Source organism: Ambystoma mexicanum, chromosome 2p (genome assembly GCF_040938575.1).
Source record: "Ambystoma mexicanum isolate Mex_15411 chromosome 2p, UKY_AmexF1_1, whole genome shotgun sequence".
NCBI lineage: Eukaryota > Metazoa > Chordata > Amphibia > Caudata > Ambystomatidae > Ambystoma > Ambystoma mexicanum.
In genome coordinates, this window is record NC_090923.1 from 1,265,508,506 (window position 1) to 1,265,580,594 (window position 72,089).

A 72,089-nucleotide genomic window follows, 5' to 3' on the forward strand; every position below is an offset into this window, starting at 1 on the left:
CATGTGAAGGATTTACTTTATCCTTAAATCCGGCCTTAAAAAACCAGTGTGGATGTCCATTTTCAGGGCTACTAACACTGGTAAAGGAGATGCTTTTGTTAAAACATGATCAGAAGACTCTAATTAGCTGTTGTTGGTTTTGCGAGCACAAATTGGAATCCTTGAAACACTTGGTTGGCGAATGCTTGGCAATTAAATCAGAAAGAACTGAAGCACTGGGAAAATTTGCTCCATTAAATGGAAATATGGACGACTAGTAGTCGGTTGTATTGTCTGGCAACAATCAAATGTTGACGTGTTCAGTTATCAGCTATCTCGACAGCCTATTGCATCAAGAACTTTCGTCCAAAGAATGAACATAGACTGAGGAAAGTTGTGCGTGCTGATTAGTTTTCCCATTCTTCTTTTTGATTTCGTTTTTTTCTTTCTGTTTTTATGTAACTGTGATTTTTCACTTATGAATGAAAGGATATTTTGATTGATAATGATTAATGAAATAGGAATCATGTTGTTTTAGTAAAAAGTTTATAATAAACTAATACAATAAACAAAATATATATATACATGGAGAAAGCAGTAAGAATTGTTTAACACGTTGACTGGTTTGCGGTTCTTACATCATGGATGCCCCAGTGGCTGATAAACTTTTGCCGGCTTTTCTTTCCTATCCTGTATCTGTCATGGGTATAAGGCAGGTAGTTGGGGCAAGCTGGGTGGAGGTTTGGCAGGCCTGGCATAGGCACACAAAGAACCCATAACAAATCCCTCCTTTCATTCCTTCCTAGTGTTTGTAGTAACTTCCTGGTTACCACTTCCTGTTGCCAAACAGGAAGTGCATGATAACTCATGAGCTCTCTAGTGTTTGGGTGTGGCTGGCTATATAACCACACCCAGGATTCTTCCAATGCTTTGTGTTGCTTACTGTGAGCTGTATCAGCAACACACTTGCCGTGCTCTGGATCAGCCAGCATCTGCTTACCTGCTCCGGACCATCCTGCTTCTCCTTACCTGCTCTGGATCATCCTGTTTCTGCTTACCTGCTCCGGATCATCCTGCTTCTGCTTACCTGCTCCGGATCATCCTACTTCTGCTTACCTGCTCCGGATCATTCAGCTTATCTGGTTCTTACTCCATGCCGCAGCTATCTCCAGTCAAGAGGGGACTTCTACACTGGCACCTGTAAGAACAAAGAAGAACAGCGTTAACACGCGCACATCAGTAACGCTGTGCACACTCACCGAATCTTCCCGCGATGCTGGAATCCAGGTTAGTTGCACGCGCGCACAAACCCCTGTAAGAAAGAAGAGACATTATTCATTGCACTCGCTCCAATAATGCGGACACTTATTTCACTGCGCTCTCACTCTCTATGCGGTGCATACTTACCAAAAGCCTCCGTGCAAACTTACCTAACCACCAAGTCTCCAGTAGTGCTGAACCCGGACTCGAGGTGCTAATACCACATAATTTCTCCTGCAAGGGAAAGGAAGAGACATTACCAGGCGCACTCGAATTGAAGGCGCTGCACAAACCTGTTAGTGCTTAGGGACGAACATTTACTGAGAAATTACCGGGGATTTCAGCGTGAACTGGAAAAACTATTTGCCCATCAGACTCAAGGTCAGGCCCTGGATGATGAGCTACTCTCTCTGTGACAGGGTGGTCAGGATCCTATCTCATATGTCGCCACATTCAATCGCTTAATAGCCGAATCAGGTTGGCCATAGGAGAAACGAATATCGTTATTTTATCGAGGACTGAGAGGACTGAGAGGAGAATTAAAAGATGTATTGGCGCAAGTAGTTAAGCCTCCCGTAGATTGCTGTGAATACATCGACCTAACTATGCAACTAGACCACCAGTTACAGGATCGCAAGGCTGACCGTACCAGATCAGAGCATAGACCAGTGTATGTCCGACTAAAAGAAGCGTCCCATCGACAGGCCTCAGAAACGCACTCAGAGCCCATGCAATTGGGTGTTAGCAGGGAACCACTCACCAAGGCAGAGAGAGAACGGAGGCGTCAGGAAAAACTTTGCTTATATTGGGCCAATCTGGTCACTTCCTCTGGAACTGCACGATTAAACCCCCACGGAAGAAAATGGGGGTACTAGATAACACAGGGGAAGACACATGAGCGGTAGCAGAAAACTCCAACGCCTGGCAGATGTAGAGGTAGGTCTGTCGAGCCAGGAACAGAGCACTCAGATCTCACATTTCAGTATTCCTGTGGTTTTGGTAGACCCTTCACAGCCCACCCGAATGCATGCCCTCAAGGCTTTCATAGACAGTGGGGCTATTGGGAAGTACCTGGACATAAACACTGCAAAGACCTTGGGATTAGCATTCCACCACAAGGACACTGCAGAAAGCGTGACTGCTGTGGATGGCACACAACTCCTTTCGAGACCATTAACACAGTGTACTTCCACCATCACCTTAATCTGCCAAGATGGCCACAGAGAAAGTATTAGATTCAACCTTATCGCTGCACCCCAATTCCAGCTGATTCTTGGGATACCGTGGCTAGAGACGCACAACGCAAAGATAGATTGGCGAGCTCGAACCTTACTCTTTTCCACGGAATGCACCTCTTTTTACGACATCAAAGGGATCAAAGGAAGCCCATTGTTTGCTTCACAGGAAAAGATAGCAGGTTTAGGCTTGGTGAGCACTTTACCAGAGGAATACCAGGAGTTCCAGGATGTGTTCGTGAAAGAGCAAGCTAATACACTACCACCACATCGAGTTTATGACTGCCAGATTGACCTGCAACCAGGGGCACAAGTACCGTGCAGCCGTATTTATGCATTAACCGAGGAAGAAAACACTCATCTACGGACCTACTTGGATCAATACCTGGCCAATGGCTTCATTAGACCATCTAAGTCACCAGCTGCCTCCCCACTCTTCTTCGTACCGAAGAAAGAGGGGGACTTAAGAATGTGTATTGATCACCAGGCCCTAAATCAAGTCACCATAAAAAATAAGTACCCATTACCTCTGATACCAGTACTCATAGACCAGGTGAGACAAGCAAAGATTTTCACCAAGCTAGTCTTACGTGGCGCATATCACCCATTATGCATGAAGAAAGGGGACGAGTGGAAGACTGCGTTCCGTATCTGCTATGGCTTGTACGAATACCAGGTCATGCCCTTTGGGCTTTGCAATGCCCCGGCTGCGTTCCAGCATTTCATGAATGATGTGTTACAGGAACACCTCGATGTCTGCGCAGTCGTCTACATCGATGACATTCTGATCTACTCCACCACTCCCCAAGAGCACGTAACCCACATGCTAGCTGTACTCCACAAACGGCGTGAAAACCAACTGTATGCAAAGCTAGAAAAATGCTCCTTCCACGACACCGAGGTGAAGTTTCTGGGATATTTACTGACACCGCAGGGGATCAAGATGGACAATAGAAAAGTGGAGGAAATCATCACTTGGTCCTCACCCATGTCTGTAAAGGGAGTACAGCGTTTCCTAGGGTTTGCAAACTTTTATTGATGCTTCATACCAGGATTCTCACATATTGTACATCCAATAACGTCCTTGCTGCGCAAACACCGAAAGTTCGAATGGACACCAGTGGCGGAAGAAGCTTTCCGAGCTCTCAAGGAAAAATTTACCTAAGCCCCAATTCTGCAACACCCACAGCCCGATTTACCTTACATCGTGGAAACGGACGCTTCAAGCATTGCCTTGGGGGCCGTATTGTCTCAACAAAATCCTGAAACCGGATGCCTTCGCCCCATTGCCTTTTGGTCAAGGAAATTTTCCCCAGCAGAATTCAACTATGCAATTTCTGAGAGAGAACTCCTAGCAATCAAAGTGCACTGTGTGAATGGCAACATTACTTACTAGGAGCAAAACACACCCTATTAAAGATCAAGGTAAGCCCATAGGGGGACATCACAGCACACAGTAAAGAGAAGGGAAGGGCCCAGGGGAATCGGGTGAATTCAGGTATGAGTGTACACCTTGTATTTGACAGGTATTCCTCTGGGTGAAACAGGGGAAGTGAAGACTCAGGGTCAAGGGAGGCTCGTCCATCACTCCTGTAGAGACACAGGTGAGTGTGACAGTGGGCCTCATTATGACCTCGGCGGTAGCCATGCCGCTATTGGCAGAAATCGTGTCCAGGCCCAGGTCCTCAGAATGAGGAATTACCGGGTCATTCTGAGTTCGGAAGGCCCGGTAATTCCTCCCTCCAAGGACCCGGACCCGGTCCTTCCCCATTCCAGTTTCAGCCCCCATAGAGCTGAATGGGAATGGGAGAGGGAGCAAATAACGGGCCATTACGAGTTGACCCGTTGTTTGCTCCCTCTTCCCCTCGCGGGACCCAGTAAGCACGCCTGATTTGACCAGGCTTTGCTTCCTGGGTCCCACGAGGGGACCTCGTAATGAGGCGGTACGGGGTAAACGGAGCCGGCACCTTTTTTTGCGCCATTTACCCCGTACCGCCAGGGTCGTAATGAGGCCCAGTATCTTTTAACAAGTCTATGGTGTACTTATCAAATAGTTGCCACTTGCTGTGTGTCCCATGGTAATACACATAATCTCCTTGCAGTTATGGCAGTTAGTGCCATTCCTCGTTGCAAAGATGAAAGCTGTCAAACAGATGAGCAACCACAGGTAGGAGAAACAAGAGGGTACCCAATAATTAGGCACTGTTGCCCAGAAGATGCCCTTGGTCACTTCCCCCAGACCCAGAACATTACTTACAGTTCTACATACACACTAAATCAGATTGGCCAACCAGTTAGTTAAGGTACACCACCTGTGATTATGCCATATGTGGAGGAGATTTAAGAGATATGTGTAAAATATGGATACCCAAAAGTGTTTATGACTGGCAACATAAGGAGGATGAACACGAGAGAGAATTTGCTAGGGGGTTCTTCTCTCATGGGATGAAAGGGGGAATGTTGGGGAGCACGCGAATGTTGGAGAATACAGCAACATTAGAGAATACATCCAGCGCCCTAAACGTGCATGAAAGTACAAGCTGCGAAAGTCCCTGTAAAATAGTTGCACAGCATGGGAGCCAGAAGCTACACACACAAAGAGATAAACTATAAACTAAATTTGTGTCGGGCAATGAAGGAGAAAAGGGATTTTACAGAGTTCACAATGAACTTGGTTAGAGCACATGCAGTGATCAGCAGGGTGAATGAGATCCAGCCTTAGCTCCTCTGAAGTTCTAAAAGTGGAGCCAGATGGCTGATCACGTGTGCCAGATTTGACTGCCTACAACTGAGAGGAACAACAGCAAAACGTTTGGGTTACCAACTCACCAGGATGCCCGGCGTGCAGGGCAGATATAGACAACCTGAATCACCTCCTATTATTTTACCCTGCATACATTGTTAGATGGTCTACTCTATTGCCGGTCCTTAGGTCATCTAATATTCGTTCCCACAGGCCGGCAGTGTTTTTTCTCTTGGCTGCTGACTCTGTACTGACAGCTTGGGCACTATTATCCTTCCTGAAAAGAGCCATGTACCAAAGAAAGGGGATTTTGGCGCAATTGAATTAACCCCAATGTCGCAATCCATGGAATATGCACTGTGCGCTTTAAATTGGTCGCTTTGCATCTGTGTGGGAGTGAGGCCTTGTTTGTGCCCCCCCTCGCACACTCAGCACGTTATGGAAACATTTACTTGTGTAAAAGTGGGGGACGCCTCCTTTGCCCTTATATGAACATTAACATAGGTGGGGCTATTGTGGGAGACACTTCTCTTCCATTTTGTGTCCCCTCAACTCCATCTTTGGACTAGGCCTCACTTTGATAGTACAAAAAAGCTTCTCTCCCCTCTGCAGCACTGCGCGCAGCATGCTCATGGCCCCCACCTTTTCTCCCCTGTCTGAAAGCTTCACAACTCCCTTTCTCATGGACGCACCAGGGATAATTGAAACAGTGAACTCAATGTATCATCTCACTCTTCCTCTGAGATCACTGTCCTGCGTGTGAACCGACTCGAACCATGCCTTGTAGCTCATCCATTCTTCAAAGAGGTAGTCTAAGGGGGCTCAGAGGTGGGGAGTGAATGAGAAGAAACAAAGGAGAGGGAAAAAACTAGAACAAGTTAAAGGGGTTATCTAAAACCAAAAATGTTACATGTTCAATGTTGTTAAAGTACATTGGGCCTCATTACGAGTTTGGTGGCAGCCATGGAGCTATTAGCTCCATGGCTGCTGCCAAACCAGGCTCCTTTACCGGGTTCCCAGAATGGGGAATTACCAGGCCATTCTGAGTACAGAGGGCCCGGTAATTCCTCCCTCTGGGAACCCGGGCCCAGACCTTTCCCATTCCCATCCGAGCCCCCATAGGGCTCAATGGGAATGGGAGAGGGAGCAAACAACAGGCCGATTACGAGCGGCCCGTTGTTTGCTCCCTCTTCCCCTCGCCGGACCCAGTAACGACGCCTGGTTTTACCAGGTGTCCTTACCGGGTCCCGCGAGGGGATATTGTAATTTTGCGTAATGAGATTAACGGGTCAGCCTCCTTTGGCGGAGCCTGTTAACCCATTATGCAAAACCCGTAATGAGGCCCATTGTGTTGGTTTGTCGATAAGTACATGTGTCTATGTGTTCTCTTTAATAACGTTGATGAAAATTGCTAGTAACAATTTGTGATTCATGCAAAAAGGTGTAAGTAAAAATTGTAATTGGTATTTATGATTATCACATTGAAATAAGGCTGAGAAAAGGTGTCAGAGAAGGTGTGTATTTGATAAATTGCATTGGGCCTCATTACACGGATGGCGGTAACCATGACGCTAGTCGGAGTCCGGCATGGTGAATGGCGGAATTACCGCTCCATTCCAAGGTTGGCGGGGCGGCGGGGGCGGTAATTCCCCATTCACCATGGCCCTTCCCCATTCCCATTTGAGCCCCCATAAGGCTCAATGGGAATGGGGAAGGAGCAAATAACGGTACCGCAATTAGTGGTACTGTTATTTGCTCTGAAGTCCCTCAGCGGGTCCTGTCCTTAACGTGTGGTCTGACCACTCATTAAGGACGAGACCCACTGAGGGACCTCGTAGTAGGGCGGTAAGGGATTACCGGCACCGGTGCCCTTACCGCCATCCGTGTAATGAGGCCCATTGTGTAAGCACACTCATAAAAAGAGCGAATACGTATAAGAATACAAAATAAGGTGTCATGGGGGAATACACCATTAGTGCATATTTGCCAACACCTCCCTTTGTATAGTGAAAAAATACAGAAATATCACGAACAGTGGTTAACTGAAATAAAAGGAGAAGGGTCATCCACAATATGGCCAGAAGGAATGTCCTTCGAGAAAAGAGTGTTAGATCTTGTAGCAACCCATTTGCTGTCCAAATACCCAGGGAAGCAATTACACAATAGGAGGGAAGTATTAGATTTATGGAGAATGTTCGAGGAGACAGCCCCTAGTGGTGAGGTAAGTAAAGAAACATCAGTAGAAAAACAGACCACCCCAGAGGGGGGAGAGGGAGCCACAGGGGATGAAAGTACAGTAAAAACATGAGAACATGACCTCACTGAAATGTATCAGTTAATAACAAGGTCTGCTATGGAATACAGTGAGCCCAGATATGTGCCAGCACGTAGCACCCCGGCAGCAGCAGTTGCCACAGCCCCACCGCTGTATGAAAGAGGAGGTCTATACGGACCAACTAGTGCCCCTCCAGTGAATTTAGCACAGTTAACTGGAGATTTAGATAGGCACTTGCACACGCCCAGATGGAAATAACATGATTAAGAGCACTATGTGATAAGAGCCAAATGTTGCCAGGGGGAGGGGAAATACCACCATGGAGAGCAATCGATTTGAAACTCCGCCAAGTGTAGTAGGAGAATCTACACCGTCCCCGCCACCACCGGCACTGATACCGAAAGGGCAAGAACAAGAATGGCATTCAGGAGAGTACCTCTTCCATTTAAATGGTGAACCTGTAAGAATAATACGACCAGAGACACCAGACAACCAAGTACGAGAGGGACAAGGTGGCAGGGAGTCAGAAGAAGAAATAGATGAGGTATGGAGCGATTTAGAGGAATACGAAGATGGGGCAGCCACCGAAGGGTCTCAGCTGCCATTTCGATTTGACCAAGAGGAGGGACGCCTCCCAAGGTGGCAAGGGAGATTGAGGCACAGAGTACGAAACATGTTGGTAAGTAAAACTAAGAAGGGAACTGTAAGGAAAAAAGGAGGTAAGGCCAAACTACAGATGCCTCTGATACATAACGGAGCACTGAGACCACACTACATACCATGGGCACAGATGGACAAAAATAACCTGTTGAAACTCCTCCCCCCACCTTCGGGTGGGGTGGGACGGGGAAGTGGATACATGCATTCAATAAAAACACAGTTGGGGTACCATTGGCATAGGGTATGTAAAAAGTTTACTACTGTCAGCCGTTGGTGATCAAGCCGACGGAGTGTGGGTGAAGGCCGGCTTCCCAGGGGTAACAATGAACTGTGACCACCATGATGGGTCGTCATTTAACAACGTAAGGGCACAAGTGTGGGATGCATTATGGAGGACTTTCCAGATACTCCCGATTTACATTTAGTGAGAGAAGGAAGAGCCTACGCAATTAATTCTTCGGGTGCAAGACCTGTGGAGATCTGAAACGGGCACGGCCTGGGACCAATCCACCACCTTGTTCTACTTGATAATTAAAAAAGGGCTCCTGAAGGCTCAGAAGGCCTTGGATAAAATAGCTGGGATAGAAGCCAAAGGTTGGCCGGAGATTCAGAGCATAATTGTTCACCATTGTAGGAGGATCAACAAAAGAGAAAAAGAGATAGTACAGAGAAGGTTGGCAGACGAAGCAAATTGGTTCAAAATAAATTAGTGAAGGTCGCAGCAATGAATTCAGCGATGCCCACTTACAAGCAGGGAGAAGGAAAGGAGGGATCAGGAAATACACAAGTGAGGATGGCAGCAACTTGGTCCGCAAATGGACAGAAGCAATGGGAAGGAGCGGAGCAGTATGAAGGGCCCCAATGGCAGGGCAGACCCGCAAGAGGACGAGGTGGGTACCGAGGGCAGAAAGGAGGGTTTTTATGGAATGGGAAATAGAGGATTTGGAGGGCAAGGAATGAGAGGAGGACCCCAAGGGTCATGTTGGAATTGAGAGGTGTGGGGACATTTTTCAAGAAAATGCAGGATGCGACCAATGGTATATTACCAAGGGCAGTCTCCCATGGGAAATGAACAGCAGTATGGCCACCCACATCCAGGCAGTACTTATGGGTTACCAATGAGTGGGAGTGAACAGAACGAACAATGTTATAATGAGCCACAGCCAAGGGTACAGCAAATGCAGACAAAACCCCCAACAGCAACGGATGCAACAGCAGGTAGCACATCAGAATACAATTGGAAATGCAAACGCTAACATTTTTGCAACAATCACAAACGGTGCGCCAGCACCTTTTGGCAGCATAGCTGTAGTGGGGGACAATGGGCCTCATTACGACCTCGGCGGTAGCCATGCCATTATTGGTGGCATGGCTGCCGCCGAAATCGTGTCCGTGTCCGGGTTCCCAAAATGGGGGATTACCGAACCATTCCAAGCTTGGAGGGCTCGGCAATTCCTCCCTCCAGGAACCCGGGCCCAGACCTTCCCCCTTCCCATTACAGCCCCCATAGGGCTAAATGGGAATGGGAGAGGGCGCAAACAACGGGCCGATTACAAGTGGCCCGTTGTTTGCTCCCTCTTCCCCTCGCGGGACCCGGTAATGATGCCTGGTTTTACCAGGCGTCCTTACCGGGTCCCGCGAGAGGACCTCGTACTGTGGCGGAAAGGGTTTAATGGGTCCGCCTCCTTTTACGGAGCCCGTTAATCCGTTCCACCAGGGTCGTAATAAGGCCCAATGTCTTTTCTGTCCCTCAAACAGAAACATACGCAGATTAGGACAGCCCACAGAAAGCACTTGCGTGTCCAGTCTTATCAACTACCCTACATGCAGAAGAGGAACCACTAGTGTGCCAGAGATAGGCAACAAACAGGTCATCTTTATAGTGGATTCGGGAGCTGAAAGATCATGCCTCATGGAAGGCCGGTTCCCTCTTTTGGGAACACATTTGGAAATGCAAGGGTTCTCTGGGGCTATTTTAAAAGTTCCTTATACAAAAGATTTAGATATAACAGTGGGAGAGAAGACAGTGCGAGCACCCCTACTGTACCACGAAGACTCGCCAATACATTTATTTGGGAGGGACCTCATGAGCAAACTGAATATGACCATATCCTTTACAGAACGGGGGATAGTGTGCTCTACCCCAGGGATATGTCCAGTAAAAGCCATGCTAATGATAAGCACCATGACAAATGTGAGTGTAGTACGAGGGGTACCAATTGACATTGATATGTTCATTTACGGTATACGGGTACTTGCTAGAGTTGTGCCCGAAATAACACAGAAGGAATGGAGAGTGCCATCTGATTTTGTGTTCCGCCCCATTGTACATTCTGATATTGTGCCAGAGACAATTATGTCGATTGATCTTGTGTATAGACCAAACATAGCGTTGCGTGATTTGACTGATGAGGAATTGTTCACTGACAGTAATACTGATGGGGAAATTATAATGGAAATAAGTGTACCCTGTGACATAATGATCCAACACCGAGAAATACACAACCCTCTCATGGCTAGTGTTAGTGTACACCCACTATATTTGAGGAAGATATGGAAACGGTGCTGCCAGAATTATGGAGAACCGGCCCCCATGAAGTAGGGCTACTACAAGAGGTCACGCCCATAAAAATAAAATTGAAACCAGGTGCAATACCACCTAGAGTAAAACAGTACCCATTATCACGAGAAGCAGAGGAGGGATAAAAGAAACAATAAACACATTATTAGAACAAGGTATATTAGGGCCATCAGTTTCCCCTTGTAATACAGTGATTTATCCAATCAAAAAAGCAAGGGGCGGGGCTTGGAGGTGATCCAGGACCTACGCCCACTTAATGACATCATAAAGAGTTTCCCTTAGTGCCTAATCCTACATCAATTTTGTGTAGCGTACCTAAAGAAGCCACTTGCTTCACAGTAGTGGATTTGAAGAACGTCTTCTTCTCAGTGCCACTTGACCCAAGCTGTCGATATCTCACAGCGTTTACATTAGGGGGAAACAGGTATGAACATTGTAGATTGCCACACAGATATTGTAGAGTCCCAGCATTTTCAACAGACTATTACACAAAAACCTTGCTAATGTGGATGTAGCACGCACAATCATTCAATGGCCCTCATTACGACCCTGGCGCTAAGTGAAAAACGATGGCGGTAAATGATTACCGCCATCGTTTTCCGCTAGGTCCGATTATGACCCGTGACCGTTAACTACAATGCCATTAGCGGCATCGTAGTTAACTCTGCCGCTAACTGCTCCAAGGACGCGCGCACGCGACCTCCCACACCGTAATTACCGGCATAGCGGAAAGGTACGCGAATGCCGACCCAAGCGCACATGCACCTAACGCCATCACCCAGCCCGTTAAGTACCTTACCGCCATGGTGCTAATTACGCCATCGCGAACCAACCGTAAATGGCCATGTAAAGTGAATCCAGCTGCCACAGGTGCACAGAAACAGCACAGGTGGAGGCAATACAGACTCAGGAAGTACAAAAAGAGCACACCCCACCCCTTCCCACACCCAGTCACACTCCACAATGATACCAATAGGACTAGCAATGTTGGGGCTGGAGGACCTGATAGCAATGCAAGTGCTACAACAACAACAACAACAACAACAACAACAACAACAACAACAACAACAACAGGCAGCACAGAGGAGACGCAGGAGGAGAAGGAGGGCAAGGCAGGGCCAGCAAGCCCCACAAGCACAGCCAGTGCCACCACACAGGCAGCCCCCAATCCCATGCATCAGAACCAGTCCATTCATCCTCACTGCTGAGCAGATCCACACCCTGTACCGTTTGGACCGGGACACCATCACCGCCATCGTAGACATGACACAACAACATCATCAGCATGATAGAATCACCAACCGCCATCCCACCCCTACTGAAGGTAGTGTCTGTACTCCACTTCCTGGCCACAGGCACCTACCAGCACACAGTGGGGCACTTGCATGGCATTTCACAACCATTATTCTCACGTACACTTATCCAAGTGCTCGATGCCCTCCTCAAGCACACAGACGACCTCATCTCATTACCACGGACTGCCCAGGAGATTGCAAACACCAAAGTGGGTTTCCATGCACTAGCCGGCATACCTGGTTGCATTGGTGCCATCGACTGCACCCATGTGGAATTGATGGTTCCACATGCCATGGAGGTACCGTACCGCAACCGGAAACAATTCCACTCAAACAACGTGCAAATGGTCTGTGACTCCAACAGGATCATCACACATTGTTGTGCCCGATTCCCCGGAGCAACCCATGATTCAATGGTCCTGGGGAACTCCACAATACCACGCTACATGGAGCGACATGCAGGCCCAAGATCCTGGCTACTCGGTGAGTCTAATGTCATGACCATGGAAATGTGAAGTGGGTAGGTGAACGACGTACCAATGCATACTCCACCTGGCTGAAAGGGGGGGGGAATGATGCATACTCCACCTGTCTGAAAGGGTGGGGGGGGAATGATGCATACTCCACCTGGCTGAAAGGGGGGGGAATGATGCATACTCCACCTGGCTGTGAGTAGCAGAGACAACGGAGCCAGATCATACCCTAAAGCAACCCAAACTTCACCCAACACCAGTAAACCCAATACATGATTTATGCAGCCCTACCATGTGAATGAGGTTGTGTCCCAACCATGACACAACCATCTGCAAGTGCATTGTACCAATTCAGACCACATTGACTACAACGAAATGCACCTACGTGCACGTCACCAAACACCATCAACCGAAAGGCCTGTCCCCCATAACTGCGCACGAAGGAGGCACATGACGGACAGAAACATCAACACACCATTACACAGACAGCAGGGCCCCCAACATGTCCCTATCAACATCAGTATTTCTCACTGGGGTCATGATGAGGCCGACAGCAATGTTGCAATGATATGAGCATTGACATCACAGGACACGTGCCAGGCCACCAAAACAAACGGCATGAACGAACACAGTGGATGGGCACTCACAAGGCACTCGACCCCTCTGCATACATTGGTTGATGGCATGCAAAACAGGCCATGAGAGCCATGAGCATATACCGGTCGCATAGTGTGAATCAATTGGTGCATTTAGAAGTGGTCCAAAGTAACAGTTGGATGCAAGCCATGGTGGCACATCATGTTCTGAATTAGACGTCATGACTGACACATACATTCTCGCCCACATACAGGTGATGCAGGCTATCCCTTGAAGAGGTGGCTCCTTACACCAGTCCGGAACCCACAGAACCAGCACGAGGAGGACTTCAACCGTGCACATACACGTACCCGTGTGGTCATTGAGCAGGCATTCGGCCTATTGAAGGCACGGTTTCGCTGCCTCAGCAGGTCTGGTGGGGCACTCCTGTACCGCCATGAGAAGGTGGCATAGATGGTCATGGCATGTGTCATGCTACACAATATGTGCGTCAGACGAAATGTGCCCCTGCCCCCTGACGCAGAACTGCAACCACCTGACGATGAGGATGAGGAGGGTGCAGATGGGACCGCACCTCATGGAGGAGGCGATGCACAGGAGGGGCGTGAAATGAGTCAAAATATCATCAACCAATGCTTCTAGCACACACGGCTGGTGTGTATCACATGGAGATGGCACTTGGGGCACTGTGTGTCTCTGGGTCATGCACACTGTGGACTGTACACCAATAAAGCACACATACGCAATGAAAATGTCCACACATTTGATTTGGGAAAAAGGAAAATGTGTATTTCAATTGTAAATTGTTGTGACACACCCCCTCCCCCCTCCCCCCCTGAACACCCCAACACACCCCCTCCCCCCTACCCCCTCCCCCTGAACACCCCAACACACCCCCTCCCCCATCCCCCCTCCACCCTGAACACCCCAACACACCCCCTCCCCCCTCCCCCTGAACAACCCAACACACACCCTGTGAGTCGCTAAAGATGCCTGTAACAGTGGGCACACGCTATTGCAAGCCCCCTCTCCCGGCCCCCGGGGCACCCCTGCCTGTGGAGCGCAGGTTCCGTCCTGATCGTCGGACGGGGCTGCTTTGGGCAGAACTGGCAGCGGAGGATGTCCCTGGCTGCTCACGTGCATACATGTCCTGAAGGGTGTGGGACAGCTCTGAGTGCATACGGCGCACAGCAGCAAGTTCCCCACAAATGTCCCTTGAGGTGGACTGCATTGCAGCCCTCAGCCCTCAGGGTCTCCGTGCTCCACTCAATTTCGGCCCTTAGGGTCTCCATAGATTGTTCTATGGCTGCCCTAGCCCCCCCACATTCCGCAGCATGCTCATTGAGGAGCGTGGACAGCTGTTGCTGACGTGCAATGACATCCTCAAGGGACTGTTGCCTCTGCTGGGCCATGCCCATTGCAGGTGGTGTCACGGAGGGGCTGCTCCCCACCTGTGGACTTTCAGCGGGGCATGGGGTGGATGGCCAGTCCTCTTCCTCTGGGTGCCCCTGTGTGGGATCCTCATGGGGGCTGGTATGGGACGGACAGGGGGAATGAGGCAGGTCAGTGGGGCGTCCAACATCGGGCTCCTCTGTATCGGAGTCAGAGCATGCTGCAATGGCAGCTGTTTCCCCTATGGTGCTGCTGCCTGCAGGACCGGTGCCTTCTGCGGCGGACAATGTGGGGACGTGTGGTGCTGCTGCTGGCCTGCTGCCTGCTGGGGTGCCTGTCGGTGGCCTGTCCTGTGTGCTGGCAGAGGATTTAGCCTGCTGCAGTGTCTGGCTCACTGCAGCTGAGGTGGAGGGTCTGTGCACGGTGGTCTTGGCCCTCTTGGCTTTTTTTGTGGCAGGGGTGTCCTCATCCTCGGGGTTGGATTCTGAGCGTGTGTTGGAGCAAAGGAGGGAGAGCGTTATTGATGGGTCTGCGGACATTGGAATGGCAATGATTGACATGATTTTGGTCACTAGATGAGGCACATTTGAGGCAGGGGCATGCAGGTTGTCTCCTTTTTGTGTGGAATAAGGATGGAGGTATGTGGGTGCCTGCAGTTAGGGTGTGCATGCTACATGTATACAGGGTGGAGGTCGCATGTGGCTGTGGTCAGTGTCCAGCTGATGTGTTGCATTTACACTCTAGGGCAACATTGTGCTACACATGAATGGACTTCAGTGACTATAGCATGTCTTGATTTGAGGCACCTACCTTCATCGTCTGATGTCGGCGCTCCTCTTTCCATCCCTCCTACACCTTCGATGCCTTCCATGCCTATTGTGCTGGCACATATTTCCTCCCATGGTTGGAGTTTGATTGGGGAGTCAGATCCTCCCCCGGTAGCCAGGCCCAGGTTGTGATTAGCGGAGATGATGCTTCTGACGCAGAGCCTCAGGTCATCCCACCGCTTCCTGCACTGCTGTGGGTTGCGGGGTACGGTCCTCACCGCACTGCCACGCTCTGCCACCAGGGACCATATGGCCTTCTTTTTGGCTATTGCCGGCCGGTCATTTGCGTAGAAAATACTACTGCAGCATTGTCCTGAAGAGTCTCAGCAAGCATGGTCAGTTCCTCCTGAGAAAATCGGTCCTGGCGCTGCCGATCGCATGCCTTCTTCACAACTTTGGGCATTTTTAGTTAGGTAATTGGGTGGGTGATGGGTTGGGACAGGTCTCAGGGTTGGATCTGGTATGGTTGTGGAGGATGGCAATGGATTGTGTTTTTCAAGATGGCCGCTGTGCTGTTTCCCGTTCCACAGCGATGACGCTACTTCTGGTTCCGCTTATTTACGGTGACCGCTAATTACAGTGACCGCTAACTACGGTGTCCGCTCACTATGGTCGTCGCTAAGATGGGTGGCGGTAGTGCACCTTGCGCGGCGTACGATGCCGGTAGGGGCCGTTTCCGCCATGGCGTAATTTACATTACCGCTATGGCGTAATGCTCGTGCGCGATGGTTCGGAATGTGACACTCTTTCCGCCATCGGTCCACGGCGTAAACGTTCATTACGCCATGGCGGTAATGTCAGATACTTACCGCCTGGGTCCTAATGACCTCCAATATGACCTCATCTGCAGTAAAAGTGAAGAACAGTGCAGAGAGGACTCAATTTCATTGCTAAATTTGTTGGCCACGAAAGGATACAAAGTGGATAAGGGAAAGCTTCAGTACTGCCTAGCAGAAATGCTGTACCTAGGACAGTTGATACAAAAGATGGGAAGAGAATAACACCTGACAGAACAGCAGCTATACGTCACACAATGATACCAAAAACAGTGAAAGACATGCCAAAGTTTCTGGGAATATGTAACTATTGCCGTGCATGGGTTTTGGATTATGCATCATATACACACCCATTATTGCAAGCATTGAAAGAGCCACAAAAGAACAGCGCCCCTATAAAATGGACACAGGAAATGATGACACAATATTTTAAACTACAAGACCTCATCACACACACACCAGTTCTAGCGAACCCCGATTATTACCGGGAGTTCTACTTCTTTTCACATTGCAATGGAATATTGATGACAGCAGTGCTAATACAAAAAACATCGCTAGGTCAAAAGGCTTACTACAGCGCCACATTAGATTCAGTGATGCAGGGCCACTTCGCGTGCGAACAAGCACTCGCAGCAGCAGCCTTCACCATAGAAAAAAGTGCCACCATCGTAATGGGATGTTCAGTAACTTTGTATGCAGAACATTCATTATTTGCTATTTTAGAAAGAACAAAGTCAACACTCACTACACAAAAAGCAACATCTTATGAAATAATAATATCCAGCCCAAACATCCATGTAGTTAGATGCAAAAGTGTAACGCCACTACCTTCATTACTGAGCCCTGTACTGTAGAAGATATGCAAGAACACGATTGTGCCACGTAGGAGGGGGAGGGAGATGATATCCCAAAAACAAGCGAAAATGCACTGGAGGGAGGGGAAATATACTTTGTGGATGGGTCAGCATCAATTGACAGTGAGACGGGAGAAAAACATGTAGGTGCAGCAGTGGTAAGAATAGAGGAGGATGAGTATGAGTTTATAGTGCACAGACGCCTCCCATTCCACTACTCAGCTCAAGCAGCAGAATTCATTGCACTAATTGAAGAACTACATACAGCCAAAGGATGTGCAGTGACAATATATTGTGACACGGCATATGTAACAACAACAGTGCTTTCAGGATTGTCACAGTGGCGGCAAAGAGGGTTCAGGAGGGAAGATGGATCACCAGTACAACATGCAGCACTATTAAATGATTTGATCGAAGCACTAGCGGAACCGTCAGTGGTAGGATTGGTAAAGTGCCAGGCGAACACCAGTAACACAGACGCGATCTCGCTCAGGAACAAGTCAGCTGATTAGAATGCATTGTGAAAACAACAAATGCAGAAATACAGCAGGAAGGATAAAACTGTACACCCATTTTGCAAGTAATAGAGTTGCAAAAATGTGCCCCATTAGAAGAACAGGAATTGTGGGGAAAGAGAGGATGTAAACAATCGCCAATAGACTTAATATGGTGGCAAGAGATATCGGGGAAGGTGGTGATGCCAGTAGAATTATTATTGATAGCATTTCAGCAGCTCCACTTCCTGATGCACATAGAAAAACAACACATTGTAGCATATATTCAAGAAAACGGGTTCATTCCAAATTTGCAGGAGCACCTATCAAAGCTAACAATTGAATGCACTACATGCCAAACATATCATTCAGGAATGACTCTTCGAAGACTACGAGGAACGCTACCGCAACCAGTGGGGCCTTTTAGAGAGCTCCACATTGACTATGCAGATATGGGGGAGAGATGTAATGGAGCCACACCCAGATGCAAAGTTTTTGGTCTGGGAGGTTTTCTCTAGATCGGGAATATGTTATGTGATCAGATCAGATAACGGCACCCATTTTGTAAATGACCCCGTCAAGGAGGTGACCACCATGTTAGGTGTAAAGCACAAAATATGTTCGATTTATCACCTGCAGGCTAATGGAGTGGTAGAAAAGATCAATGGCCTGCTCAAAAGCAAATTGTCCAAGCTTTGTAACACATCTAAAAAGAACTGGGTGTATTGCTTGCCCTTAGCACTGTTCCATCTCAGAACACAGCCGAGTAAGGACCACCATTTGAGCCTGCACAAAATAGTGATGGGGCGCCGCATTCACACACCACTCTTGCCAGTAAGAAGAGCATCAGATGCTCACAGAGCTGCCACAGTACTTGGGGCTGCATTTATGGAATACCTCACCCAGCTGACACATGCAGTACGAAGTATATCAAAACAGATTGCACCAGCATTCACACTTGTTAATGAAACAGACATAATAACAACAGCCCATGACAGCCCAACAGGACAATTGATGCCAGGAGAAAATGTTAATGTGCGTAGCTTTGGGTAGAGATGGAACTCCCCACGGTTTCACAGTCCCTATTACGTCATCTATTGTACACCTACTGCAGTGAAGGGGTTGAAATATTGGGTGCATCTCTCAGATGTGAGAAGAGCACACAATAGTACAACTCCTCAAAGTGAGCAACAACAGAGCGAAGAAGTTGCTAGTGGTTAAAATAAGAGATGTGTAACACGGGCAATTGTGTGAGTAAGATAAATGTGCAAAGAAGTGTGTTAAAAGTTCATGGTCAACTCTCTCTCTCTCTCTCTCCGTTCTTCTGTCACTTCTACTTTCTCATGTCATCTAACTAAGGGTGATCTTTGTTTAAAAGAACATTTATGAAGTTTAATGGTAATAAAAAAAGGTAGAGGTAGAAAAAGTGATTAGTAGAAACATTAAGTATTAATGAAGCAATGTTAGAAATGAAAAAAGATTAACAGAAGTGTAAAATGTTTTTGCAATGTACTTAACCCTTTTATATCGCCCCTTAAGGTGGAAATATGACGAAAAGGAGGGCCTCACTAACGACGGTTCAAATGTAGATAGTGATAGAGTAGATGGTAGAATAAATAAATGTTATAATTATGAATGTGGCTTAGCATTTGCGGCAATGGTATTTTTTGTGATGTTATCTTTTGCCGCCTTGTACTGGACATAAACTTTCATAATTGGGGATATGAAAGAAGGGGGAACTGGGGTAAACCTGATAAGGGAAGGCTCAACCCTCATATGGACTGGAGTCACGACAATGTGGAGACACAATGGCTCTGTAAATGTTAATCTCACCAGGCTGCATAAAAACCGAACTGTTAAAACCCCCGTTTTTTCACTTGCTGATATGAGTCTTGACAAAGATAATGACAGTAATCAATATGATGGTGATTATTCTTAGTTCGGTGAGCCTGACCTGACACACACAAATGTACATGCAACCACAGAACCTACCTCACAAGGCACTGTAATGCACTTTAATCCTGATACTCCAATTACCCAAGACCCTCCAATATCACAATTGTGGCAAGCTGATAGTGCACTAAGCAAAGTAACGTGGGCAGAGGTCTTTCCCATAAAATACAGGAGAGTGAAAAGGATGAAGAATAGTGAAGGGGGATGAGGAGGTGGAAAAGGGGGGCGGGACGGAGACATTATGATGGATACCATGGCCTGGGATTAGATGAGATTGAAGACCCCGCCACCCAGATCAATCAAACAAATGGTACTCTGACATGAGTGCAACAGCCAAGCAAGCGACAAATGAGAGCTGTTATGTCTGCTCTCTCATATCTCATGCCTCAGGCACACCTAAAATACTTATATCTTAAGAAGTGCCCTTGTCGAATGCCCAATGTTTAGTTCATCTCGTATTGTGTAGAATTCGGAGCGCCTTCCAGTCACACATAGTTACAATAGAAATGCTGCAGAATGAAAAAAACCTGCACGAGTAAGCCGCAAGGAGTGATCTGCATCAAAGAACCCTTTTTTGTTATCAGAGGGATACAATTTACAGAAAACAAGTGGCATGATGAGACGATCACGTGTAAAGCAGAGGCATTGTGAGGATTTACTGAGGAGAACTTTTACCTTCTGAAGACTCAGACAATGGGAGCCTCTCCCATGTCTTCTCGGCTATGCACAGTTAGCAGGAGAGAATGCAGAGGGAAGTAGGAATAGAGCCAAGCAACTGGTTCAATGACATCTTCAATTGGATATCATCTTGGCTCAGTGTGATGATGATTTTTGTCCCACTCATCGTTTTTTGTGCTACTATTTTTCTATGTGTGCCAGGTGGGCATACGATGCTGTGCAAAATCTATGCCTAGTTCAACAATGATGATGGTGACAATGGGCAAATCGACAACGGTAGCAACCATGATAGATGCTCAAATAGACTGGGAAGTCCAATCCAGCAAAATATCACCTGACAGCTGTATATCACCAGCGTGGGGACAGGGTAGATAACTAATATCACACCACCATCAAGGAACCAAGGGAGTTACAATGGTACAGGGAGGTGTGGGTGGACCTGGAATGGGATGGGGGAATATATATATGACCTGCACACCTGATGAATATGCCAGGAGAGGTCAAAGCTTACAAAGTGTTTGCAGGGCTTGGATGCCAATTAAAGGGACAACCACATGGGACGAAGCAGTGCAAGAAGCAGATTACTATTGAAGTGAAACTAACCGTAACGATAAGTTTGTTACTTTAAATGTAACGAAAGGGGGAAATGTGTGGGAGTGAGGGGTCGTTTTGGCCCCCCTCGCACATTCAGCACGTTATAGAAACATTTACTTGTGTAATAGTGGCCACACCTCCATTGCCTTTCATTAATATAGGTGGGGCTATTGAGGGAGACAGTTTGCTTCCATTTTGTGTGCCCTCGACTCCATCTTTGGACTAGGCCTCACTTTGATAGTACGAAAAGGCTTCTCTCCCCTCTGCAGCACCATGCACAGCGCGCTCATGGCCCCTACCTTTTCTCCCCTGTCTGAAAGCTTCACAACTCCCTTTCTCACGAACACGCCAGGGATAACTGAAACAGTAAACTCAATGTATCATCTCACTCTTCCTCTGAGATCACTGTCCTGTATGTGAACCGACTCAAACCATGCCTTGTAGCTCATCCATCTCCACAAACCTGCCCTTGCTCCTGTGGACCCGCTGTTGGAAAATTACTGCCAATGTAACCCTGTGCCCTCCTATGGTATTCTCTTGATGTACCAGAAGTGCGACCCTGCAGTGCAGCCCACCCCACAGTACCCCCAATAAACCCAGACGTCTTTCTCAGTATATTGTGCCCTAAAACCAACACATGTCACTATAACTCCCCACTTGCCTTGATGTGCTAAGACCCACCCAGTCACCCAGGTTATCACAAGAGAACAAGCCCACTACCCTTGTACCCCGTAAAAGTCCCAATGAAAGATGATATAATCACTTGCATGCAATTTATAGGTTTTCTAGATTTATCCAAAGGTATACTAATGATTGTTGTTTATTATATATTGAATGGTAGTTTCTCATGCCAGCTTAGATAGTGTCAACTCTATCTCACCATGACCTAACCCTCGCCCCTCCTGGACACATGCAGCTGGACTCCGTGACGCTCACCCTCCCGCCATCTGAGGAACCAATCCAGAAGGAACAGCGCCTACAATTACATATGTATCTATACTGTCTATCCAATCCCACGTTACTGTAGTACCCTATGTTAGTTGTGTCATCTATGTCGATGTTTTCCTTTATAACTGTCTGCAAGTGTAATGTTTGCCAGAGCACTCTCGAGGCAGCAGAGTTCTCTGGATGCCAATTTTAAATAAAAGTTACTAAACCTCGCAACCTGTCCTCCTAGTCTCATTCCCCACTGGAGTGTATTATATTTTATGAATATGCATGTGTAAGTCGGGGTGTGAGCCTTTACACATCTTTTAAAATTGTTCTTAGATTTTAAGGAATTCGATGAGGATTCGTAATACGGACACTGGCTGCATCATAAAAGTGAGATGAAATGGTCAATTTTGTCATGTATTGTACTTGTATTTTTATGTGTTTGATGGATGAATTGATCCGAATAAACATATTGACTGACAGACAAAGAGATGTTCTTGTGTGGGCCCAATGAAACACAAGCAGCCATGCTTCAGTGAGCCATAGCACATTCATCTTCTAGCTGAACATAACCCAGGGCCCTTAGAGAAAACAGCTGCACATAAAAGAGTAATAATAATAATAATAATAATGAATGACAATGATGCTTTTACACTAACTGAACAGACAGTACATGTAGGCCTTGAAATCTAATTAGTCACCTCACAAGCATGAAAATCCTCACCCCATAGCAGAAAACATTAGCAAGACCCTTGCAAAGAGGCACTCACATTTCAAGCTTCAACTTCCCAGAGCAAAAGACTAAATGCTGAACAGTGATTGGTGAAGACAAGGGGTGCCGGGGGCAAAACACTTCCCAGGCTTGAGTTGCGGTAGTGAGCTCATAAAAGAGCACCAAAGTGAGATAGCAGACCCCAAAGCTAAAGGACAGAACACTGCACACTGATTGGTCAAAATGCATCGGTTTAGCTGAGTTCCCACTCCAGTATTCAAAAGAGATATAACAATTTATGTTCCTAATCAGTACATCAAAATGTATTATAATGAAGGGCATAAGCCAGTGAGAACAGAACAATAAACAGTGTAAAAACATGCCTGTCGAGATAGAATGAATGAGGTACAAGAATGCACTGTTTAGGACAGATTGCATTGACAGAGCATCAATGGCTAAGAGAGAAGCCATGCAAAGCACTGCTACACATGACAAAGTAGAATTAATCAGGAATCAGTGATTTTTACAAAAGCTCACACATAACCCTCACAGCAGGTACATAATAGTAGTAACGATAACGTTATGAAATCACAAGTTATATAAACACGCATATGTTAGCAAGTCCCACACTTAAAAATGTGAATATACATTAGCCTGCATCACATCTGGATAGAATTGTGAATATTAGCAAGTCCCACACTTTGAAATGTGAATGTTGGCATGTGCCACTTAGATGGAATTGTGAACATTAGCCCGTGTTGCATCTAGATAAGACTGTGAAGGTTAGCAAGAAATTCACTTAGACGGAATTGTGAATATTAGCAAGCCCCACACTTAGCAATGTGAATATACATTATCCTGCATCACATCTGGATAGAATTGTGAATGTTCTCAAGTCTCAAACTAAGAAAGGTGAATATTAGCATGTGCCACTTGGCTAGAATTGGGAATATTAGCCTGTGTCGCATCTATATAGAATTGTGAATGTTAGCAAGTCCAACACCTAGAAATGTAAATATTTACATGTGCCACTTAGATAGAATCAGGAACATTAGCCTGCATCACATCTAGATAGAATTGTGAATGTTAACAATTCCCACACTAGAACTGTGATTAGCATGTGTCAGCTTCGAGACATATAACTCAGTAACCAAAAAAAGCTCAAACTCTGCATACCTAACTCTTACAGAAACCTACACAACCACCTCTTGCACAGCAAGATGCATGTACTTCACCACACCGCAACAACAAACAAGCAAACACATAAGCTGCACCAACAGCACACGAGGCCTGACTTCGATCTGATACTCGCATCTAAACTCAGTGCACGGTGTATACCGAACTGAAGCCGCCAACAGATCACCAATTATCTCAGTATCCTACTCCCTCTTCACCTTACTAACCTAACCCGCCTTCTCGTTTACAGATCCGCCTGAGCGCCTGGGGATCAATTCCGTTGGTGACGGTGCACTATACAAATACCTTGAACATAACACAACATAACATAGCATATATAGATATGCACATATCTGTGTCTGTCAGAAAACGCTTCAGGTCTTGTGATACCCCTTCGGTTCTCTTGTCTTCTCGTAGCCAAAAGCGCCTGTCGCGTTCGAATATCAGACAGGAGGCGGGCTTGCATTATCCACGCTCTACTCGCGGTAGACATTTTCGTCGGGAACGTAGTTCCCGACGCCTCACGTGGAAGTTACCATGGAGGTTACGTCAGTGGGCGCGGCGTCTTCCACGTGATAGAAAACATACTGGGTCACGTGACCATCTTGTTGCCGGTAGTTCAGGTACTTAATGATCCGGCGCCCACTTCTCGCTGCTTCTGATCCCATATTGACAGTGGCTCTTCTCGCTTGGAAATTTTTGGTGTTTTTTTTTATCTCGGATTACGTTTATTGGATATGCTCACGGATTGCCCTTACCTGTTCTAGTATTTTGACCTCGGATTGTTTTTTGGTTATTCTTGCCTAGTGGTTTGGTTAAGTTGATTTCGGACCTTGAAGGTTGGGAGACCTCTTACCTTCTTTCTTTCCTTCCTTCCTCTTCCCCTCCTATTCCTTCCCTGTCCTTTCCTCCAGGGTGCTGTAGGCGTCCTCGTGCCGGCGGGAATAGGCTAGGTGCTGGACTAGAGACTTCCTGAGCACCTTTTAGGCGTCCTCGTGCCGGCGGGAATAGCTTGTTGCTGGACTAGTGACTTCCTTGCACCATTGGATTATTTGGTTCGTCGGACAGGGGGCAGATACCATCACACAGTTCGTACAGAAAAGGAGAAGGAGATTTGCCAGAGACGACCACTTCCAGGGAAACCAGGGTAAGAAACTTAACTTTCCTTACCATTCTCTACAACTCACTATCTGGTACTGATTGTATTTTCTCTTCTTATGGTCTCCAGATTTCCCCAGTATTGAGGACATTCTTGCATGAAACACTTCTGGTTTAAACCCGTTTTCTGCAGGTTAGTCTGTTAATTATTTGTTAAACGTTTATCCAGAAAGGGGTGTATCTGATTGTTAATCAGTGTAATATTCTGCAGTCGTTGAAAGGAACCTGGATTCTCCATCTATCGTGAAGTTTGCGGTCCGCTCAACTCTACCGATCCCAACGACTCTACACCATCTTCCGATCAATTAGTTTCTCAGCTTGTCCTTTCGTACTCCTGAGAATCACATTGGTAGGAAGAAATATATTCTTCACGACGGGTCAACACGGAACCGTGCTTCAGGATATCTGACAGAATCAGAAGCCTTATCATGGATGCCGCGAATGACCCGTTGGCCGTTTTGGTTCAGTTGGTGGCCGACCTACGTGCCGATATGACGGCGGCCCAGGCTGACACCCACCGGCGCATTGACGAAATGCAAGCTGGTATCAGGGAAGTGGTTACAGGATCACCATCTTTGGCCTCCGCTTCCACTTCAGGTCAGGCAGGGCCTTCGGTCAGATCTGATTCTACGCATGTGTACATGGCCGCTCAGTTCCCGCTTGCTCCCCCAGAAAGGTTTACTGGGGATCCTAAATCCTTTCGGACTTTCATTAATCAATGCAGGTTGCATTTCTTGTGTCGGCCTACCTCGTTTCCTGATGCGACTACAAAAGCTGCCTTTGTCTTATCAAACCTCGGTGGTATGGCCGCTGTTTGGGCTAATCCTTTGTTAGAACAAGGCAGTCCGCTATTGTTCGACTGCGATGCATTGATCAGTGCTATGACTAGGGTGTTTGATACTCGCTACAAGACTCAAGCCACGGATCTGGAATTGTTAAATCTCCGTCAGGGGGATACTCCTTTGTTGTCATATTTGGCTAAGTTTAATCAGTTGGTTGCTGAAACTGGTTGGCCGGAAGATAAAAAGGCAGCCCTGTTTTATAAAGGATTGTCAGACTCATTGAAAGATACTATAGCCACGGTTCCGGTGGTTCCTACGTCCTTTCCTGATTTCTTGGACCTAGTACTTCAGATTGATGCCCGACGCGCCGAAAGAAAAGGGGAGAAGAGAGTAATTCCGGTCAATACTACCGTTTCCCCAATTCCTGTTTCTGGCGGTGACGAACCTATGCAAATCGGGGCAGTAAGGGGCCCGTTAACATCGGAAGAAAGAGAACATCGCAGACGGAACAATTTGTGCTTTTATTGCGTTTCCGCTAATCATCTACTCAGTGCATGCCCAAAGAGACCCCGCAAGTCGGGAAACGCCAAGGCCCGGTCGTAGAAGGAACCCCTACGCCGAGCTCTTCCATGCAGGGTTCCTTGTTGTCCACACCCTTCTATATTGACGTTATGTTGAGTTATGACCAGGTCACGCCTTGGAGTTCTGCAGCTGTTCTTGACTCTGGGGCAACTGGTAACTACATTGATGCCCAATATGTTCGGAAATGGGGTATTCCCTTATTGTCAAAGAGTGTTCCTGAGGTAGTCAATGCCGTTGACGGATCAACCCTTCTTTCTGGGCTTGTTACTGAACATACCATTCCGTTACTGTCAACCATTGGTGTTGAGCATTCGGAAACCATCACATTTGACGTCATTATGGCATCGCAATATAAACTAATCCTGGGTTTACCATGGCTCAAGCTTCATAATCCGGTCATTAACTGGGAGACCGGGGCTATCGCTTTCAGTTCTCAGCAATGTCTTCGATCATGCAATTCAGTAGAGTCTATGTATGAAGCACCTGAAGCTCCTAGTCGGGCTTTGTTGAACTCTGTGGTTACCATTGGAGCAGTTGTTAACACCGTATTGCCTGTCGAATACACAATTTATAAGGATGTTTTTGACAAAGGGAAAGCGGAGATTCTGCCGCCTCATCGGCCCTACGATTGCCCAATTGTTCTCAAACCAGATGTTAAGACACCATCGGGACGTATTTATTCCCTTACCCAAAAGGAAGAAGTCGTCCTTAAGGAATATTTGGATAAAGCCCTTGAGTTAGGTTTTATTCGGCCTTCTCACTCTCCATTTGCTTCACCGCTATTCTTTGTACCCAAGAAGGAGGGTGACTTAAGACCTTGTATTGATTATCGGGAGCTCAATGCAGGTACTATCCGAAATCAGTACCCGATTCCGCTGATTTCTGTCTTACTGGATCAGTTAGGGTCTTCAGAATTCTTCACCAAATTGGATCTAAGGGGTGCTTACAACTTGGTCCGGATTCGTCGAGGGGATGAATGGAAAACCGCCTTCAAGACCCGATATGGCCTATTCGAGTATTTGGTGATGCCATTCGGGCTTTGCAATGCCCCGGCCACATTCCAGAATTTCATCAACGACGTTCTGCGTGACATGATCGACAGGTTCGTTATCGTCTATCTAGATGATATACTCATCTATTCTCCATCTATGGAAGATCATGTACGTCATGTTTCAGAAGTCTTACAACGCTTGCGGGAGCATCACCTTTTTGTCAAGTTAGAAAAATGTGTATTCCATGCAAATCAGGTCGAGTTCCTTGGATATGACATCACCAACAAAGGAGTGCAGATGAGTAGTAGTAAGGTAAAAGCGGTCTTAAACTGGCCTGTACCAACTTCAAGGAAAGAGTTGCAATCGTTTCTGGGGTTTTCTAACTTTTACAGGCGGTTCATTAGACAGTTCTCTTCTATTGCTGCACCCCTCACCGAATTGACCAGTAACAAGAAACCTTATTTATGGAACGATAACGCCCAAATAGCGTTTGAGTCTTTAAAGGGCGCATTCACTACAGCTCCTGTTTTGCTGCATCCAAATGTCAAACGTCCTTTCGTCGTCGAAGCTGATGCTTCGGATGTTGCAGTAGGAGCTATCCTGTCCCAGACATGCGCTGATACCGGGGAATTACATCCAGTCGCCTATCATTCACGCAAGTTAACGCCCTATGAGCGCAATTATACCGTAACTGAACGGGAATTGTTGGCTGTTAGGGACGCATTTATGGTCTGGCGACATCATCTTCTTGGTACGGAAGTACCGGTCCAGGTCTTTACTGACCACAGAAACCTGTTGGCCTTGCAGTCCTTGACGTGCACCACTGCGAGACATGCCCGCTGGCATGAATTCTTTTCTATGTACAACTTTACGTTGACTTATCGCCCAGGTGTTCTAAATTCCAAGGCTGATGCTCTATCCAGAAGCTTGGGGAATGATGTTTCACGTCCCCAGGATGGGTCATTGTTATTACCAACACAAGTGGTTTGTAGTTGTGTTCTACAACCCACTTTGAAGTCAACGCTCCAGACCTGGGTTGATAAAGAGCCTGCAGAATTGGCAGAATATAACATGGATATATTGCATGGTCTTCCTTATGTCCAGGGTCGTGTCTTTATGCCTGATCAGGATACCCGGTGTGCAGCTATTGCCTTATGTCATGACGCTGCTATCGCAGCGCACCCTGGTTCACAGAAAACCCTCGAACTCCTCAAACGCTGGTGTTGGTGGCCCTCTATGCGAAGAGACGTCTCGCAATATATCTCGACCTGCGCCATTTGTGCCCAATGTAAATCCCATTCGGCGAAACCTATGGGGTTACTACAGCCATTACCAGTGCCGGCCAGACCATGGGCGATGATTACCATGGATTTTGTGGTGGAGTTGCCTTTGATCGACGGTTTTGATACTATATGGGTGGTGGTTGACAGCTTTTCTAAAATGTCTCTATTTGTTCCTTGCCAAGGTTTGCCATCAGCTGCTAAGCTGGCGGAGCTGTTCTTGCGACATGTCTTCAGGTTTTTTGGGTTACCTGAGATTGTGGTTTCTGACAGAGGGTCCCAGTTCACGTCACGTTTCTGGAGGCATCTTATGTTCTCATTAGGGGTGGATGAACGGTGTTCCACAGCATTCCATCCCCAGACGGATGGTCAAACAGAGCGGGTGAACGCTACTATGGAGCAGTATCTCAGGTGTCTCATCCTTCAACATCAGGAATCCTGGTTAGCCGTTCTTCCATTAGCGGAATTCGCTTATAATAATTCCAGCCATTCATCTACGGGAACATCGCCTTTTTATGCCTTATATGGGCAACACCCACGCACCCTACCTCTTGATTGGAAACTACCTGTGGATTGCCCGGCAGTTCAATCTTGTATCAAGGATCTGTCTCTGGTCCGTGATAGGGTGCTGGAACATCTGAAACAAGCTCAAGAGCAGGCAAAGAAGTACGCTGATCGGAATCGCCGTCCTGCACCCAATTACGTTCCAGGTTCGCGGGTATGGTTGTCCACAAAGAATTTACGCATTCCAGGACGACGATGCTTGTTGCCACGTTTTGTCGGTCCTTATGTTGTAAAGGATGTCTTGAGTCCACTGGTAGTCAAGTTAGATTTGCCGTGCTCTTGGAAGATACATCCGGTCTTTCATGTGTCCATGGTTAAGCCTTGTGTGGACAGTACCAGGGTAGTGGCTTCTCCATCTCCGATATTGGTTCAAGGGGTAGAGGAGTATGAAGTCAATTCCATTCTTGATTCTAAGGTTTCTCGTGGTACCAGGCATTTCTTAGTGGATTGGAAAGGTTACGGTCCGGAAGATCGGACATGGGAACCAGAGCAGAATGTGCATGCCCCGTTGTTGGTGTCCCAGTTTCTGGCCTCACGGGGGCATGGGGGTCCTTTGGGGGAGGATACTGTCAGAAAATGCTTCAGGTCTTGTGACACCCCTTCGGTTCTCTTGTCTTCTCGTAGCCAAAAGCGCCTGTCGCGTTCGAATATCAGACAGGAGGCGGGCTTGCATTATCCACGCTCTACTCGCGGTAGACATTTTCGTCGGGAACGTAGTTCCCGACGCCTCACGTGGAAGTTACCATGGAGGTTACGTCAGTGGGCGCGGCGTCTTCCACGTGATAGAAAACGTACTGGGTCACGTGACCATCTTGTTGCCGGTAGTTCAGGTACTTAATGATCCGGCGCCCACTTCTCGCTGCTTCTGATCCCATATTGACAGTGGCTCTTCTCGCTTGGAAATTTTTGGTGTTTTTTTTTATCTCGGATTACGTTTATTGGATATGCTCACGGATTGCCCTTACCTGTTCTAGTATTTTGACCTCGGATTGTTTTTTGGTTATTCTTGCCTAGTGGTTTGGTTAAGTTGATTTCGGACCTTGAAGGTTGGGAGACCTCTTACCTTCTTTCTTTCCTTCCTTCCTCTTCCCCTCCTATTCCTTCCCTGTCCTTTCCTCCAGGGTGCTGTAGGCGTCCTCGTGCCGGCGGGAATAGGCTAGGTGCTGGACTAGAGACTTCCTGAGCACCTTTTAGGCGTCCTCGTGCCGGCGGGAATAGCTTGTTGCTGGACTAGTGACTTCCTTGCACCATTGGATTATTTGGTTCGTCGGACAGGGGGCAGATACCATCACACAGTTCGTACAGAAAAGGAGAAGGAGATTTGCCAGAGACGACCACTTCCAGGGAAACCAGGGTAAGAAACTTAACTTTCCTTACCATTCTCTACAACTCACTATCTGGTACTGATTGTATTTTCTCTTCTTATGGTCTCCAGATTTCCCCAGTATTGAGGACATTCTTGCATGAAACACTTCTGGTTTAAACCCGTTTTCTGCAGGTTAGTCTGTTAATTATTTGTTAAACGTTTATCCAGAAAGGGGTGTATCTGATTGTTAATCAGTGTAATATTCTGCAGTCGTTGAAAGGAACCTGGATTCTCCATCTATCGTGAAGTTTGCGGTCCGCTCAACTCTACCGATCCCAACGACTCTACACCATCTTCCGATCAATTAGTTTCTCAGCTTGTCCTTTCGTACTCCTGAGAATCACATTGGTAGGAAGAAATATATTCTTCACGACGGGTCAACACGGAACCGTGCTTCAGGATATCTGACAGTGTCATTATAAGAGATTGAAGTTTGCAAGCAGCTAAGCCCCAGTGTGTAAGGTCAAAGACAGGGCAGATGAAATCATGAGAAGGGTAGACAAGCAAGTAATGTTTCCAATGACGAGTCGCAAAATCTACTAGAGATAAACAGTTTGCAATGATGAAAATTATAAGATAGGGCCAATCGCTAAGGTCAAAGGGAAAGGATGCGAAAAGTATTATTTCAATGTCACACCTCACATAGGGATTGGTCAAAATGTACTTAGTCATTCATTCCACAAATACTCCTCTTGGAGCAAGCAATTACATGTCGTGTCACCAAATCCGAAAACGTGTGAAAGGAGATGAGCTCAATAGTTCAACATATTAATTTGTTTACGAGGCTAGAATAAACCAATAGACGATGGCCAATGAAAAAACTTGGAAACTGTGATTGATTTGTAGCATAAGTTGTCTTTTCCTTACTGTAATTTGCTAAATCAACTGTCATTTTATGGTTAATAAATGAATGCCTTTGGAGATATTTCCCTGCCTAGGCTATTATAATATATTTGTTGTTCTCATATCTCATGCATTAATTTTTTTGGCTCTTTTGGATTGATTTTTGATACTTGGAGAGTGACTTGCCTTTCATATTTAAAATGGTAGATCACGTCAGTGTGCTGTAGTTGTTTTCTGTGGATGGTAAGGTACTGAATGGGATTGTAGAAAGTCATTTCACTAGGACTAAACTGGCAGGGAAAAGCATCAAGCAGAATTTTTTTTTTATGTCATTGTATTGATTCCTGTACATTTCTCCACTTACATATGGCAGCATTGTGGCGCCATCAGCGCTGACGGAGGAGACATCAGTAGGCTCTCATTGTCCCCTCTGCCAAGAGCTTTCCGCCCACCTTTGCCAGCATTCTAAGAGACATGCATACTGCTGGGTAATACATCAAACTAAATTCTGTGGTAGGACTATGACTCGCTCTTTGGATATTTATGAACTGATCTTTACATTCTTTGGATAGATTTGCTGTTGTCTTATTTTGGTACGGTAAATTTGAGGCAATTGAACTGATGAAGGTAAGAAATAATCTGAACAGCAGGTACACAATTGCACGTGAATATGTACACACACACACACACACACACACACACACACACACACACACACACACACACACACACACACACACACACACACACACACACACACACACACACACACACACACACACACACACACACACACACACACACACACACACACACACACACACACACACACACACACACACACACACACACCCCCCCCCCCCCCCCTCCCCACAGAAGCCTTTTATAATGGTGCAATCTCTTACCTGCCAATTATGCATTAAAGTAATCTCCAAGTCTAAACTTCAGTTGGCAAAGATGGACCATCAGTCTTCATAGGGTTTCAAAGACTTCACATAAACATGTGGGTGAGAAGTTGCACATTTCTGACAAGCTTCCAATTAGGAAGACACCCTGCATTCAGGTCATGAAGCACAGCAACGCGCATTGTGAAATTGCTGTCTGATCTCAAAAAGCCACACTTTTATGTGTTAATTCTCTTCCGACACCGCATGCTACTTTTCAAAATGTCAAATGTTATATGTTTCGTCAGATTTCACACGCGATTTTTTTTAAGGTTTTATGAATATTATTTTATGCTGTTCAAAACAACTGATTTATGAAATCTACGCGGGAAGGGTGCCACACGTTGGACTGGCAAGATCACTGGTTTCTTTCTGTTTTTTCTTTTTTTCGTTTTCTTTTTTTCTGTGAAGATAAAACAAATCCAGCGTCAGTCTTTATCATCATTCGTTTTTTTTGATAATGGGGTTGTAAGTTCGTTTGTAATGCTGTCAAACTAATCCTGCATCAATGTCAAAATAAAGGCTGTCCCACACTGTTTCCACCAAGATTGGCAAATTGAAATGATCATCCATAATTCAAATGGAATGCTCAGCTACCGAACGAAGGATCATTGTTTGTGAATTTTAGCCCTATAACATATTTTAGCAACCAAGTTGGAGATCAATTGTTTCCTTTTCTCGCTTGTTCTTATATGTTTGCCTGGATGGTGTTTGGCGGTCAAAACTAAGGTTCTGTCTGAGTGAATTTTACCTTGGAAGTTTCAGAAATTATGTAACAGAATATTTACCCCCAAGATGACTACAGAGCATGAGAATGGAGATGAACTATTCGAAATAAGGGAAATGAAAAAATACAATGAAAAATCAATTTTAAAATAATATGCGCGCCCCAATCATGGAGATGCATTGCGCTTGGTTTTGTGGTGTCTTTAGCAACCCATGGCACTTTCAAAGTAATATGTAAACGAAAATTGCACAATTATTGTCCCCAGTCTATGATCACACTTACGTCACCATTACCTAAATAATATTATTTTCCCATAGCAGAATGAATTATTGTAAAATACCCCGCAGGTGGATTGCTCTGGCCAAACTTGCTGTGCTTACGTTCAGCGTTCTGATCCAAGCACCTTAAAGCCTTTGCTTTGCTTGGGCTTGTACCAGGGGTGTTGCTAGGTCTGGAAAGGATACGGGGCTAGGCTAATTTTGGGACTGTCAGGACTTGGGGCTAGCTAGCCTTTTTGGCTGTAACCCCGGAGCTTTTACCCGGAACTCCAACCAAAAGTCCCGGGGGCTATAGCCCCCTCGCCCCCCCCCCCCCCTTCCCCTCCTAACAACGTCCTCTGCTTGTAACTATCGCCCTGGGGGAATTACCCAACTGGTAATTCCCTGCCTCCTCGGGTTCTATTGCTTTCTTTAACACTCCGAAATTCTTTGGATAACATTCCATTCCACTGTTTTCTTGCTCATCTGTGACAGCTTCGCCAATGGTACACTTAGAAATCAGTTTTGACCTCGCCTCCAAAGAGAGCAGCTATTCTCTGCGGGGAACTGCTGGGCCACCAGCGAGACACACATGCTATAATGCAATTCCACTCAAGGGAACTGCTAATTTTCTCTCATAAGGAAATGTCACCCATCACTTTTGGCTGAGGTTGTATCTGTAAGAGAGAGGGGCAAGACGGAAGGCATGTTTCTAATGCCAGCATATACATGTTCCTTCTGGTTGTCAATGTACGTGAACCATGAATCCGACAGTAGTACATCTAGCAACGTTTTCCTGTGAAACAAAGCTGTAAACATGTACATTTTGTGGGTACTCCGGTCCTTGCTGCACGAAGGAACAATACCCAGAGACAATAGCATTTCAGTGCCTGCCAAAGTTCATTCAGCACTGAAGCAGATGCAGCTCACAGGCAGAGAGCCTTTGCAACTTGATCACACATGAGTCAGTCATGTATATTCTCTGATGCAGCACTGTCTTATTTTACATTCCAGGGAGTTTCATCTGCAATAGGCTGCTGTGGTGCATTTTCATGGCTTGAAATGTTTAACTGCGTCAGTGACGTCATCTAGGGGTCGCCAGGGTCGCAATTGCGACCCGCGACCCCTGATGTCTCCCTTGCTACCAGTGTGCTCTGACTTGCTACCCCAAAAAAAAAAAAGAACATTTTTTTTTTTGTTTAAATGCAAGACTGGGCTGTGGCCAGTGCCGTGTGGCTGTTTGCTTCTGGCGTGACAGGCTATCTTGTTCAGGTCTCTTAAAAATTTAAATAAATATTTAAAAAAAAAAACAGGGGTTTCACAAGTGTAACACTTTCAGCAGTGAATTGAAATAAGAAAGAATGGGAATACCAAATAATTTGTCTTTCTGGAATTCTATACACTAATTGTTAGACTCATTAAAGGTTTATTTCAGGCACACTTCAGGGGGTGAGTCACTGATTTAGTCTGTTCTTAAGCACCTCAACTCAGCCTTTCATCCTTCTGAGGTCGATAAATGGGTACCAACACAGGTTGGGTGATATTGTATGTATATTTGTTCTAAAGCACTTAAGCGTAAGTACTATATAATAGCACATCATTATCATTTGGGCAGCGACGTCTGGTTGCATTCACAGAAATTTAGTAATATGGGCCTATAAACATTGATCTTTATGATACATATGGCGATCCATTCTTGTATGAAATGCATATCACATCATAGTGATATCATAACCATATTTTTCGTAGTGTGCTTAGGAGCAATGCTATGTTATGTCACTTCCTGTTTTGTCAAGGACTGAGTGGTCGTGTACCATCACTTCCTATGATATCACTGTGGGGTGGTTTCAAATGACATCACTTCCTGTGATGTCATCAGAAGTCATGGGTCATGTCATGTCACTTCCACTACCCCTGGCATTTTGGTGAAATGACATCCCTGAATTGCGTCCTTATGTTTTCCCAAAATTGCAAAATGCAAACAATTGCTTTAGAAAACGCACCATTAGAACCAGGCTATCAGTGACAAGGTGTCAAATTAACAGAACACACCGAATATGATGTCCAGGCCGTTTTAGTGCCTTGATTTGTTGTGTAATATAATCACACATCCCATTCTTCAATCCATGACAGGAGATTGAATATTTCAAGGGGTCATTTCTAACTGGTATTGTGGTGCACGTTGAAATTGAAAACTTGGAAAAATGCAATAACAGGATCACCATAACCAATATGATGTCTGCTTCCAAAACATTTCATGACAGCATCCCACTTGCAAGTTTGCAGCGATGTGCCATTAGCCATCATTTCATCCATTAATTAGATTACTGATACTTTCATTTAACCCCTATTACCCCATTAACACATCTGTCAGCCCGTATTACATCCCTTTCAACTCTGCAGACCGTGGTTCAACAGTGGTGCATGGACCACTGTTCAGTTAGTTTGGTTGCATTTGTTTCCACAAAACAATAGTTTGTCTAAGTGGCTTATAGAACTGATTGTGACCTTCCATTGTGTTCTTGCTCATCTGTGACAGCTTTCCCAATGGTACATATACAAATCAGTTTTGACCTCACCTCCAAAGGGAGCGGTGTAGACTCTGCGAGGGATTGCTGGGCCACCAGTGAGACACACATGCTACAATGCAATTCCACCCATGAGAAATTATCATGTAATCTCATAAAGGGAATGCCACCTAACAGTTTTGGCTGAAGTTGGATCTTTGAGCAAAAGGGGCAAAACTGAAGGCAGGTATCCAATGTCAGCATCCCTATGGGCTGTGTGCTTGTAAATGTACACAAAGCATGGAGCCACTTAAGGACATCTGTGTTGTGCTTCAATGCTTATGGCGTCAAGAACAGCCACACATGATGTTGTGCTATACGTAGTGCAACATGTTTTCTTGATGTGCTTTTGAAGGTATTGTTTGAACACGTTCTTATTTAAAGAGAGATTTTTGTGTTTTTACTCCTCATTCAGTAAATACAAAAATTGTCCACAGTTGACCCTTTCAACGGGGGTCAACCCTTTCAATAATTGTTCTTCTGTTGACTCTGTAACGCAGGGTTCATGGTAGGCTCTTCCTTTGTTCGAAAATGGTTGTAAATAGTATGTACTGCTTTCTTTGCAAATTATTACCAGTTAGCAGGATACGTACAATTGTCCTAGTACATTATAACAACACTTTTCTATTTTTGTACCCTCCTCAGAACTGAATAATGTGTGCATGATTTGTTCTTTTCTGCGATAGCACCTCCATCAAATTTCGCATCAATTTCTGTTCCAACCCGTGTTTTAATTTGCTGAATCAATCGGGTAGTGCTGTTAAAGTATTTTGAGTGCCTCCCCAGTTTGAATGAGGCCGTTGTTTGATTAGGCTCAGGTACTAGCACCTGAAGAATTACATTAGATGCACTGCAAGTAACTGATTGTGGCATCTTTAAGTCATGTGAGAACATGCGTTATGTGAAGAATAAGTGTTAGGTTTATTTATTCAGTAGCTGTAAATAAGTTTGCCCTCTTTTTGAAACAAAATGTTTTTGTTGTGATACATTTTTATCATTATTTCTTTCAGTAGCTGTAACTGAGTTTTTGTGGCAAATCACATTTTCTTTGCATAGAAGTAGTCTTCAGAGACAGGAGTAGATTATATGCAGTCGATGTGTCTAAGTGTGTCATCATTTTGCAGCAGACAAGAGAAACTACTAGTTGAGCAGAATTCCTGGACGGCAGGGGGAGATGACATTCAGTTAATTTAATTGAGTGTGTCATGTTTCTGACAATACAAGGTGGTAGCTTGCGAATAAACCTTCTTAGAATTAAAGATAAAATTCAGTGCATGTTAGAGTGTGCCACTTTTCTGTGATGAGACAAAATACCACTTGTAAAGAAATAATCTTAATATTTTTTGGAGGAAGGAGTAGTTTATATTCAGCAGCTGTTACTGAGTGGGACATTTTTTGTGATGAATGAGAGAATATATAAATTGCAGAGAAAAATGCCCAGACTTCTTTGGAGACAGGAGATTATATTCAGTCCATGTAACTGAGTGTGCCATTTTATCTATGATGGTACAGCATACTAGATGCACAAAATGCATCTTTGTATTCGTTGGGTGCAGGAGTAGATTATATTCAGTGGCTGTAGCTGAGTAGGCTCTCTTTTTGTGACAGATGAGAATTTGTTTTTGTTGGGCAGAACATGTCATCAAATTCTTTGGAGGTGGGGGTATTATATACATTAGCTGTAAATTAGCATCTCTCTCACAATGCTACAAGAGAACATTGAAGCAAAAAAACTCAGCCTCTCGCCGGACAATTACCATTCAAACCCATCTATAAACAACATTAAACCTTTCAACTTCTCCCCCCTCTCCATTAAAGAGGTTGAGGACTTCATCTCAAAACTAAAACCTTCAAGATGCCAGGGCGACATTTTCCCTGCACCGATCATTAAAGAAGCAGCCAAAGAACCAGGTCCATTCATCACGTCGTTTATTAACGCGTCTTTTTAAACTAGCTCAGTCCCGAACAACAGTTAGGCTCCCAATCCGATTCAATAATCTGGATGAACAATTTAATTCCTTTAACATTGATGGTAACACTATCAAGGTCTCAAAGGAAGTGAAAACCTTAGGCATATACATTGATTTGACATTGAACCTAGCTAGACAAATCAATGCACTAGCTTCATCCACGGCCGACAACTGTAAATTAATCACAGCTTGTAGGCCATTCCTCATGACACCCAACTGTATAACCTTAGCCAGAGCTTAAGTGCTATCAAAACTTGATTACTGTAATGCTCTATACTTGGGAACTAACCAACATAATATAAAAAAGATGCAGGTAATACAAAATAACACCATTAGATCAGCACTAAACATCCCTAGATCACAACACATATCCGAACATAGATGCTATCTGAACTGGCTGTCAGTCAACCAAAGAATTCACTCGCAACTCATCAGATCGCCCCACCAGATCTGCACAATCACACTGTCTTAAGATACCAAGATTCAATCTCCAGAAGGCCGGAGGCAGCAGTTTCCCCACTCTGGCTGCTAAGAAGTGGAACTCCCTTCCTTTAAAGTTAAGATCTGAACCATCCATTCATATCTTCCGAAAAAGTCAAAAGCATGGCTCGCCACACAAGAGAATTAGATATGCGTTCCTTTTTAATGATTGACTGTAAATTCACCCTGTTATACCTCTTGAATTGTATATAACCATGTCCTGGAACTACACTTTCATTTAAGATATGTGATATATTGTAACCTTGTATCGCAACATGTCATATTCTATACTCTTGCAAGATAAGCGCCCAGATGCCTCAGGGCTTGGCGCGCTCTACAAATAAATAAAATACAAATACAAATCTCATCTATTTGTGATAATAGTAGGAATTAGAAATCATCTCTTTGGGGGCAGGAGTAGATCATATTTAGTGGCAGTAGCTGAGAGCACCATTGTTGTGTCATGAGACAAAATAATAGCAGTAACTAAAAAAAGGATCAGAATTCATTGGAGGCAGAAGGGGATGTATTTAACGGCCTTAACTGGGTGTGCCAAATTTGTGTGCTATTACAAAATACTAGTAGTGACTTGTTGCTAAACTGAGCATGCCATCATTCTGTGATAAAATAACATGCTATTAGCGACTAAAAGAAATTAAGAATTCTTTGGAGGTAAGCAGAGATTATAGTCAGTGGTTGTAATTGAATTTGGCATCCTTTTGTGATGAGACAAAATACTGGTTGAGCCTAAAAAATGGCTCAGTATTCTTTGGAGGTTGAATGAGATATGGAGTCAGGAGAAAACTATATGAATTGGTTATAAATGCATGTAACTTATTTTTTAGCTGTAACTGGGTGTGCCATTTGCTGTGATGAGAAAAAATACTAGTTGCAGATAGAAAATTACTCAGATTTCTTTTGAGGAAAGACAAGAATATATTGCGTTTCTGAAACTGTGCGTGGTGTTATATTGTAAATGAAGGGAGAAAAAACTTGCTGCACAGAAAAAATGTTAACATTCTTTGGTGTCACAGGGAAATTGTATTCAGAACTTGTAACCCAGTGCATACCACACATGGCTTAATTTTGTGTGTACAGAGAAGTGACTATTTTGGAGACAACATGTCTGGAGCCCCCACAAAGTGTTAGGGGGAACTCATCATCAATTGAGCTTTATTCGATGTACGTCATAGATTCATAACACAACAAAATAGAATCACACATCAAAAAATAGAAGAGTGCATAACACAACATTTAAATCACAGCAATCACAAATCGTACAATCCACAACTCACAGGTATGTAAAATCTGGATGGTTAGCGGGTTACATTGTCTTTGCTTTTCCATCAACCAATGCGTAGCCATGCTCTATGGATACATTTCACAACTCCAAGAATTGACATGTTACTAGTGGTAGGTTTGCACAAAATCATGACTTCTATGGTGGTTCTCATCCCATGCTGGATAAATAGTGACTTCAAATACAGTGACCTCAATTTCCTAGGGTGAAATGAAGGCATCCTGCTAGAAGTCCTTTTACGTCAGCCACAATACTTGCTGTGTACCTTAGGGATGTGGCAAATCAAAGTGGTACAAGTGTCAACGCACACCTGCACCCTATTGCCAACATCACTCTGGTATACAAGACAAAGTACTATGTGGTCTAGTACTGCAGAGAGTGGAGGGGGTCCATCCCACATTTCTGGGTGACAAGTGGAGAAGAGTTGCCGATGGTATCTATTGATGATCTGGTAGAAACAACAAACAGTGCAAAGATTTACCATATAGGATGTTCCTGGCCAAAACATATGATTTGGGAAACCTGTGATATGGAGGAGCAGAACAAGGAGCTACTGCCATAGCTACAGGGACAAAAGACAATGACAAGGCTAATCATCCACCTTTGTATGGAGTCTTTGAGGAACAGACAGTCGGAGTTCCAACTTCACCACTACTACACCTGTAGCGAGATGAGCCTAAAAGGACACATTTACTTGATCCATCTACAAAGTCTAAACTGTGGAAGAACTCCAATACTATCGGACCAACAATGACAGGTACTCATCATCTGAACTCTGTGCAATAAAATGGTGCAGCAGGGAAAGGCTGGTACCCAGTAGGATAACACATCATGAGGTTCCATATGGAGAAACACCATGCAGTGGACTTGGACAAACTCAGGAGACCTCTGCTGCAGCGTTTTCCTCCGTAGCCAGTCACAATTCCACCAGATTCTCTGCTGTGATACAAGACAAATGTGCTGTTGTGCCATAGCTCTAGTGATTGACTGTAGTGGCGGTGACTGACTATAATATTTATAGATGGCATTAGCATTTGTGCTGCTACTGCTTTGTGCTTGAGTCCTGCTTCTGAAATGGTACCTCTAGAGTAATTCACTGGGCAGATAGTAGTACACTTGCCAATTCTTCCCTGTGAAAACAATGTGTAAACATGTCACATTTGTGGTACTTCAGTTCTTGCTGCGTGCGAGAACAACATCCACAAACAACAAAAGTTTCAGTCCAGCATTCTCGGGAGGATAGCTCAGGGGCAATGCGCTCGTCTTGGAAGCAAAACGATGCAGAGCAACGCAGGTTCGATACCCGGGTCCACGCTTAGAAACGTCTGGGTATTAAGCGTGTTATAAATAAATAACCCATTGCTATTACATGTGATGTATAGGTGTAGAACCTTCCAAGTTGTTTGCACAACATGAGTCAGTCATTTCCTTCTCTCATGCAGCATTATTTAATGTTATATTCCAGAGAGTTTCATCAGCAATACTTTGCAGCAGTGACATTTCATGGCATACAATATTCGTTCTGGTTTTTCCCAAAATTGCAAACATTGAAACAATTGCTTTCAAAAAGCACACCAGTAGCACCAGGCTCTCAGCGACAAGATGTCACTGAACTAACCGAATATGATGTTGAAGCAGTCTTAAAGCGATGATTGGTTGGATAATATCATTTCTCACCCTCTTTAAAAAGATACACCATTGGCTTCTACTTTATTCAGACTGGTTAATATTGATATTGAATTCAGTGGTGGCATGATGCATTTTCCATAGGTCTCAGCTGCGTCAAATACACATTGTGCTTTCTTCCATCCATGACAGAAGATTGAATAGTGCAAGGGGCCATTCCCATCTGGCAGTGTTTTGAATGCTGTAAATGAAAACTGAAAATATGCAAGAACCGGTGCAACATACTTAATTTGATGTCTGCTTCTGAGAGATGTCATGGCAGCATGCCACTTGCAGGTTTCCAGCAATGTGCTTTTATAGGCAAACAGGTGGCCCAGTAATTTAATTCCATATTGTCTGACTTATCTGCTACCAACACATTTTCCATCCTTTATTACTCACTTTTGAAGTCGTCAGACAGTGGTTCAACCGTGGTGCCTGGTAGAGTTTTGAGTTTGGTTGCATTTGTTTCCACACAACAGGCTTTGTAAGTTGCTTCTCCAACTCATAGCGACCTTCTCACACAATTGAGGAACCACTCATACCTTCTTTAGGGACTATCCCTCTGGCACTGAGTTACAGGGAAGACACCTACTTGCTGTTTTTATACCCTGTTGCCTAACACTCACTATTACTACACCTACACTCACTGCACTATTGTAAATCTAAATGAGGGCAGGGTGGTGTTCGAGCAATTGCCCCTCTGCAGCATCCTCTACTGACACTGTGTTCATCTCCCATGACTGATAGGTCATCTGGCAATACTGTTAGTGCAACCAGCATGACGCAGCACTCAGTCTCTCCATCCCAGTCCAAATAGCAGTACACCTCAAGGATAACAAAAAGCTGCTGTGATGGTGAGAAGAAGGCCTAGCCACTGGACGTTGATGGAAGAAGTGTTTGTGAAAGCACTGATGCTGGTGTCCCTAAGGTCTGTTTTAGTCAGTGCCTCTAGCCATGAGCAGTTGTGTCTTCCTCTGAGGAACCCACGGACACTGGGCCTCATTACCACCCTGGCGGTACCGGGTTAACGGCGCCGTAAAAGGTGCCGCCGCCGTTTACCCCGTACCGCCTCATTACGAGGTCCCCTCGTGGGACCCAGGAAGTAACGCCTGGTCAAACCAGGCGTGATTACCGGGTCCCGCAAGGGGAAGAGGGAGCAAACAACGAGCCAACTCTTAATGGCCCGTTGTTTGCTCCCTCTCCCATTCCCATTCAGCCCTATAGGGGCTGAAATGGGAATGGGGAAGGACCGAGTCCGGGTCCTTGGAGGGAGGAATTACCGGGCCTTCTGAACTCGGAATGGCCCGGTAAATCCTCATTCTGTGGACCCGGACCCGGACGCGATTTTGGCGGCAGCCATGCCGCCAATAGCGGCATGCCTACCGCCGAGGTCGTAATGAGGCACACTGACATTCCTACCTCTGGTTGGTCCTGTAGTAGAGGGGTCACTACACGCTAACATGCTTGCATCAGGGCAAGTCATACCTCTGTTTCATGTGTTTATGCATTGCATTGGTTACAGCATTGACCATGTCCAGCAACAAACATAGCAATCTGTTAGGGAGAATTCTCTGTAAAGCTAATTTCCCAAACCTAGTGAGTCCCCCAGCAGCTTTGCTGGATTTTTGGGGTTTATTTTTTTCTCTACTGCTAAGAGTGAGATTCTGTTTGCTCCCACTCTTAGACATGATTTGAGGTGTTCCTTTAACTTTCCATGTGTTTTATGGGCTATGGGGTCTTTTACTCCATAGGGTCTCATGTGTTTTTTTATGTGGGTTACACAGCACCCTCCGTGCCGTAACCCAGGGGTGTCGTAGCGACCCCCCAACATAGACTCCATACGCTGGGACTGACTACTGTCTCCCAGGGCATGTAAAGTCACCATTGGCTTTGCTAGTCCCAAATTATGAACAGAAACCAGTACAAACCATCATATTGTGGACGTACTGGTCGGGGCAATTCAATTGCCCCGGGTCTGTTGTTCAAGGGGGCACGTCTCCATCCCCCCTGATCGAGTTTTGGCTGGTGGCAGTGGATACTACTTTTTATATTCGACTGCGAATATATCTCTATGGGATGTTCCCCTTGTTCGAGGCTACCAACTTTAATTATTTAATTCATATAGCCTCGAACATACCGCCGGATTATTTATTTAATATTAACTTGCCGGTTGGTATTTTTTGCCAGAACTCGATTCTAAAATGGCGTTTGTGTTCTCTTCTGTGACTCCAACCCAAGTCGAGCCCTTTGTTCCACCTTTTGGCGGGCTTCTCCGCAGAAGCCTTCAAAAGTGGTGCCACTCTGTCTGGGTACCCCAGGGGGTGTGGGAGGGGATTTAGGCACCCTGGACTGAGTTACCTTGGTAACTCAAGTCGCACTCTTGTGTGATTGACCCAAGTGGTGAGCCGGCCGGCTCACCACTTAGCATGTTTGATTGACAGCTAGGCTGAGTGAATGGGGGTATGCTGCATAAAAGCAGGGCTTTTTGGACTGCAACTTCAGAAGTCGCCACAGGACCTAAGAATCCGAGGTGGGAGAAGCTGAGCCGGCCTGCAACGACGACACCACCGGTGGAGCCCTGCTGAACCGTCTCACCACTTTTCCCAACGACAGAGGAGATCTCTAGCCCAGAGAGTCTTCTTCCTTCGACTGGTGGGGATAACCAGTCTACCTTCTTTTCGCCTTCCTGGAGCATCTCGTGGCCGCCTTGCCTGTGCCAAGCACCCCGGCAACCGGGATACCACGTTTTCACCACTACCACAAACCGAAAGGGTAGTACATTTGTACCGGAGAACTCCGCGGCTGGTTTCTTCCCTGGCAGTGCAACGACCTTCATCCTTCCTCCACGACGAGATTTTCTCCTCCTCTGGACGACGCTGAGACTTGCACCCACTGCCAGGAACAACTGCTACCGCTGGAGGATCCTCTCCATTTAAGGTACCGTGTTCTGCCTGGCTTCCCTTGCAACCGTTTGAACGGGGTGTATTAAATCCTCGTCTCTCGAACCTGGGTTAGCCTGGGACACCCTAGCTAACTTTTCTACACTGAACTAAACCTTTTTCGAACTACCTCCACAAACTTTGAAGACTCTGTAACTGTCTGATCTCGGGCATCTTCCACTGGGCTCCCTTGAAAGTGGGCCTGGCACCTAAACTTCCTTGCTCAACATTAGACTGTGCCTTCCTAACTTGCTGTGGTTCTTTAAAAAGTGTTTAGTGTGTATGCTTCCATAATTCTGCTTTTCCCTCCCTTTTTATTTAACTTGTTGGAGTGCCATCGAACGTTAAGCGCTCACCTCTGTCTGGAAATAAGTGGTGTTAACTAAGACTTGTCCAACAAGTAATCAGGGATGTACATATGATAATAGTGATTGTGTTTTGAACTTATCTTACCAATTTAGTGCTAGTGTGTTTTATAAGTGTGTGTTAAATAAATAATTATATACTTTTACACCCAAGCTCTGGTCAGTGTTTGCTTGTGCTACTGTATTTCTGTCCCTATTTTGTATGCTCTGTATACTGCCTAACTCTTCTTGAGGGAAGTCTGACTGCTGATCCACAGCTACGAGTGAATCTGTGTGGTACAGACTGCTACCAAGTGGGTTTATTGCCAAACACCTGTAGTCTTAAATCTTTTGCAGTGGTCCCTAAGGGAACTGCACATGTTTCTGCCTAAGACACTCCTCATGCATTGCCATGTTGGACCATACAGAAGGCAATCACTTTGCTCCTTTCACACCACTTCTGACACAAGAACTCCCTGTCTGGCCCTCGCTGAAGGCCTTCTCTTCTCCTTAGGGGTGTGTTAACGACTTCTAGAAAAACTTGACTAAACCCAATTGTGGGTTGTTTACTAATGTACCGTTCTTATTACAAATAATAGATAAGATTGCATACCAACAATATCAGCAATTTGTAGAAAAAAATAACATTCTTGCGGACGAACAATCAGGTTTTCATGCTAACCATAGCCCTAGGACAGCTCTTTTAGCTCTCCAGACTAACATTGCTTCTATTATCGAAAAAGGAAACCCAGCTTTACTCCTCCTGATAGATCTTCCCTCATTGTTTGATCTGATTGATCATGTGCTCCTTGCCAGAAGACTCATAACAATCGGTAGATGCTCTCAAGCCACGTCAGACTGGTTTAAATACTTCCTGGGCTCCAGATTGGCAGAAGTGGTGAAGGGGAACTTTACTTCCCTAAAAACTCTGCTACTATGTGGTGTCCCACAGGGGTTCTGCTTATCGCCCCTTCTTTTTAACATTTTTTTCAAAGCTATTATGCAATATGCTACAAACACTGGGTGTCAGGTTCACGAACTATGCTGATGACACCCAGTTGGTGTTTACACTATTAGGAGATTATAAAAAGGACACACTGAGATGTGTTCTCCGCCATACAAAAATGGATGGCATCTAACTTGCTGGCCCTTAACAAAGCCAAGACAGAGCTGATGATAGTTGGCACTCCCCAGAGACTAAAAAAACTAGAGGATAAATATCAAAGCTTTAAAATCAACAATAATACTATCATGGTATCTGACTGCGTAAAAACGCTGGGTATCTTCATGGCTTCTCATTTGTCCTTTAAAAGGCATGCCTCATACCTAAAATCCTCATGCACCTTTTTCTCCAATCTTCTCTGGCAAATTCACCCATATTTATCCAAGCCCAATCTTGCCATAATTGCTAGTGCTATAATAAACTCCAAACTGGACTACTGCAATGGTCTACTAATGGGCACCTCGAAATCCAATATAAGAAAAATGCAAACTATCCAGAATGGAGCGGTTAGGGCAGTAAATGGGCTCAGCCGCCATACCAAGGTTTCAATTGAGAGGAAGAATTGTCACTGGCTTCCGGTTGGACAAAGAATACAATTTAAAGGCGCAGTGTTAGTTTTTAAATGTCTAGCAGTTGACGCGCCAAACTACCTCACTGACAAAATAAACAAAGTGCCCATCAGGAGAAACCGGCAATCCAAAAATAATTTTGACTTGTTCCAACCCCGTCAACTTCTGAAAAGAGTTGGCAGTACAAATTTTAACTTCTGGGCCCCCAAGGTTTGGAACTCGGTTCCTCTTTCCTTACAAAATTGGGGATCCATTACATACTCAAAATGTAGCTCAAGACCTGGCTTTTTGATGAGGGAACAGAGTAACCTGTTACTCTCTCCGCTTACACCCTGGAAAGCCATTATCCTACCATTCTTCTCTCTGTTTAATTTTTCGTCCGTCTGTGTGAGCGCTCTGAGGCCCTTGGAGCAAATCAGTTCTATTTAAACATTAATATAGATAGATCTAGATATATATAGTTTAGTTTTCATAAATGTGCACACTTTTCTGTAGATTTCTCCAAAATGGTTTGAAGTCCACCGGGGATAGCACAATGAGGGACTTGCATGGTAGAGCACGATACTCCCATCTCCCACAGAGCCCTATACTATGCTGCACTTTCCTGCTGTGCCTTTGCAGTGCCTAATATGGCATGGAGCTAGAAATAGGAAAAAGGGAATACAATATTGGGGTGTTGTCAGGAGGAGAGAGGTTACCGGGAGAAGAGAGAGCAGAGGGAATCATCTTGTGGGTGTTCTTAGAAGGGCAAGGGAGCTGACTTGCAATCCTAAAAGTGTTCTGTAAAATTATATGGAAATAGTACTGTTGGCTCTGTGTCCCAGCGGTCCCTTTTTGGGGGGCAGAGGGGTGGGGAGGAGGCTGGCAGGGAGTCTACACAAGTGTATGCCTCATTCTAACCATTGACCCTCTGATACTCTTAGCAGTTGCAAACCCTCCTTGTCATTCCTCTATCACATCCTACACCTCTTCCCTCTTTCACCTAAGCAAACCCTCTTTTTCCAGCACTGCCTGCTTTCCTCTTCATGAACAGCACTGCAATAACCTTCCCAAGACACACCAGATGTGGCTAGCATATAAACGTCCCACACCAGCAATTGCTACACCATTGTTCTCTGTGACCTCCAATTTGCTATTAAACCTTCAACCCCTTAAACGTGAACTTCCTTTTCTCTAAGACCTCCTCCATACAGAAAGCCTTGTCCCACTTCATTTCCTTTCAGAGGAAGAACTTACACTAAGCAAAACAAACAAAGGGAAGTGACTGAATAAGTCAAAGAATTGGTTAAACATTAGGTCCTGAGTCACACAAAGGAAGGTAAGTAAAGCATAGGAGTGATTCTCAGTTTCCAATAGACAAATGCAGATGCATTTAGGTTTCATAAACAAGCAGGCAGGAATACAATGCATTGAATGCATTTGTTATTTGTTTGCATACAATACAAATTGTTGGAATAAAATAGAAGCTATCACCCAAGGCCTAGCAGGTAGGAAAAACGCACAGACAATTATGTTTAGGAATGTACAATCTCTTTAGGGGGGAAAGTAAGGGTAAAAAGGAAATACAGCAAAGGGGGATGTGGGGGGTAATACACCTGTATACAAAGGTTTGCTGATAAGGTGAAGTTTGAAAAACCTATTGCTTCTATTCTACGTCAGCTTGTCATCTTATATTAGTGTCTACCCTTTATTATTTTGGGATTGAGTAGCATCCTCTAAACCTCTGTAAATAACAACATGATCAGACTATTGTTACTGCTGGTCTGTTCAAGTCCCTTATTACCTTTTTGTTTAAATGTAATATTCAGAAACAGATCGCCCAGATACAAACTAAAGTAGTGCACCGTTGACGAAAATGGACTTCATGGAATACATAGCCACTCTGTAAGAAGAGATCTTTAAACAGTTAAACAACGCATTGAGATGACACAGAAACTACACACATCTCTCAACAACCTTAAACAGGATGTATAACAACGTGGGTGTAAAATAGCAGAACATGAATTGTGTGTGCAGTGGCTTCAGCACATTCTATTACATATTCAGGCAGAGCTTGAAGGAACATGAGAGCCACTGGACATTGTACTATCTAACTTGCAAGATTTCAAGACCGTGTGGATGGTATCAAGAGAAATGACATTAGAGGTTGGGTTTTGTCCATGATCCAAGCATTGTTCCCTACATTGGTCAGAAAGGGACGGCCAACAACTGCATTCCCAGATTAAGGCCACTTCAAGGAAACCAAAGGGCTTCACCCAGAGAGGTAATGATGTAATCTCACTCTCCGGCCACAAGGAAATCTATTTTGCAGACCGCACACAAGTCAGGCACTAACTCCTATCAAGGACAATCTATCTCTCAATTTTCAAGGACATGATTGCTCTAATTCTACAAAGCAGAGCTTTCTGCCCAGTATTGGCGAGGCTTTGACATTCCAAGACTGAGAATAAATGGTATGCTTACAAAATATCCCCGCAAAAATATTGCAATACATATGGCTTTTTGTCGCACCATAGGCAATATTTTTGGGGAGGATATTTTGTGGGATTGGCGGTTGCAGGAGTGTCCCCCGCACATTTTAAAATAATGCAGGGGTTGCTGGGGTGTCCCCCACAGAGTCCATGGGTCAATATTGCCGCAATATTTTTGTATCGTGATATTTTTGCAGGGATATTAACACATGGAACCGGATGTATGGATCTTTCATTGTGGCCTGGTTATTATAGGCAAGAGAAAGCAAACTAGATGAACTAAGTTGAAAGAAGCGGCATCCATTCTTGATGTTCATCTAAAGACCTCTGTGTAAACTGATTGTCCTCCAAGCCAATGGCAATCAGTTCCATACCGCAAGAGAAAAGATAGCAGAGGGCCACAGTTAATGTCTTTGCGTAAAGAAGCATTATATATGACCCGAATGAGTACTCTGACGATCTCTTCATTTTACTTGTGTATTACGGTGTCAAGTCCAGCACAACTGATTCTGGTACTCATGCTGCTTACTTTGGCTACTATTCACAAAGTTATCAATCTCAAGATGTCTTTGGATTTTGAATAATGTACCGTCTACCAATTGTGCCCCTTGAGTAGAGGTGGTCTGCCATACTCTAGTTCTATAGCATAAGTTTCCTGTGCACTCAAACTTTGAAATTGTTTATTAGGCATGTTGCCAATTTTACGGCATGTGCCAACTGAGGAGTTTAAGACTCTAACAGGGCATTCCCTGGTCTGTCACACCTTGTTAAGGAGCTCTAGTTTTTAGCATGATGGCACAGCTATTTTTAGTTTTCTTATTTTTGGCTTTTCAGGTAAACTGTGTTCTTGGGTGGATTATTTTTACTGTTCCCTTTCTTGTAGACGGCGTCCAGGAAAATGTGAATTGAACTCATTTCTATGTAGGCTTCAGCCTGCAATGTTTCACGTGTTACCTTCAAGTTAATAGCCTGCATTGTGTTGGGACTAAACTCTCCTAATAAAAGTGTGGCTTCTATGCCTTTTTGTTTGCTCAAAGAACATGTAGACGCAAAAAAAAGAAAACAGAATGCAGAAGAAATGTGTCATTAGGTTTAGTCTTGGTTTTATTTGGATATATCTACACTGTGCAGCCTATGTGTTATGTTCCAAAGTCAGCAGCCAGTTATGGAGCGCCTGGTGTGTGTTTTGACCAAGCATTACTGGTGGAGGAGAGTCTATTTTCGCTGGCAATCAACAGGAGGTGTGTGCAGTTACAAAATCACCAGTCCAGCACAGAGCACGCATGGTGTGCGGGCTGTGTGTTTTATGTTTGGCATGCGGGCAGAAGCTCAAGGCCCCAGACGTGGATGTGGACGTTGAGGAATCTACGAACTACATCCAGCTTTTGAAAACTGCAGACCGTTTTGCAATTTATTTAGAGGACAAATTGACCATGATTTCTGCACAGGGAATATTTTTTTCTGCAATTGATGCATTGACCTTTGCTAGAAAACCACGAGGATACACAGACAGTACTAGCATTTACAGTAGAGTGCTTAAAGTAGAGGTTGCTAGATTAGAGTTGCCAGAACATTGCACATTGTTACTAGCAGCAGCAGACAGTTGTGAAGTATGCCAGAATGGCACTATTAGCGTACTGAAGGATCTTGCACATGCAGAAGAGAAAGTGTCTTGGAATGAGTACCGGTCTTGTCAATCTGAGGACACCTATGCAGGGTACCACTTGTTGAAGGAAGGTATGAGAATGGCTACAGAGATTTTGCCAGAGAGAATACATGTTGCATCACCATTGCCAGGGGGTGCTTACTGTCAGGAAGCTTTTGTCACTCTGAAAACAGCCTTGTGTTGTGCTGTAATCGTGTGGATTTCGAATTTTGTGAAGAGATGTGTTGTGTTTGTATATGTGAAAGATGGATGTGCTTTATCAGTGCTAGTCCAAGAACATGATGGGAAAGATGGATGTCCATGGGGATATTTTTCCTTTGCATTGGGTCATGTTGGTTATGTGCTACCTGAATGTCTTAGAGCAGTAGCTACAGCAGTTGTATCATGAAGAGAACGTGAAGGGAAGGTGCTTCACAGAGTTGACATCAGCATGAATTATAACAGAGCTTTGGCACTTCCTGAACTAGTTGAATTAGAATGGCTTGACACTGAGATCCTAGCATTGCTGTCTCTGACAGAGACTAGAAAATGTTTCACCAAATATGAATTGTGAAGGGCAACTGCAATTGTTTGCTTCTCTCAATATCGTCAGTATCATTGACAATTGCTTTCCTTGGCATCTTGGTTAAAACGGGTGACACCAAATACTGTTAAAATGCCCAAATACAAACGTATTATTGGATAATCATCAATTGCGTGCCCCCTCATCAACGTTCTTTCAACTGGCCATACCAGCAGCACTAATAGGCATTAATATGCACTTTGTGGGTGCATGCTCGACTTATAGCTGATTGTTTTTTGGGTGGCCTGAAAAAACCTTCAATCTTAATTTCTTAATTTTATATGGCGTACACATTATGCAGTAACATGCCACGGCAGAAAGCGTCCTCTAAAATTATTTGCCTAAATAAAGAGATGGGCCTGGCATCTGGGATTGAAACGAGATACTGTATGCCAGCAATTGTGAAAGCTGTGCAGTTAATCATCATCATCAATAATGTTATTTCGACATTGAGCCATGCAGATATTTCACGACAAATTTGAGGCATCACATATAATTTAAACATAAAACATTTAATTTATAGTAAGAGTGTTTCCAGTTTTCCTCTCTTTAGAGGAAAGAATACAACAGGTTATGGTACAGTAGCTTGAACCAACTGTAAAACTTCCAAAGGAAAGTAGTATATCTTTGGGAGATATAAATCAAGCAAAAATGGTTAATGTCCTTTTACAGGACACAGTCGGCCCTACAGTTGGGAATGGTGCAATTTTGAAAAATGACCTGTTTCACATCTATATCTAGCTGTTTTTAAGAGCAAGCGGATTATTAACGCATAAATGCCTGTATGCACAACCAGCATTGTAGTTCAAATTCTGCATTACCTTACAACATTCTCCCAGAGTCATTCGGTCCAGCGATTTGATGCTCTTAGTTTGTCCGAGGAACAGGCGGGCCAGAGGCAACGGCCGTTCATTTCCGGTACAGGGGGCACTGGCTTGGAACAAGCTTCCCATGGACCTGCGTGCTGACAGGAACATATTCTCTTTCTGCAAACGTTTAAAGACATTACTTTTTAACTAATCGTTAGATAGCGTCTTGTAGCCTCTCCTTTATACTTTGGCCTCTGTGGCCCTTTTCTATATCTTCTGTGCCCTGATGTCTGTGGGTTCTGGCGTGTAACAAATAAATAAAATAAATAAATACATTTACCCTAAATATGCAATATATCCTAGATCTTTTGCGGGAGATTCCGCGGTTGAGCTCGATTAGGTCCTCAGACCTGACACTGGTTGAGTTTATTGATCAATCGCGAGTGGATGTAGTGAAATTGGGCTTCTCGTCACAATTAATTAGAGATTTAATTTTAGTTGAAGCCCCCAATGATAGAAGATCTAGGCTAAAAGCTAATAACTACTCGAGTTGACCCCAATACAGTCTTATAGAAAGTAAAAGGGGCTAGTGAGCTGGCCCATGCCCCAGGTGACCCCTAGTCATAAATGTGAAAGTTGGGGAGAAGCAGAACTGGGCTGATCTGGGTTACCCTACGGTGGAAAGATCAGTGCCATACTGGTCCAGCATTTTAAACTCATTGCATGCTAACAGTAGCTCTAATATTATTGTGGGCTGAAAACGTTATTACAAGGTAGCCTCGTGAAACATGCAAGGCTTTGCTCATTTAGCCACTGATTATGACTTATGGGCAGAGTGCAATTTTATTTCATGGCTAACCGACACCCCGTTTCTTGAAGGACATACCATCTATCATGAATCTGCTAAAAGGGGTGTTGAATGTGAACCATCTGGTGGGCTTCTGTGTGCACTGCGAACTGACTTGGCATTGTTAATGGTGAATTTACCATTAGCGGCTAGTGATGTTTTGGGGATTAGATGGTCATCTAAGGTTCCTGGTAAATATTGGTTTGATAAATGTCTTATATTGAATGTCTACTTTAGTCCTAGTGCAGGAGAGCTGCTAACATTCTTGAATCTTAAGACAGGAGCATTGGAGAGTTATATGACTGAGCATGGCTGGGGATTCTAGTTCTATTATTATGGGAGACCTAAATAGTGAGTGTTTTGCTGAGGATTAGTATAGGAGTAGACAAGTAGCTGTTATAAGCACACTTGAGAGAGGCAGCATAATTAGAGATGTTTTGGATGCCTGGGAAATTAGACTATTTAATGGTAACATAGTGGGCAATATCCCTCCACAAGATACTTGGGTTGTCAACCTGTCTAGTTCAATTCTAGACTAGGGCCTCATCACGACTTGGGCGGTAACGGTAACGCTATTAGTGTGGACGGTATTAGCCCTACCGCCGAACTCCCCACCGCTAATAGCGCCGGATCACGAGTTTGGCGATAATGTAAGTCTCCATTCCCCACTGAGCCCATTCGGGAATGCCCCATTCCCCATTGGGCTCAATGGGGAATCTTCACGCTAATACCGCCGGCAGATTTCCCGCCGGCGGTAATAGCGTGAATTTTCAGTGGATTTCCCCCCAGCTCAGAGCTGGGGTGAAATCCGCCGAAGTCGTGATGAGGCCCATCTTCGTATCAAATGATTTGCTCCAGTGTGGTAAGGGTCTGAATGTTCTTGACCAGGGAAGCAGTAAGCATAGTCCTCTTCTGCTCACTCTGGCTATGGAAATGTACTGCTCACCCTGGCTATGGAAACTGAATACGTATTTTCCCTGGTTAACATGAGTATTGAGGGTAGAGAGAGGGACCAGGCAGTGATCTAGAGACTACTCATTCCTGAGCAATTTAATCTCAAGATTGCAGAATATTTTGCGGAAGGAAGTCACTCACACTGCCGTTTGGTCAAAATATCTTCATAGGCCTGTCATCAACTAGACACACCACAAAGCTAATAATCATTTTAATTAGCACACATCTGATGAGCTCACACAGCAGAAGAAAAAGATCTGCAGGCATCAAAGGCTGCAAGGAAAATGGGATACTTGGGTCTAGGTTTAATAAAAAGATTGAAACATGAATACTCTAATTGGTCCAAATTACATAGACATCTTCAATATCAAAGGGATGCTGATAAAATGCTCTATTGTTTGAATTCTAATAATTGTTCGCAGTTTTGTTCATTGATCAAATCTGCTGATAAGCAGAGTTCCTTGCAGGCTCATCCAATTGCTGGTAGTGATTATTCTGGACATTGATTTGGACGACGCCCAAGGGGCTATTGGGAGATACAAAACGTCTAATGCTGCTGTGCCTGACAGGATGTCCAACCTAACCCTCAAGAAATATGCAGGATTGTGGGCTTTAATCTTATTGGTGCTGTTTCGTAACATTTTGAGTTAAAAAATATTCCCGCCTTCCAGGAGGGATGTGGTTATCATATTAATCTATAAAGCATGAGATAGGACAAAGCCAATGAATTACCACCCAACATTCCTTTTGGAGCCTCCTACAAAATATCCTCGTCTTTTATTCTTAGGAACCTTCAAAATGGGCTATAATTGCATCTTGCCAAATATATACCAATATGTCTATAAGAGAGGGACCATTACCTAACTTAACTGTTTGATAACAGCTCTTCTCACTAGCCAGGCACAAATGGTGAAAAGACACATGTGTATGTCCTTTTCTGATCTTACTAGGGCTTTTGATTGTGTTTGATGGAACATGCTTTGGCCTAGATTAAAAGCACAGGGATGCCCTGAGCCATTGGTTAGTATTGTGGAATATCTATATACTGACACAAGATAGAAAATAAAACTTGACCAGAGAGGCAACTGCTCGGATTGGATAAGGAGTGACCGTGGCCTGAGCCAGGTGTGTGTTTTGGCCCTGTTCCTCTTTAATACACATATTTTTGATCTGGGGAGTTGCCTTAAAGTAGTGAGATCTAGTCCTCCTAAGTTGGGATCTGTGCCAATATCTTATTTGCTTTATGGAGATGATATAGTATTGTTTGACTATACCTCAGATGGCTTGCAGACCTCATTGACAGCGGTAAATTAATGCTTTAGGCAGTTGGATTTGGAACTTAATGTTGCTAAATCAAAAGTTTAATATGTATTCTTTAAAAAAAACACCAGGTAAAACATTTTTTTGAATGGGCCACTGATGGTCAAAAGTTTAAGATGGAACAATATTTTAAATATATGGGTGTATTCATATGTGCAAACAAAACAAACTACACTTTGACTTCAATGAGTAAAACCGCTATCCTAACCTCTGCCCCCCAAATGTGGCAATTAGATAATATGTTTGGACGCTTTTCGATGAGCATCGGCAGAAGATCATCCCTAAGATTGCTCATGGTCCAAAAACCTATATCCTACAAAAGAGTTGTTGGGTGTAAGACAGTGGATTCCAAAGGCTGAAAGAACTTGCTGATTTTGTAATGTGGCTGCGGAATCCCTCCACCACCTGTTTGTGGAACCTACATACCTCAATATGCTTTAAGGGGAAATTCTGGGCACATTTTTGACACTCTCAGGGAATGTATCATGTGAAAGACCCTGGCACTTGCTACTTTGTGAGCCAATGGCAGCCCTAGCTATAGCAGAAATTATTATTTTTTTAGACTTGATATTTAGTGAGTGGTATTGAAATTTTAGTATGGCTGGATTTTTATTCATAGGAAAATAATGTGTTGTGTTTTTGATCTTTGTGACTAATTGGGTATTAGACAACCATTTTTAAACTTTAGTATGACATTTCTGTAAGTGTCTTTTGTGGTGTTTTAATTTTAATGAATTGAAAAGTGTGAAAAGTCTACAGATTGTATTTATACTGAATTGTATCTATGGACCTGGATAAAATGTTATGAATTATCTTAATTCAAATCAAATTCAGTCATTTGAAAGTAAGGGAAATTAGACTTTATATAGTTTTTATAGTGATTGTTGTAATAACGTTTTTCATTTTTTTCTTTCTTTCTTTCTCTTGTCTTTCTTGACAAATTTAATGTATCTTATGTGTAAAATGTGTGAAAAGTATTTTTTATTTAACTAAACACAATAAATACATAAATAAAAATACAGCTATGCTGACTGATGTTATTATCTGTCTATTTATTGTTTTTAACATGTGATACATTCTATTTTTTATATGAAGTGATTGTTTTAATGTTAAAGTACTAAAAGTCATTATTTGTATGTATAATTCCAATAAAATAAAATAATAAAATTAAAATAAAAGTTTGCTAATAGGGATAAACTAGCACTAAAATCTAATAAACTGGCGAAAAAACCATCAAACTCCACCAGCTCTTCTCAATGAAACCATTTGTTGTACTTCTGCTCTTAAAGTGTAACAAAACCCAAAAAGAGAAAGTTAAAGTAAAGAGGGACTTTTATAGGTACCCACAATTCCCCTGATGCCTCAGAACCCCACCAATAGGTTCCATGGCTCTGATTGGTCAACTCCCACCCTCCAGGACCCGTTGGCAGTGATACGTGCATGATACCTCGAAAAGCTCAACTCCCACCCTCAAGTTTGGGGTAGGCCTAGGATTCAGTTGGGGGCAATCGCCAAGCCTTAGTCAGCAAGCTTATACAAATCACTCGTTGTTTCTTTCTTGTTTTGTCACAAAAAACTGGGACACATTAATCATCTGAATATCTGCCTCTAAATTCATCCCCTGAAAACATTGGCCAAATCCTTAGAAATGAGGTTTGCCACAATGTATTTGTGATCCTGGACTGTGCCTTCCAATTTCTCTGGAACGCCTTAGAGATGTAAATGTTTGAACTGGCCTAAAGCAGTAAAAGTTGACCATGGGGCTATAGGTTTTGAATCCAAAGGACTTGATGCTATGCTATGTATTTCAATACTTCTGCAAATCATGTACTGGTGGTAACCCGCTCGTTTCTGGGAGTTGAGGATTTGGATTGATAGGGGCATCAGACCACAGATTAAATAGATTCTGTATCAAACACTGCACCTCTGTTAGTGGCCCGTGGACATACATTATTCTGCCGGACATTTGTGATGTATCTGCTGCGTCTGGTTGTACATCCATCTGTTGTTTTAGGTTATAAATAACATTTTTTCCTTCAGTATTCATGTAATCTTGGAAGCTCAACAAGCCTGCCAATAGGCATATACATCGCTGAGCTGTATGCCATATTTGGCTCAGGCTTAAGCTTTCTTGTCTGTGGTTCATTAGTGCTTCAAATCAGTTATTGAAACAACATTTTGCAGTTCTAGTATTGATGTGTACAGAAGCATTCACTTTGGGATTCATCCATTGTGGGCTTGTATGCGCAACACATCTGCCTGGAGATCAAATTCAATGGCAGCTGTAGTTGGAAGGATGATGCATTATGGAACCTTTGCCTTGATTATCATCTACCATTGAAAAGATTTGTAGAGCTTTAACACAGGTGTACAACTTGCATGATGTACCAGAGGTGCTGCTCCACAGTCTTGTGATGAAAGTTATCTTGTGTCCATCTGTCATTGCTAGTGAATGCACTGACTGCAGTTTGTCGACTGGCATAACATCTTGCCAAAGGAACCGAACACACGTTTATATTGACCCAATGGGGCCAAACATTATAATTAAATTAAGTTGGGCAATAAAATAAGAGATATGATAAGGCATTCATAAGGTATGATCATGTTCTCCTCCCTCTTCCCTATCCACCCTCCTCTATTAAACTCTCCTCTGCCACAACTTCTTTTCTCCAATGCGATCTTTGCTCTTTTAACCCCATCCTCATATCTTTCCTCACTTTCCTCCTCCCTGGCTCCCCTCACCACTTTTCCACTTTTTCTGCAGATCAAGCAGCATCTAATCTTCATTCTAATATCCAGTCAACACTAGACTCCTTGTATCCATCCAATTAATTACATCATCTCTCAAACTCCCCCACCACAGCCATGGCTAACTCCTTCCCTTTGCTCCCTCAGATCATCACTCTAGAAGGCCGAACAGCGATGGAAAAAAAATCACACTCTTTCAATTATTTGTCTACTCTTGCAGACCGTTACTCCTTTTACGATTCTCTTCTACTTTCTGCCTAGAAATGCAGTTTTTCTGAACTAATTCTGTCCCTTTCTCCCACCATCGATGTCTCTTTCAGCTCTTAAATCACATTAGCTATCCTCATCTGGCTGACCCCTGTCTCTCTTCTCTTGCTTCAACTGAATTTGCAGACTAATTTAATGCTTAGGCTTCCTCATCCCAGGCATCCTTCTCATCAGCATGACAGGAATCTGACCAACCCACACCCCCTTGCTTCTTCCTCTTTTCTCCTAATTGTCACAGACACTGCCTCCTTACTTTCTCACACTCACCCTACCGCCTCTCCTGTTGTGCCTCTTTCATGGCGGTTGATACCTTTTATCTATCCCTCCTCTTACTATATCTCAATTCTCTGTTTTCTCTCTGTCACTTACTTCACTTTACCAAGTCTCTTCAAAGCCTCTTCAAAAATGTAACGATTCAATCTATTCTTAAAATACCCTCTCTCAACCCTTTCACTCTGTCTAAGTCATAGCGTAAATGTCAATACAAGATGCAAGTTCAGAATGCTAGCAAAGATTGACTTTCTTTATTAGGAGAGTACATGGAGCTCAATTGAACACACAAGGCCGGATCACAAAAAAGTGGGCAAGTCAAGGTATACAGCCTTAGACTTACCCAAAAAAGAGCCCTGAGTCACATTGGCTTTCATAGAATACCAAGCTCCACCAGTGCGGATCAAACGTATGCAAGTGTTGATTTCTGAGGGCCTGGCACATTGGCCACTGGTGTTGTCCAGCAAGGTTTCCATCAAATCAGATCAGCTCTGTTGGTGCATCCAGGGAAGACCGTTTAAGAAGCACATCTGTTCTCCTACTGAGAAGTTAACTTTCCAGCATATGTCCTCATGGTCAGCTGTCCTCATATGCTCTTTGGAGAGTGTGGGCTGTTTAATGGTCAGTGGCTGGGAGCACTTTTGAGGGATTCTGAACATCAGGATGCATGTTTTGGACTTCTTAGCCAAGCGTCTCTGTTGTCAGAGCATTTCATACAAACACACCTTTTTGATTGATTTACAAATCCTTTCACAAGTCACCATTCCAAGATAATCCCTAAACTGGCTCAATTTGTTTATTTATTATTATTTGTTTATAGTTCAATTTGAACTTTAACAAAAAATAATCAATCACAAACGTAATCAATTCACATACATATATCTTCCAAAGCGTTTAAACATGAGATAAAACTTGAGTGCATCATAAGTAAAAAACCTAATAAAATTAATCTATTAACCCTCACATCATTTTAACGACAGTTCCTACAGCGTGAACACTATAGAACCAATCTGTAAAATTAATGAACAATCTCTGACATTTAAACACCATAAAGCATTCTGAGACATTTTTCAACTATTTTCCAAACTTTGCAATGTACACTTGGGTTCAGTTTATGTTTAGACAATAAGTCCAAAAGAGTCTGATTTAATCGACTCGTAGGCATGCACTCTTCCACCGAGCAGGCACATATAGACTGAGCCCAGGGTGTCACACTCTGTCAAGACATGTCCAACACAGCCTTTGAGCTCTTACGATACCAAGTCAGGGACTGGTAACTGTTAGCAGGAGGCGCACAATGTGGCAATAAGCCACGAGGTGGCGGGCCAATTCCACTCCAGGTAAAGCCCCTGGTACGAGTTATAGGCCTGAGCGAAGCTAGGGCCTTAACGGTGCCCCGGGGGCATTACCTCAGGGCGGTATGGCCCGCCACCGAGGGTCTTAATGCCATTAGTACCCCGGCCCGTTAGACCGGGGTACTAATAGCTTTTTTTTCTGTTCCTAAACACTTTTCGGAACAGAAAAAAAAAACAGCTAAAAAATGGCCGCCGCCATGGAAAGGGAAAACGTAGTCCGTTTTGGCGGCCATCGGGAGCGGATGCGCTGGGAACAGAAGTGTTCCCAGCGCGTTCGCTTCCGAGACCAGAAGAAAAAAGAAGGTAAGTGGGGTCGGGAGGGCGGAAGGGAGGAGATGGGGAGGAAGAAAAAAAAAAACATACTGCGGTCTCTGATGGGGGACGATGGAAGACTCCAGTCGTGTGGAGGCTTGGAGCGGGGATTGCCCCGCTCCGAGTCTCCACACAGCTGGAGGTTTCCATCGTCCGCCGCCAGAGACTGCGGGATAGAAGGTAAGTGGGGTGGGGAGGGAGGAGGGAGGAAAGGCTGGGGAAAAAAAAATAATCTTACCTGCGTCCCCGGCGGGGGACGAAGGAAGCCTCCAGCCATGGGGAGGCTCGGAGCGGGGATTGCCCCGTTTTGAGCCTCCTCATTGGCTGGGGGGGCTGCCTCACCCCTCGCCGGGAACAGAGTAGCCGGCACGCATGGCGTGGACGGGAATACCGTGTGGTATGGCTCGCAAATGAGCCAATCAGCACACAATTTTCCTGTTCAGCCGCGCGTGCCGGGTACTAATGATTCATAGCCTCAGCATGAAATACCATACATCAGGGCCGGGGCTCAACAGGAGATAGGGTTCTGCTTTCATATAACAGTGGGAGACCTGTACAATCAAACTATGGTTTCTTAGCGTGAATAGGTGGGTGTGATTTTTGGTCCAATCCCAAATGTTAGGCTTGGTGAAAAACTATGCGTTAATGCAATTGTAATTGTGCCACACCTCCCGGAAACGTGTCCAACATATTTTCCCAAAGAAATCCAGATTAAGAGTTTCATATGTCAACTGGGCTCCACCAACTGCAACATCACCGGCTGTGCCTACTTTATTCAATAAGGGGCAAATGGGTGCCATTTTAGATTTTATATAGAGATCCCCTCTCTTTTTGAGCAACTGAGTACCTAGTGACACAATACTACGTTCAAGTCGCAGGTACTCCTGCACAAAGGAGACAAATTGAACACCCTGCGCCAGAACCTGCCCTCCAGGCAATCTAGCCAACTAGTCTCATTCATCTCAAGAGCATTTAAGCCATACAGGGTCATGGGACAAAAGCATTATTTGTAAAATGTCAAGATGCCCTGAATCGTGAAAGCTGCAGTATTATTGGCAAATTTCCATAGCATAGACATTATCTGGCCTGCTTTTCGGGATTTAGAGGCTATAATTTCATCGTAGTTAATGCTGATGACCAAGGTAGGGATAACTTTGCACATAATCCACCACACCCAATTTTGTGGTAAGGGCTGTTTTGTACACTTTTTGTCTTAGTGATTAGCATACATTTGGTCTCACAAAGGTTTACGGTCAGGGAGTTTACTTGTGCGTAATAGTAGCTTGTTCCTCATGGCCTTCATCCCACACAGTGTGTGATTAAATAATACCATATCGTCGGCGTACAGCATGCACCAACTTTGTCCCCACCCACCATAGGAGGACATTTTGAGCTCTTGAGCAGGTGATCAGGTAAGTCTGCGATGTAAATGTTATATAAAAGAGGAGCCAGCAAGCATCCCTGCTTGACTCCTCTATATCTATCAGCCCTGTTGTACTTCTCTCATTGTCTAAGCAGACACTAACATAGTTGTTATAGTGAAGAAGTTTGATGGCGTATATTAGCCAAAGAGGGCAGCCCAGAGTCTGCAGCTTAAGCAATAGTCTCTCTCTGTCCACTCGATCAAATGCTACCTTATAGGCTATGAATGTGACATTTAGGAAAGGGCTAAATTTGGCAGTTACCTTTTTGCTAGCATATCAAGGAGGCAGTCCGAAAACCTGTCTGGTATTGGTAGAGGACTCCTGAGGCTGCAACCCACTCCTGTAGTTCTCCAAAAAGCAGTGAGCCACATATTTTAGCAGTCACATAAAGCATAGACACAAGGTGACTGATCTCAGGTAGGCTCCTATCACCGTTTTCATAAATGGGAGCTAGGACTGATTACTGCCATGAGGATGGAATATCATGTGCTATCCCGATTTTCCTAAACAGCACCAATAGGAACATCGTCCAGGTATTGGGGGCAGACTTAAGTACTAAGTTGGGAAGACCATTTGGGCCCTGTATCCAAGAGTTTTTTTAATCTAGTAATGGTCTTCACTAGTGAGTCATGAAAAAATTATATTGGCCAGTCACAACCCAGAGCTGGGTCCAGGGGCACAGGATCATAAGCTATGATGTTGATTGATCTTATATGCGCTTCCTACACTTCTCCCCCTATATGATTTATGATGTTTTCTTGGCCTTTCCTTTGGTTTGGGAAAGTATTTTCCAGATACTGCACGAGTTTTGAGATTTCAAGGCACCCAGCATTTGCTTCCTTTGGGCGTTCTAGGTGCTCAGGCATCAACACCTAAGCCAATTTGTGTACCTTGTTTTCTCACGACGTATCAGCCTCTGAGATTGAGGTAATACCATTTTGGAGTGAATGATGGTTCTAATAGTCGTTAGTGTACGCTTGGCAGGGACGTCATTTCACAAAAATGCCAGGGGTAGTGGAAGTGACATCACAATGCCACGCCCCCACAAGTGATATCACAGAAAGTGATGTCATTTGGCCCCAATGTGACATCACATTAAGTGGCATCATAAAGCATTATCCCTCAGTACACTAAGAAAAATATGGTTACGATATCAATGTATTGTGACATTTCATACAAGAATGGATCATCATATATAGCAATGTGCCAAGTCCCATGTTGTCATGGCAATTGTATGAACCCAAATCCCCTCTTTATGTGGATGCGCCCTGTTATTTCATGAGGACTACAGAGAAAAAACACATTCTGCGGGGACAGGGGGGGATAGGCTGGCATAGGGATACGGGAAAGCCAGGATAAAAGGGGAGAGGGAGAATATTTCACCAGACAACATGTATTCTTCTAGTCGATGGCATCCATAGTCTTCAATGATTTTGGCACTAACCCCATTTCTTCTCATTCGACAAGTTACTTTCAGTGTTGTGTTGTACTGTTTGTAGTTGTTTCACTGACTTCACTACTCCTAGTGCATTGGCAAATACTGCTACCTCATACATGATATGATATGATATTTTATTTATATCGCGCTATTACACAGGTGTTTCAGAGCGCGACCAGGCAAAGGGAGGGGAACAGGGGAGAAACAAAAACAACGATCTGACTAGGCCCAGTGACATTGAGAACGCGCAAGTGCATGGGGAAGGGAAAAGGGGGAAAGTGCATGGGGACGGGAAAAAGGGGGAAAGTGCAGAGCATAGGAGAGAAACAAAATAAATAGTAAGTACATAAACAATTAAATAGAGTGTTAGCAGTGATAGTGCAGCCTGTAAGAGGCAAAGGTGCTAGGTTAGTCAGATAGGGAGTATCTGATAAGTGCAGAAGAAGAGTGGGGAACTGTATGAGTACAGGCACAGGCCCCAGTGCAAGGGGTGGCCCGGAGGCAGTGCAGGAGGATGGCAGGGTGAGCTGGTACCTGGGCCCGAAGGGCAGAAGGTGGCCAGGTGCAGAGTGCCGAGGGAAAAAGGCAGATCAGCAGGGGAGAAGCGGGCGAAAGGCAGAAGAGAAGAGGAATGGCTTGAGGAGCTTCTGGAACCGTAGATGGTTCTCCTCAAGTTTCAAGGTGACAGCGAGGCAGTTCCAAAGGGAGGCCCCGGCCGAAGACAGAGATCTACCTCCAGCTCGTTTCTTTGAAACACGACTGACCCTGAGGGAGTTAGAGGTAGAGGAGCGAAGGGCTCGAGAGGGGAGGTATTTACGGAGGGATAGTTGAAGGTATTTTCAACTTTCCCGTATCTCTTCAAAGTGCTTGCATAACTCAAGAGGAATAAAACATTCCAACTTCTTGTTTCTATACATTACTAGTATCACGCTCTCACACTTTCAAACAAGTATAATTATTTTTGTTTCAGGTACACATCCTACCATACAAGGTCTGCAGAAGTGTGGTGTGTTACAAAACCTAACTACCAACAGCGAAAACCTGTTATTCCACTTATGCAGTGCTTCTGCATTGCCATTCTAGTGCTGCATCCTTACCTAAACTCTGAAATGGAGAGTACTTGGAGTAGAATCTGCTGTAATGACCTTTTAAATGTCCCTGATGTACACCCCTGATAGAGTGCAGTACGAGGAGACACAGGGCCTCATTACGACCCTGGCGCTAATGGATTAACGGCGCCGTAAAAGGCTGCGGCGCCGTTAACCCATTAGCGCCTAATTACGAGGACCCTTTGTGGGACCCGACCTTAATGGCTGGCCTAGACCAGCCGTTAAAGTAGGGAACCTCAAAGGGACCTTCACGGTAAGTATGGTACCGCAATGTGCGGTACCGTACTTAGCGCCTTCGCCATTCCCATTATGCCCTATGGGGCAAAAATGGGAATGGGGAAGGGCCATGGGGAAATAGGGAAATACCGCCCCGCCAACCTTGGAATGGGGCGGTATTTCCCCATTTCACCATGGCGGACACGTTACGATACCGGCACCAACCATGGTGCTAATAGCGCCATGGCTTAGCGCCGGTATCGTAATGAGGGCCAATGTGTATGCATGAACATAGTAAACGTTCATCTTTCAGGCATCAGAAGTCACGTATATGACTCATTTCCCCCAACTCATAACACGCTTTATATGGTACTAATGAAGAGTATGCATTTTGTCACTGTCCGGAGGATAGCTCAGCGCAACATGTTTGTCGTGGCAGCAAAACAACGCAGAGCATTACAGGTTTGAATCCCGGTCCTGTGCTTAGAGACTAGTCTCTGTTATAAAAGATTGCTTAATGTCTGACTTAAAACTTTGTAAGAGGAAATCCATTGCAGAGCGGGTTCTGAAATCTAAGAGTCGAGTCACAAAGCTAATTTCCTATCTGTGCACACAGATATGGGAACATGTGCAAAAAGAGATGCAGAGTCTGTAAAGTAGAATCAGAATCTGCACATGATGGGGACCAAGAACCGTGAGTGAAGAGGGTGAGGCCTACTGATGAGTGCATGACACACCCCTCACCTGCTTCCTGGCGTCTAATAAAAACTTACAGAAGTATCAGACATGTTTCCTCTGAAACTTCCATACTTGTGGAAGCCTGGCTGTGCAGCAATTCTGTTAATCAGCCAACCATCTGAAAATATCTAGGGCAGCTTTAGGAATACACCAAGAATTCTTGCTGTATGTAGAAGTCCTTTGTTCTGCAATATTTGCCCTTGTGGACTTTTGTGGTTGCTGTTTTACTTTCCAAATGATTCACCATATATCAGAGCCTACCTAAATGTGCTCCAATGCATGCTAGTCTTGAGAGGGGCTGCTTTTCACTGAAACGCATAATTTCAACCACCCCGCTCCATTTAGATCAATGTGATGATGAGAAAACTGCCCTTTTTGGCATCAGAATCATTTGTTGGCTTTGTCTGAGTGTTTGTTGGCCTCTACATTCACTCAAACTAGGCTACCAACAACTCTCTCTTGCATTCTATTTCTGACAGAGAAGGTTCAAGGGTCATGAATCCAAGGCTGCTATGGATGCGGTAAGGTGCCATTAGCAGCCAATGACGGATCTAAGTTAAAATAGTGCGTGAAAAACCGAGGCCGAAAACAACAACGGCCCTGATTCATTGATTATTTGCGCTGAAAAAAACAAGATTTGTGCGCCATTCTGCCCGCAAATCCCTGTTCAACAAATGGGGATTTACAGGCAGAATGGTGCACATATCTTGTTTTTTTGGCGCAAATAATCCATGAATCAGGGCCAACGTTTTTTTGCTGGAATTCCAAAATCGTTTTTTCCCTTTTTTATTTTTTAAAACAAATATGCAGAGGGAAACCCCCCCCACTGCCTCACATCCCTGAACCTTTTTTATTCCCCTCCCCAACATACTATCTATTTTTACCCAAAAGATATGAAATCGCGCACAAATTCAGCCAAAAAAAACTATATTTTTGCGGCCTCTGTTTTTTTCAGTGCCATGTGAAGGCCAGTGAGTAAATCGCCACATCTAGAATGACCAGGATAACCATATCAATAGGCTTGCCATTGCTGCAGAGCTGCCCTGTAACTAGCTTCTATTAGCAGTGTGACCTTCAAACATATGTGCTTGTCGCTGCACAGAGATGTATGCACCCACAATCCACAGCAGGTTATGCTGACCATTCCAGATGAAACTAAGGAAAACACAGCATAATCTGCACATACAACTATCCCTATAATCGGGTATGAGCTTCACGGGTCTGTCTCATCGTGTCTCCAATCTAGCATATAGCTCTTAAATGCGGTATCAGAATTGCTGATTTTTATGTGTATACCAAGCACACTAAGGTTTCCAAATTATGTTCAAGATTCATGCCGCCTTGAGTGCTGCAGAGGCTGTGCCCGTTTGTCATGTGGCCCTTAATCCCTGGCCCTCTAAAATCCCGCTCTCAGTCTAATCAGTGGCAGCTGTGACTATCAGAGCACACGGCACACAGAGTGTCTGCACGGGTTGGAGGCTCATCATCTGGGAGCAGAGATAGCATACTGATGCTCAACCCGAAACAGCCTTCTCAGACAGTAAACACCAAGCACATGTCCCAAATCCTGTACCTCAGTATCACGTCTTGGAATGTGACATCCAGTGGGCAAGGAGTCCTGCCTGGGCTGGTGCTGCGGCCCAGGGCGGGCAAGCTGGTATTATACTTGCCAACCCTACCGATTTAGGTGGTAGGATACCGCTTTTTAAGCGTTCCTACCGCCTACCGATTTGGTGGCAACAAATAACGATTTTTTTAAATATTTTTGAAACTTTACGAGTTCTATAGATTTTTGCTTACAGAATGTTGGCATGTATGTGGTATATATGTCCTGTAATTTACTGACATTTTTTTATTAGGGTGAATGTTGTGACTAATCAAAACAAAAGAGTCCATTATACACTTAAAAGCGCTTCTTACTGAATCACTATAAGACATGTTTAACATTTTGAATTGTGCACATTATGATGTTCCCATAATGCTCTTTGCTTTTATGCAAATCGCTAGGATTGGGCTCTATGAAGAGACACTGTGGCGCACTACCTGGCAGGGGACCATGCCCTTTGTCCTCACCACTTCCTTCCAAAAGCCTCGCCGCTCCAAAGAGGTGACAGTTCCCCCATACATGTTTTCCATTTCCAGAACTGACCACAGTAGTACAGCGCTTTGACAATGCTCAGGTAACACACGTGTAGAATGCTGAACTCTCTCCCAAGGTTAGGGATGGTTGAATGGCAAGGATTAGAATTGTGATTGTGTACAAGTGCCAGACTCAGTCATTCTCTCTCTTTGCTCCTTCCTTGCCCTCTTGCACAGCCATTTCTAATCCTGGGGAGGAATGGGTAGAGTCCTGCCTCCTCCACGTCTCCTTAATACTCCCAAATACTACCAGTGACCTTGACGGACACAGCCGTCAGTCCAAGTGAGTCTCTGTGGTTTAGCCTCCAAGCCGCTTAGGGTCAGGACTGTGGCTCTGCAAGCTGGCCTGGCCACCTTGGGCCAGAAGAGTGTTAAGCCTGTCCCTTAGAGGGCAGGAGTGGCAGCAATAATTCAGTCTAGTTTAACATGGCAATGATGTTTTATGGCCATAGAGGAACATGTTGCCGAATGACTTTTCATGTTGAATGCTACACTATGAAGACCCTAAGCATTAATATTTGTTTTGATATTTTTTGGAGACTATAGAAATCCCACATCGCGGGCGCTGCACTGCAACACGAACCAAGAGAAAATGGTCCCATTTTTAGGATGCATATAGTTCTTTTTTCGAAAACTTTTTAAAATTCACTTCCAATATTGCAATTTAAGTCCACTGAGAGGCAGTTGGATTCAGTGATTTGTCTTGTTATGCTGGGTGTCTTTTAAAAAAAATATATATACATGCCCCCAGATCTGAGCCACAACAGCAAGGCATTGTGGTATGCAAATTAGCCCAAATACAAATCTTTTTCTCCAGGAAATTGCTTTGTCTAAGGGCATGCTACTTTATAAATGGCTTAATCAACCCAAGAAAGACATTTTGAAAGGCTGTCAGGACAACTAGATAATTGGTTTCCCCCTTATTAGGGAGCATCAGTGCAGTATAGTCCTGACAGTGCCTGCTTTTTCTCCCCGCACCCCCATCTGGAGAGACGATGTTCGCTGTTTGTCTCCCTTGTCAGTCATGCAACTCTGCTAATGCTCCTCCCACTTCCCAGTGTCCCTAATATATTGAAGGAGGAACTTTGTAGTTGGAGCATGTGGCCATGTTTTAGCAACACCAACAAAGTTATGGTGGGTTTAAAAAGGTTTGGAAAAAAATAACCTTTTACCTGAAATGTGAAAATAGGAAAATCCATAAGAGCCAAGTCACACATTCCACAGCGCCCCTAGTAGCCATCGCCGGAAGTTCACCTCCAGTTCTGAGCCATATCAGCAATGGTTTGTGGGTATATAAATTAGCCCAATTGCAAACCTTTTTCTCCAGCAAATTGTCTTTGTCCAAGAGGGGAGTGCTACTTTATCCATAGCTTAATCAACCCAAGACAGACATTTTGAAAGGCTGTCAGGACACCCACATACCTGGGATCGTACAGTGAAGGAAAGAGAGAGAGAGACACACCCCCCCAACACCTACCTCGTTGGGACAAATATATTCCTGTGAAGGTTTTGAAAGACTTCAGAGAGGAGTGCTTTAGAAATTAGTGAACCATGGATGCATGATGGACCCAACAAGTGTTTGGGCGTTCCCTATTTGAGTGTGTGTTGGCCAAGTGTATCAGGTTGGGTTGATGGGCGACCAATGCTGTCCCATATATGTAAGCTGGTGTCTGCCAGGCCGTATGTCGGGGGTGTCACAGGCAAGAATTGGCTGAATGAAAGGTGACTGGAGGGAAAAACAGGGAGAGGAAAGGGTTGTGCTCATTAACGCGGCACCCCATCCTACATACTTGCCAACCCTACCGATTTAGGCGGTAGGATACCGCTTTTTAAGCAGTCCTACTATCTACCGATTTAGTGGCAACAAATACAGATTTTTTTTTTTCAATACTTTTGAAACTTTACGATTCCTACAGATTTTTGGTCACAGAATGTTGGCATGTATGTGGTATACGTCACTGCCAGGCTGCAGCGCCAGCGATGTGAGCAGGCAGCACACACCACGACGAGAACCCACCGGCAACTGTCCCACCCAGCACAGCGCACACACTCACTCCCAACCAGCTGTGTCACTCTTACCGTGTTGTAGGGGCTCGACGGCACGTGCGCAGCCACGAGGACAGGAATGGGGTCAGCCCAGGAGCACCACACGCGCTGCTGTGAGACGAGACGAGAATGCACAAAATGGAGGAACCGAGGCACACAGCCCCATGCTTGGTAGATGTAGCCACGCCCCCTCAGCTACGACCCCTAAGAGGTCTCAAGAGATTGATAGAGGTCACCAGCCAATCAGTAGAGGTCGCACTTGAATGACGTCCTTGATGCTTGACATCGCAAATGACCAAGTCAAAAGTTTTATCTTTGCCGTTCACTGGAGCTAAAGCCCGTTTTCTCACTGTGCACACAGCCAATTCTTTTGTCCAGTTTTCCATTTGGTTGAGAGATAGATCCACTAAACCATACATGTCACACTGGAATTCCTCCTCGCCCCCGCTGTGCCACTTTACAGAGGTTTTCCATTGGCCAAAAGATCTGATTGCCTGCGTGATTTCTCATCAGGCCACCATTTTTTCATGGCCGATATAATGGACAAGAATATCTAAACTGAGGAACAGGGCGGCATGTTCACCATGCTCTTGGTGAGTCATCTTAAGTTCAAGGATGTGGTCCAGGGCCAAGTTACTGCCCCAAAAATTTTCTAACATAGCCCTGGAGCGTCCATCACGCCAGGTGAACTGGCCGGGCACGTCACCCGTGGTCCTACCATTTACCAAGAACAGGTTCCACTGTTTCAGGAAGACCACCCAGCTCTCTTTTTAATTTTCTTTCGCCTGCAACATTTCCCTTTTTCCTGTTACATTCTTATACTCTGGCCCTTGTGCTTGTCAACGCATCGCGCATTTAAATCACCACCCAATAGAATTACACCTTGCTTTCCATTCCCGTCCCACTGCGTTAAAATTTCCTCAACAATTTCATAGACCTCGTCTAAACTCTCCGGCCCAGGTGGAGCATATACATTCATAATCAACAGATTTTCCCTCACTTTCCCCTTTCCTGTTTGGATTTCTACTGTCAAAACATTTTGGGATGATATTTTGGAAATGAAGTGTCTTGATTTAAAAATATTTGCTACACCAATTTAGATGCCTCCTGAGGGCCGTCCCTTGGCCCTTTTTTGACAAATTTCAAACATCAACCATGTTATTGAAGCATTATCTATTCACATTTTGTTACCTTGCCCTCTCCTCCTTCCTCTCCTGCCCCCCCCCCCCCCTCGGGTTCCTTTTACACCTCCGCAGGGCGTACTTCTGATGTGTACCCCTTCTCGGAAGTCCTTCAAGGATGGCAACCTTCTCATATTGCCACTCTCAACTCACGCTCAGCCGTCAAACACTCCTCTGACATCTGTCGCCTCCTGCAAGAACTTGACCTTGATGTCCTTGGTCTCACCGAGACATGGTTCACAGCCAGCTCTGTCACAAGCTTTGACACTCTCCTCCCTGATGGTTACAAGATCCTCTCTGCACCCAGATCCAACTGGTCTGGAGGGGCAGTAGCCCTGATTTTCCCCAAGTGGATTCCTGCCTCTGTCATTCCAATGCAGACCTACTCCTCATTCGAATGCCGTGTCTGCAGGCTTTCTCTCTCTCTCTGTCTCTCACCTGGCCACTCTTTCACTGTCGCTACTATCTGTCGACAACCTGGTCAGATCACATACTTCCTCAATGAGTGGCCTGACCTCTCCTCCTCTCTCCTGGCATCTACCACTCAACTCCTACTTCTTGGAGACCTCAACATCCATCTGGATACTCCCTGCACCTCCACTGGACTCTTTCGTGACCTCTGCGATTCTCTCTCTCTTTCTATTATCCCCTCTGGCTCGCCTCACTCTGCAGGCCACACGCTTGATTTTTTGACATTATCTGGCATCCGCCTCTCCATCCCTCTGACCACTCTTCTCTCCTGGAGTGATCACTCCATCCTTTCCTCCCATGTCTCCATCTCTACCCCTCAGGCCAAGGCAACTCCAACACTGCCACCTAACTTCTTGGTCATCTGACTCATGAAGCGTGTGTCAGTTGAGGCTTTCACCACCACTTTCTCTCCCCCTCCTCTTCCTCCTGCTGACTCACCCAAACACAGTCTTTTCCATGTTCTACTCTTCCATCTATGGTACTCTGGATGTTCTTGCCCCTGTCATGAGGATCTGCTTGAAGTCCAAAGCCAAGTGCAACTCTTGGTACTACTCCGACCTAGCTATCCTTAAACGCAAGTGTAGGGTTGCTGAGAGGAAATGGCGAGCATCCTGTACATCCTCTGACAAACTGGCCTGCCGCCTGCTCCAAAGGCAATACCGGCTCCTTATCCAAACTAAGAAGAAAGCCCACATCCAAGCCTGCATCTTTGCAGCATTTAGCAACTCGGCTGAACTTATTAAAATCTGCAAGGAGCTGGCCAACGCTGCTGCAGTCTCTACCTCTCCTGACGCCTCCCAGGCCCTCTGCAATGCCCTCGCCTCTCACTTCATCTGGAAAACCAAGTGTATCCTGTCCACCCTCTCTTCTTCTACACATCTTCCCTCTTCTGTATCTGCAAGCTCTGGCCCTCCTGCATCTTTCCCCCTCACTCTTTCGCTTCCTTTCCCCCTTTCTCCCCAGACGAGGCTTCTAGACAAGTCTGATCTATTAAAGTCTCATTAAACCAGGTTCTTCCTTGATCGTCTAAAACCATCAAGGACCACTTCCACACCCTTGATCCAGCTCTGGCTGACTTCTGCAACCATTCCTTCACCTCTGCAGCCTTCCTCTCCCCTCTCAAGCGCTAACTGGTGCACCCTCTTCTGAAGAAACCCACAGCCGACCCCTCATGCCCGGCTAACTATCGCCCAATCTCCATCACTGCTTATCTGGGCAGACTCCTGGAAAAGCTGGCCATCTCTTCACACTGACTCTGTCCGTTGTCTCCATGACCATCAGTCTGGCTTTAGGGCTGCCAAAAGCACGGAAACTGCTCTCCTGAACATCCGTGAAGATCTGCTCTCCAACCTTGACTCTAACATCCCTTCTGTCCTCATCCTACTCAACCTCTCTTCTGCCTTTGACATGGTCAACCATGCCACCCTGCTCGACCGACTCATGACCCTGATCTGGCTGAACTCTTTCCTCTTTGATCGACCATCCCAGGTCCAACTTGGGTCCTTCTTTTCCTCTATCTCAATTTATACCTGTGGTGTTCCTCAGGGGTATAACCTCTCTACCTGGCTGTTCAACCAATACCTGGCACCCCTTGCCCACTGCATTGCCGCTCTTTGCCCCAACTTTCAGTGCTATGCGGATGACAGCTCGTCTTCAGGCTTCCCTCTGCCACCTCCTCTCCCTCTCTCATCTCCAACTGTCTTTCTGCTATCCAGGAGTGGTGTGCCTCCAATGATCTCTGCCTTAATGTCAGTAAGACAGAGATTCTCCTCATCAGCATACCTGCACCCTCCTTTCCTGTCACTCTCTGGCTAGCCTCGCTTGGCACTCTTCCTTCACCCACCTGTGAAGCTAAAAACCTCGTGGTCATCTTCAACTCCACACTCTCCTTTTCTCCTCACACCTATGATGTCTCTAAAAAGTC